The 62317-nt window shown below is 47.1% G+C and overlaps 2 protein-coding genes across 2 annotated transcripts; both read left to right on the forward strand.

Annotated features, from left to right (window-relative positions):
* Positions 1-961: 961 nt before the first annotated feature.
* Positions 962-28903, forward strand: LOC309325977 (cryptochrome DASH-like). The gene is made up of 14 exons (XM_081834422.1): positions 962-1116; positions 13050-13222; positions 14333-14426; positions 15109-15239; positions 15324-15472; positions 17034-17122; positions 19103-19176; positions 20276-20365; positions 20841-20920; positions 22580-22639; positions 24515-24672; positions 26092-26211; positions 27062-27238; positions 28190-28903. The coding sequence occupies exons 1-14, from the start codon at positions 1054-1056 to the stop codon at positions 28298-28300; spliced, it is 1569 nt and encodes a 522-aa protein (XP_081690548.1). The 5' UTR covers positions 962-1053; the 3' UTR covers positions 28301-28903.
* A 1033-nt stretch (positions 28904-29936) lies between these two features.
* Positions 29937-44246, forward strand: MYD88 (MYD88 innate immune signal transduction adaptor). The gene is made up of 5 exons (XM_081834547.1): positions 29937-30338; positions 33712-33846; positions 37202-37382; positions 41960-42051; positions 42723-44246. The coding sequence occupies exons 1-5, from the start codon at positions 29996-29998 to the stop codon at positions 42875-42877; spliced, it is 906 nt and encodes a 301-aa protein (XP_081690673.1). The 5' UTR covers positions 29937-29995; the 3' UTR covers positions 42878-44246.
* Positions 44247-62317: the final 18071 nt, after the last annotated feature.

Here is a 62317-nt window from a genome sequence, read left to right on the forward strand (position 1 = left end):
CTAGGACTTACTGATCAGAAGGTTGGCGGTTCGAATTCCCGCGACGGGTGAGCTCCCGTTGCTGGGTCCCTGCTCCTGCCAACCTAGCAGTTCGAAAGCACAAGTAGATAAATATGTACCACTCCAGCGGGAAGGTAAACGGCATTTACGTGCGCTGCTCTGGTTTGTGAGAAGCAGCTTTGTTATGCTGGCCACATGACCTGGAAGCTGTACGCCGGCTCCCTCAGCCAATAAAGCGAGATGAGTGCTGCAACTCCAGAGTCGGCCACGACTGGACCTAATGGTCAGGGGTCCCTTTACCTTTACCCCTTATCTCCCACACTGGCCAAATGTGAGGGACTTGCTTCAGATGGTAATGCACTAAATAAATGAGGGGCCAGAGGGGCCCCAGAAGCGACTTTAGTCCATCTTGCTTAACATTTTTGGGTCTGGTAGGGTCACTTTCATCATTCTATGATGCATCATGCATGTATAAAATTCTCCCTAATTTTCACCCACCCACCCTTAACTTGGGAAATATAAGACATTGGAATTTTTTATTCACACCTGTTGACATATGAGATAATTAGCAGAGCACTTCTAATCAAATTATGAGATGCAGCAGATACTTTTAAAATGTGATCTGTCGTGGAACCCCACTGAGGTTAAAAGGAGTCCTCATAACAGCTCAAGCTTCAAGGCCCCCGAAATGTCGGTCGGCCACTGCCCCAAAACGCACCCTTCCATTGTCTCCCGACGGATGCCAAAAAAGGGGCAAGTTATCCCTGCGGCGCTTGGGGACCCTCATGCTCATTCTGCTATGTGCGGGGGGGGGGGGCGGTCACAGACCTTTGCCCCGGAGTAGACCCTTTACACAAACCCCGCTTTGGCCTCTGAACGCGCCAGGCGCGCGGCTAAAACACACCACCCCGCGCCTCTCCAGGGAGTCCTGCAAAGGGCGCGCCGCGGAAAGAAGCCGGGTGCGGCTCCTCCCCTGTGGGCGGCGGGGCTTGGGCACCTCCCGCCCCCTCGCAGTGGAAGGCCGGGGCGCTACAGCAGGCTCCGATCGCCCCCATGGCCGCGCTGAGGACAGCCCTGTGCGTTTTGCGGAACGACCTGCGCTACCACGATAACGAGGTACGGGCTCGGACGGTGCGCCCTGGGCGCAGCCAAGCGGCAGATCGCGGGGAAACCCCCCCTTCAACAACGCCAGAGCAAAGCAGTTGGGAGAGACACGGGTTGTCTAGGAGGGGGATCTCGGTCCGGGGGAAGCCGGGAGGGAAATGACCCTCGGCGGCCTTTAGCGCGCCCCGCTGGGCCGGCCAGAGCAAGACCTCTCCAGGAGCCTCGCCGCTCCGGCTTTTACGCAGACAGCGCGGCTCCGAAGTTTATGTAACTTTGCAGCTGGCGCTCGAAGCCCCGCCTCCCCCATGTGCTGCTTTTGAAGTGCCCGTGACGTCACGAGCTAAGTTATCAAACAACGTGGGGGAGGGAACAGGGCGGGGCTTATTAAGAAGCGCAGGGACCAAGGAGGACGCGTCAGCCCTGTGCTTCCCCTAAGCAAAAGCATCTTTGAAGCGCAACCGGATAGGGTGGGTGTGTTCATCTGCGGAAGTCAGAAGCATAAGGTGCCACCTTATATGAATGCGGGCCCTTGGTACAGCTAGCTGGGCAGTGTGGTGTAGTGGTTAGAGTGTCACACTGTAGCACCCTGCTTGTGGTTAACGCTTAGCTGGAATGAAATATTCAACGCAGCAATAGAGAAATTAAAATAGTAATTTATTTGTCAGACAAATAAATAAGAGGCTCAGTGGTACGTGGTTACCAAGCTCTGGCCTGGCCTCCTGCCATTCTGGCCAGCACTTATATTCCCTTAATCCAGCCCCCTTTGCTCCTCCTGTGGCTGCCTCTGTCCAATCAGCCTGGTTGAAATTCCTATTGGCTGTTTGCTAGAGCCAATCACAAAAGATACACCCACAAAAGATACACCCACTTCCTTGCCCTTATATGGGAGACAAAGAGCTATATATAAATGACAAATAAGTAATAATATATCTTACATGGAATCTTAATTACCAGCTCACCTCTTGCCCTTCTTGCCCTATTGCCTTCTAAAACAAATGGTTTAATCTTACATTTTTATGTTCAACAGATGTCAAGGATCTTGAGTTTCACATCAACATTGAAAGATTTCCTTCATTTAATGTTTCTAAACAAAATGCCTGACAACTATATATCAAGACTGCTTAGATGGCGTCTTCTGTCTGGCAGCGGGGGGGCTGGTGGCTGACTTAATTTCAGGATAAATACAACTCTTACAACCATATGAAATAAGAATCTAGCATTCCTTAAATCCTTTGCATAATTACATTTAAGCCAATATATTTAAGCTAATATATTTCATACATTTATCATAGGTAGCCTCTTAAAAGAATAAAGCTTCTCAAAGTGAAAAGGAAGGAACTCAATAAAACACAGCTTTTAAAAGAAGCCTCTTCAGTTTGCACCTCCCCCTTTCCCCCTCCTCTCCAGCCTCAAAATAAAATAGGAAGAAGCTGCTTCTTCTGCCAAGCCAGTTGCCTTTCCAACATTTAACACATTTTAACCTTTTTTAACTCTCTCAGTTTAAGAAACAGCTTTAGAAGAGACTTCCCCAAAAATGTTCTCTTTCTTTCTACCAGCTAAATGTTTTTCCTTCCATTTGCTCCTGGCCTTTCAACCTTAGAAAGAAGATCTGGCTCATTTTACTGGGAGGCACATTAGTATTATCTTTCCCCATTCCTAATGGTGTTTTCTCAGCCTTGGGGCAGCATATGTAATTCTCCCTTTTTATGACTTTGAGAATTGTTTTTCTACTATAAATCAATGGGGCCCTTCTTGTCTTAGGAGGAAAAACATCTTGCCAAGGTTCTTTTAGGCAGCTGGTCTTTTGCCTGGCATGAAACATTTGAAAATCCTTTTTTTTTTTAAGCTCATTTTTAAATACAAGCCTTGATTGAAATATATAGAAGCTTTGATAAACATGCAGGCTTATGATTAGATGCCTCATTCCCCCCTTTCAAGCTCAAGGACCTTCATCCCAAGTGTCCTTGATAGCTTGACCTTCATCATATTCCTGAGGTAAAGCTCTGTATAGGGCCATGATATGAGGTAGAGTTTCATTTGAAACCATCTTGCTAATTGTACTTCTAAAACATGAAATGATACATGGCATCATACATAAAACCAATACTACTACTGTCAAGAAAAACAAGCAAGACAATAGTATCCCTTTGAGTCCTGTGACATTAGGTAACCAATTGGTGAGCCATCCCATATCCCATCCTTCCCATGTTTGTACTGGGACATGTGCTATATTCTCCATCTTTGTGGCCAACACACGGATTGCCTCACCATTATCAGAAATGTTAAAGCAACAGGCATTCCCTGTCAAGTTCAAGACTCCACATAGGCCTCCCTGCCTGGCAAGTACATAATCCATTCCCATTTTCAGCTGCAAAATGGCGGCTCTACTTTCATCCAACTGTTGTGCAATAAGTCTCAAACTCTGGGCCGTTGCATTGGTTACAAGTTCCACTACTGCTTGCAATCGAATTATTCTGTTTAGATTATAAATAGGATCCCGTGCCCCTTGTATGAGCTCACCAGGATTCCAGGAGGCAGGATCATAATAGGCTATAATGCGCTCTGGCGGCCAATCATCAGTACCGCTCCAACTTTGGGTACTTCCTCCTGCTATATGAGAAATATCAGCATTCCTTCGTGTTCGCCTGGCCGAACTAGTGGGCATAATCCACATTGGTGGTAATACCCAACCCAAGAAACAAGTCCCACTCCATTTGGAAGGGAGTTTCTTGTATGCCCATTCTCCACATATCCACCACAACCATCGGGTCTGAGGTTTTTGGTACGGGGAATACAGAAGGCGAAATACCAAAAGGGGTAGAGAGTTCACAGTGCAGTATGTTAGATTGCCTTTTTCTGTCACAGTTATGTTCCACACCACTTTCCATGCATGAATAAAAGGAGGTGCACAGGGCAAGGCATTCCGAGTTCGATAGGTAGTACCGTGTGCCCAGGTATGACTATTCTTCTTATAATCCCAAGTATAGTGACAATGAGAAGAGCCTATCATGGGAGAATCAGCTGCATCTGATGATTTATGTACACAGAATTCCCCTTGTACAGGTATAACTCGTAATGGTTTAGTTGAGTTCCATCCGGGGAAATTCTGTATTTCAGTTTGGTGTGGCATTTCGCTTACCATACCAATAGCATCTAATGGTATCGGTAATAAGGGCATACCTCCCTCTGAATCATCTGGCCCAAGAGAGCAAACAAGGCAATTGGTCCTATTTGCAACATTAGCTACCATTTCAGCTAAACCTACCCACATATTGTGGTCATGGCTGAATCCATATTTAGCCAATTTGGTCAGATTCAAGGACCCTTCCCCTTCCCAAGGGATCAGGATTAATAATAAAATCATGTTGATGTCTAGTATATGCATTCCTTCCACAAAAGATTACCTTATTATGATAGCAAATAATTATTAGCCCCAATATAATTCCCCCAGTGACAGAAATGGGGAACCACCAAGACCAAAACATATATCCCGAGGATCCCCAATGAGTAATATCTCTGATAATTGTTCCACAAGGGGGGGGCAGTCAATCAATTGTATTAGAGAATCTTTCCGTTCACAGTCGCTGGTTCAGACGCTCCTCAAGCTTCAGGCGTGCGCAGGTCAGCCAGCTTCCAGGTTGTGGTTGCAGCAGGCCGGTCGTCAAATGTTGCCCGTGACCTAGCCCGTTCCCGGTAGGGCTAGATACAGGGGTTTTTGGAGAGAGTTAGTTTTAAAGGATTAGAGGGGTCACCTTTGCACGTCCAACTGCCTTCAGACTTCTTCAAACGAGAGTGATGAATCCAGGGGGTCACCTCAGCTACCTTCACCGCTGTTGGAGTAGAGAGCAAGACGGTGTAAGGTCCACGCCACTTAGGTGCAAGTGGATCACGTTTCCACTCTTTCACCCATACGCTATCGCCAGCCTGGAACTGATGAATCGGCTCGGCAATGCTGCACGGCGTGCGCTCGAGGGCCCACCTGTTAAGAGAAACAAAAACACGGGAGAGAGATTGCACTTGTTCCTGTGTCACATGGTCTCCTATTTGTTTAAGGTCAGCTGGAATATCCTGAACAAAGGAGGGCGGTCTCCCATACAGGAGCTCAAAAGGTGACAACTTAAGTCTTTTTGTGGGTGCACACCGAACACGAAACAGTGTTATGGGTAACACATCTACCCATCCCAATCCCGTTTCCTGGGTTAATTTTGCCAATTGGGTTTTCAGAGTCCGATTCATTCTTTCAGTTTTCCCTGAACTCTGAGGCCTATATGCTGTATGCAGTCTCCATTTTACTTGTAGGACTCGACATACATCTTGTACTACTTGATCAATGAACGCTGGCCCATTATCACTTCCAATGCATCTAGGTAATCCAAACCTTGGGATCAATTCAGTGAGGAGTCTTTTAGTTACCTCTCGTGCCTTTTCAGTTCGGGTGGGAAAAGCTTCAACCCATCCGGTAAGAGTATCTACAAACACAAGGAGATACTTGAATCCCTTAGAAGGGACCAGCTCTGTGAAGTCCACAATTAGGCTTTCCATGGGGACGTATCCCACATGCTGAATTCCAGGAGGTTGTACCGGTCCCTGCCTGGGATTGTTTTTAGCACAAAGAACACATTTCTGTGAAATGCAAGTTGCTAATTGTGATAGATTAATAATATACAACTTCCGACTGAGACTCTCTCTAGTTGCAGTACCGCCAAGGTGAGTAGATTCATGATAATTTCTTACAATTGTACCTGCTAGATGATGAGGTACATAAATCCTATTGTCCGGCAGGATCATCCAACCGTCCTTCACAACTGCTCTTTCCTGTTCAGCCCACTTCCTCTCTTCTGGGGTATAGTGAGGTTTAACATCTTCCGGAACTACCTCTGGTATGAGGGCTGCTATAAATCCTCCCACAGGCTTTTGGGCTGCCTCTCGGGCTGCTTTGTCAGCAGCATGATTTCCTCTGGTTATTGGATCCCTTCCTCGTCCATGACCTTTGCAGTGCATTACAGCAATCTGTTCTGGAGCCCATACTGCTTCTAACAGGATTTCTACTTCAGGTCCATATTTCAAAGCCTTCCCGTGGGCTCCGATTAGACCTCTTTCTTTCCATAGAGCTCCATGTGCATGCAGGGTTAAGAAGGCATATTTTGAATCAGTATAGATGTTTGCCTTACATCCGGCTGCCAATTGCAGAGCTCTAGTTAAACCTATAAGTTCAGCCTTTTGTGCTGAGGTGCCAGCAGGCAAAGCTTCAGCTTCCACAACTTCCTCATTGGTGACCACAGCATATCCTGCTCGTCTGGCACCTTCATGCAGGTAACTGCTACCATCAGTATAATATACAACATCTGGATTTTTTAATGGCTCATCTTTCAGATCAGGTCTACTGGAATAAACTTCATCCATTATTTGGAGACAATCATGTGATTCCTCATCATCTACCTCTGGTAGGGGCAGCAAAGTCGCTGGATTGAGCATATTCACTACTCGTAGATGAATCCTGGGATTTTCACACAATAGGCCTTGGTATCTAGCCATCCTTGGGTTCGTTAGCCAATAACTACCCTTATATTCCATGAGTGTCAGAACAGCATGAGGTACATTCACATACATCGTCTGGCCAAAGGTAAATTTATCAGCTTCTTTGACAAGGCTCGCAGTGGCCGCTACTGCCCTTAGGAATGGAGGCCATCCTTTTGCTACTGAGTCCAATTGTTTAGACAAATAAGCTACTGGACGGTTCCAACTTCCTAATCTCTGGGTCAGGACTGCCGCTGCAATCCCATTCTGTTCATGTACATACAGCTGAAAGGGTTTTTCCGAATTAGGCAATCCAAGGGCTGGTGCCTCCATAAGTCGCTGTTTGATAACTAAAAAGGCTTGTTTCTGCTCAGGTCCCCATACGAATGGGTCCTTTTCTGCACCTCGAGTGCTTTCATATAAGGGCTTGGCCAGACTACTGAAATCAGGTATCCATAGTCTACAAAACCCCGCTGTTCCCAGGAATCCCCTAAGTTGTTTTCTTGTGGTAGGTTCCTTGATAAGGCAAATAGCTTCTTTCCTCTCTGGTCTCAATGCTCGTTGTTGGTGTGAGATGTCAAAGCCCAAATATTTGACCTTTTCTAAACATAACTGTGCCTTTTTCTGGGAAACTCGGTAGCCAGCTTCCCAGAGCAAGTGGAGCAGTTCCTCTGTCCCTTCTTTACAGGTATCAAAATCCTTTGCAGCTAGTATAAGATCATCCACATATTGCAGAACCACCTTTTCTCCCGGTGTTGAGGGGTAACTTGTTAGATCCCTCGCCAAGGCAGTGCCAAATAAAGTTGGGGAATTTTTGAATCCTTGGGGCAATCTTGTCCAGGTTAGCTGGCCTTTTGTTCCTGTCAAAGGGTCTTCCCACTGGAAGGCAAATATAGGTTGGCTCTGTGGTGCCAGCCGGCAACAGAAGAATGCATCTTTCAAGTCCAATACAGTAAAAAATGTTGCTTCTGGTGGGATCAAACTCAGCAAGGTATATGGGTTTGGCACATTTGGGTGCAAGGTCTCGATAGCCTGGTTTACGAGCCTCAAGTCCTGCACTGGCCTGTATTCATCTGTCCCAGGTTTTCGAACAGGCAAAAGGGGTGTGTTCCATTCTGATTGGCAAGGCTTAAGCAGACCATATTTTAATAGGCGGTCCAAATGTTTCTGGATGCCCTCCGCTGCTCGCCGGGGTAAGGGATATTGCTTTACAGATACAGGGGTAGCCATAGGTTTTAGGGTTACTACAATTGGAGCTATATTCTTAGCCATTCCTGGTGGGCTATTTTCGGCCCATACTCCTGGTGGCACCTGTAGAGTTCGGAGGAGCTTGTTTAATTCTGTATCCAATGTGGGTTGGACTTGCAAGGCTGACATTAGGCGCCATGATTGTTCCTTAGGTACTGAGAGGGTAATTATTCCTGCTGCTTTTGATGGCAGTTTCATTTCTGGACCTCGAGGAGTGAAAGTGATTTGGGCCTGCAATTTGGACAGCATATCTCTACCTAAGAGAGGTATTGGACACTCAGGTATATACAAAAACTGATGGGTTAAACGATGTCCCCCAATCTGGCATTCCAAAGGTTGGAGGAAAGACCTCTTGGCTGACTGTCCAGTGGCACTTTTAATGACTACACTTTTAGATGCCTTTTTCTGCAATAGTTCTGGGAGTACCGAGTATTCAGCCCCAGTATCAATCATAAAGTCTATTAAATGGCTCCCTAATTGAATCGTGACCGTGGGCTCCTGGAAGCCTAACTTTATGGAGTCCGGTCGTTCCTAGTCTTGGGTAAAATCCTCTTCTGCCAGTCCAATGAAATTGTCTCTACTCCGTCCCTGTCCTGGTCTCTGATATCTTCCATCTCGGATCATTCCCCGTCCCCGTCCCTGGTTTCTTGGGCCGGAGCCTGGGCCTGGGCCTGGGCCTGGGCGCACTTCTTCCAACCTCAGGGGTTCAGGACACTCCCGCTTCCAATGACCCTCCTTCTTGCAATTTGCACATTGATTCCTTCCCAGTGGTGGATTCCTTCCTTGCCCTCGCCCTCCATTTAAGGGGCGGTGGTCTTGCTTCACTGCTGTGGCTAGCATTACCATCTTTTCCTTCTGCCACTTCTTCTTCTCTTGCTTCTCAGCCTCATCCCTATTCCGATAAACTCGGCGTGCAATGGCCATAATTTGGCTCATCAGCATCCCTTCCCATCCTTCTGATTTCTGAATTTTCTTACGAATGTCAGAAGCGCACTGGGCCACAAATGTAGCAGTAATCATTCTACTGTTTTCAGGGGCTTCAGGGTCAAAAGGAGTCCATATACGATAGGCTTCTTGCAGCCTCTCTAAAAAGTCTCCCGGACTCTCATTTGGTTTTTGTTCTACTTCTGAGACTTTAGACATATTAGTGGGCTTCTGGCATGCCCTGTGGATACCTTGCACAAGTGTCTGGCGGTAGGTGGTGAGTCTGGCCAGGTGAATTGCATTGTTTGGATCCCAATTAGGATCTTCCAAGGGAAAGTTATCTTGGAGATGACGGTCAATATTATAAATATTTCCCGCTCTGGCCTGCTCACGCAAATATATCTGTGCCTTTTCAATTATGTCTCTCCTTTCCTCAGTGGTGAACAGAGTATTTAGGAGCTGGCGACAATCTGTCCAAGTAGGGCTATGAGTATTTACTATTGAAGTCACCAAGTCCATCATAGCCTGAGGTTTTTCTGCAAAAGATGGGGTGTGTGTTTTCCAATTCATCAGATCTGTAGTTGTGAATGGAATATATTGCAGGGTCGAAGTTCGAGGTGGCCGTGGTCCGGGTTGCCCATTAACCAGTGCAGGCTCCTCAAGTGCATCAAATACTCTTCTAAGAGGGGCTACTACGTGATCTTTCTCTTCACTTTGCTCTAGGGGCCTCAAATCATAGGGGATGGTATCTGTCGCAAGGCGTTCTTTTAGCAGCTTTATACGCCTGGCTGTATTGCTTGCTGACCGAGCAAGGTCTCCCTGTAACTTCTGTAACATTTCTCTGGGACTTGGATGTACAGGGGTTTGGGGTGGGCAATCAGTTGTTCCACTAAAGGAGACTGTAGATGGAGGTCTATTAGGAGTCACAGGTGGAATAACCACTTCTGCTTGGGCTTTATTATAGAACTCCAATGCCTCCTGAAGATATTTATCATAATCTATCAAGGAATCAAGCTCTGTGACTCCACTCCCATTATTCATTCCAGTTTCTTGCCTTGGGGTTACAACTGGTGGAGTGTTTGGATTAAGCTCCCTTCGATGTGGAGCATAGGGTGGAGGTGGAAGCACCTCTTCCTCTGGCCCCTCAAAAATGGGTTTGAGTTTATTTGGCAAGATTCCTTTCCTAGCTTCGGCTTTTACAGCCAATAATTTGCATCGTTTGACTTTGCATTCCCTTATCCATGGAGGATTTTTATTTAATGTGCTCAGCCAGGAATCTATATATGGAAATTGTTCTGGGCACCCTCCAGTTTCTTTGGCGATATCAGTCCAAAGTTTGCTTACTAAATTTATATCAAAGGTTCCCTGGGATGGCCATCCAGTAATTTGTTTTGGCCATTCTAGTTCACATAACGTTCTCAAGCGCTCTGGCGTCATTTTGACTCCATATGCCCCTGAGAAGGCTTTCTTAAAATTATTTAACATACACTCAAGAGGTGTATTTTCCCCCTTTGAACCCCCAACTCCCATTGTATGGCCCTGTGAAGTATCCACTCAGTCACTCACAGACGCGCTTCGTGGGTTTCCTTGCCTAGATGGAGTCGCCTCACTAGGAATCGAAGTACTGCCCACTCCACACTCGGGTCAGCTACAGATTGCTCTGTACTTTCTCACACATACAATGCGCTGGATACTTCACCACACTCTACCTCCCAATCCTTCCCTTTCCCTACACCAGATCACCATCTGATGTACCCAACCACCTAGCGTACTCAGTTTCCCCTTACTGAGACGCAGAAGTTTGATCAAGACTTCTCTTCCTCCTAATTAATTGGAGGGCCAAAAATCCCTTTGTGCACTTACCCTTGGTTGGTTCCCTGTTTCCCCCGGTCCGTCGCCGCCAGTGAGCAGGGTATCAGACAGACGAGTCTTCTGCGTTCCCCCTGGAAAAAATTACCAGTGCGCGCTTTGGGTAAGCAGTTGTCCTCTCTCTTGTACCCTGCCCAGTAGGGCGAAGGGGCTGCGTTCCAGCAGACCACTTATCCGAGTCACAGGGCACCATAAAATGTAGCACCCTGCTTGTGGTTAACGCTTAGCTGGAATGAAATATTCAACGCAGCAATAGAGAAATTAAAATAGTAATTTATTTGTCAGACAAATAAATAAGAGGCTCAGTGGTACGTGGTTACCAAGCTCTGGCCTGGCCTCCTGCCATTCTGGCCAGCACTTATATTCCCTTAATCCAGCCCCCTTTGCTCCTCCTGTGGCTGCCTCTGTCCAATCAGCCTGGTTGAAATTCCTATTGGCTGTTTGCTAGAGCCAATCACAAAAGATACACCCACAAAAGATACACCCACTTCCTTGCCCTTATATGGGAGACAAAGAGCTATATATAAATGACAAATAAGTAATAATATATCTTACATGGAATCTTAATTACCAGCTCACCTCTTGCCCTTCTTGCCCTATTGCCTTCTAAAACAAATGGTTTAATCTTACATTTTTATGTTCAACAGATGTCAAGGATCTTGAGTTTCACATCAACATTGAAAGATTTCCTTCATTTAATGTTTCTAAACAAAATGCCTGACAACTATATATCAAGACTGCTTAGATGGCGTCTTCTGTCTGGCAGCGGGGGGGCTGGTGGCTGACTTAATTTCAGGATAAATACAACTCTTACAACCATATGAAATAAGAATCTAGCATTCCTTAAATCCTTTGCATAATTACATTTAAGCCAATATATTTAAGCTAATATATTTCATACATTTATCATAGGTAGCCTCTTAAAAGAATAAAGCTTCTCAAAGTGAAAAGGAAGGAACTCAATAAAACACAGCTTTTAAAAGAAGCCTCTTCAGTTTGCACCTCCCCCTTTCCCCCTCCTCTCCAGCCTCAAAATAAAATAGGAAGAAGCTGCTTCTTCTGCCAAGCCAGTTGCCTTTCCAACATTTAACACATTTTAACCTTTTTTAACTCTCTCAGTTTAAGAAACAGCTTTAGAAGAGACTTCCCCAAAAATGTTCTCTTTCTTTCTACCAGCTAAATGTTTTTCCTTCCATTTGCTCCTGGCCTTTCAACCTTAGAAAGAAGATCTGGCTCATTTTACTGGGAGGCACATTAGTATTATCTTTCCCCATTCCTAATGGTGTTTTCTCAGCCTTGGGGCAGCATATGTAATTCTCCCTTTTTATGACTTTGAGAATTGTTTTTCTACTATAAATCAATGGGGCCCTTCTTGTCTTAGGAGGAAAAACATCTTGCCAAGGTTCTTTTAGGCAGCTGGTCTTTTGCCTGGCATGAAACATTTGAAAATCCTTTTTTTTTTTAAGCTCATTTTTAAATACAAGCCTTGATTGAAATATATAGAAGCTTTGATAAACATGCAGGCTTATGATTAGATGCCTCAACACTAGGACCTAGGAGACCAGGGTGCAAATCCCCGCTTGGCCATGATGCTCACTGTGATGGCCTGGGATTTGGACTCGGAGACTGAACTTGAGGAATCCCAGCCTGCACAGGAGTCCCCGCCTCCAGAACCAGCTGAGCCGGGGCTGGGGCTTGAGCCTGAAGGGTCCTCACCTGTGCTGGATCCTCAGGTGCAGGCACCAGCTGAGTCTGCTCTGGCTCCTGTGGTGATGGAGGACCCATTGCCTGCAGGTGCTCCACTCTCAGCCCCGTCGGGAAGGTGAGGTTGCCTCTGGGTCCGGTAACCCTCCAGCCTCTCCTGAGCTGCAGAGGCTCAGGGCAGAGAGGTGGAGGGAACTACGTTCCTGCAGGAGGAGTGCTCGCCTCCAGGCCAGGAGAGGCAAGTCACCTGTGGACCGGGGCCACCCTATGTCTCAGGGCAGTTAAAAGCCGGCCAGCCCCAGTCCCAGGTTGCGGGAGCAACATTGTTGGTAGCCTGTTCCTGCCTGCACTCTGTCCTGCTCTTCTGCCAGAGTTCCTGACCTCACCCGACTCCCTGCCTTGGACCCCGCTTCAGCTTTGACGGCCTCCATACTGCACCCTCGACCTCGGACTGGACTCGGACCTCACCGCACGGTTAACCCTTGGGACCAGCACACTCACTTTGTAACCCTGGGCCAGCCACTGCTTTCCCACCATCCTAACCCTACCTCACAGGGTTGTTGTGGGGATTAAATGAGGAAGGCGAGAGCTGCTGCCAGTCAGTGTTGACAGTACTGAGCTAGAAGGACCAATGGGCCTGAGTGTTCCTGTGTTTCTGACGCCAATCCCATCTGCCCCCGCAGGTTCTCCACTGGGCACACAGCAACGCAGACTTTGTCATTCCACTATACTGCTTTGATGCCCGGCACTACGCGGAAACCCATTACTATCAGTTCCCCAAGACTGGCCCCTATCGCCTCAAGTTTCTGCTGGAGAGTGTGGAAGATCTCAGGGGGACGCTCAAGAAAAAGGGCAGGTGTGTGCAGCCTCATCAGTGCTAGTTTCAAAACCCGTTTTTGTATACAGTGTTAAAGGTAAAGGGACCCCTGACCATTAGGTCCAGTCGTGGCCGACTCTGGGGTTGCGGCGCTCATCTCGCTTTATTGGCCAAGGGAGCTGGCGTACAGCTTCCGGGTCATGTGGCCAGCATGACGAAGCCGCTTCTGGCGAACCAGAGCAGCACACAGAAACGCCGTTTACCTTCCCGCCGGAGAGGTACCTATTGATCTACTTGCACTTTGACATGCTTTCGAACTGCTAGGTTGGCAGGAGCAGGGACTGAGCAACGGGAGCTCATCCCGTTGCATGGATTCGAACCGCCGACCTTCTGATTGGCAAGTCCTAGGCTCTGTGGTTTAACCCACAGCGCCACCCACGTCCCGTATACAGTGGTACCTCGGTTTAAAAGCAGCCCTGTTTATGAACTATTCAGTTTACGAACTCTGCAAAACCGGAAGTGGTTTCCCAGTTTGTGAACTTTACCTTGGTCTAAGAACGGAAGCCGAACGGTGGAAGGGCACTGGTGGCAGGAGGCCTTATTAGGGAAAGCGTGCCTCGGTTTAAGAACGGTTTCGGTTTAAGAACGGACCTCCGGAACGGGTTAAGTTCGTAAACCGAGGTACCACTGTACTTCGTTTGATGCAGTTTTCCGTTCCAGACACAGCTGCACTTCATCCGCTAAATGCTGTTTCTAGTACAGTGGCCAGCAGACCAGAGAGATAGGCAGCCTGATCCGCTCCTGCGTTCGCAACAGTAATTTGATCTGCAGGATTTAACTGATGAAGCTTTTCACGGCATGGAGGCATTTCTCTCCTGCTAATGTCTGCAGGCGAAGCTGCTGTGGTCTAACAATCAACCCTTCTTCCTAGGGAACTCTGGGTATTGTAGCTCTGTGAGAGGAATCAGGGTCTTCTGACAACTCTTAGCAGTCTCAGCAAACTACAGTTCCCAGAATTCCCTGGGGGAAGCCATGGCTGTTTGAAGTGCTGCGGTGCTGCATTCAATGTCTTAAGTGCAGATGTGGCCAAGTGGTTTCAGTGGGATCACGCTGCTGTTTAATTTTTTGCTGGCCGTTCTTCCTCCGTAGTAATCTGGTGGTGCGAAAAGGGAAGCCGGAAGATGTCGTCTGCGATCTTATTTCCCAGCTCGGTTCCGTGGCTGCCGTGGTCTTCCACGAAGAGGTAAGGAAAGATCTCCCACTGTTTCAGAGATTAAACCAGTGATGGGGTATCTCTGGCCCTCCAGATATCCTTGGGACTCCAACTCCTATCAGTCCCCAACCAGAATACAGTGGTACCCTTGGTCCTCAATCTTAATCCGTTCCAGAATCACGATTTAAATCACTAATCAGTAAGACTTGATTTAAATCAATTTTTTTTTTACAGAAAGACTCATTCTTGCTGGAATGAGCTTAATATTTACAGCCATATGAAGGTTTCCTTTTTGGAATAATAAATTTTCAGAGTAGTTTTTACAGTGATATCAAAAATTGCCAATTTGGTTATACTAGAAATACATAGACAGATAATTATGAAATTATTGTGAGGTTTAGTAAGTTAACTTTATATTTGGACAACTTTTCTGCTGTACTTTATTGGAAGGAGAAAAAGAATCATTTCCTTAATAACAATTGAAACAATTTATTTAACTAAAACAATAACATTATAGCATATGTATCCATGTTCGTTAACTGATGTGGTTAAACAATGAAAAACACCACCAGACTGAGTTTTAGCACACATGAAAAACCTAAAACAAATCCTTATTTCCTGCAACATGCACAGTGTGATTTATTGCTGGCTCGCTGTTGCAGTTGTTGCACAGATGGGAGAATCTCTCTCTTTTGCTTCCCGCTTGCTCTAGGCGACAAAGGAAGAGCTGGATGTGGAGAAGGCGCTTCTGCAGGTGTGCTCTGAGAAGGGGGTGGTGGCCCAGAGGTTCTGGGGGTCGACGCTCTATCACCGGGACGACCTGCCCTTCAAGCACATTTCCAGGTGAGCTGAGCCCCTAGCCCTGACCTTATAGTAGTAACTGGGAACCTGTGGCCCTTGATATGTTAGTGGGACTCTGTTTTGCAGGTTGCCCGATGTGTACACCCAGTTCCGGAAAGCCGTGGAGTCCCAGGTGAAGGTTCGGCCTCTTCTGCAAATGGCCACTCAGCTGAAGCCGTTGCCTCCAGGGGTGGAAGAAGGGAACATCCCCAAACTGGAAGATTTTGGGATGCAAGGTCGGGATGGTTCCGCCCAGCATTTTTCACTGCACCGGTGTTTATGGTGGAATAGGCACTGCTTGTGCACATCATATAGAATCATAGGGTCCTCTAGTCTCAGGGCCGTCTATAGCCTTGGTTCAAGGGGTGCGGGGCACCTCAGCGCCAAATTCTGGGGGGCACCAGGCGGCTGGTGGGCATGCAGCTTCCCTCCCAAGCCTCTGCGGGGATTGCTCACCTCCCACAGTGGCATGAGCTGCAGAAAAGCTCATTGGGGGCAGTGGGCGTTTTTTTGCACCCCAGTGCCGCATATGCTAAAGATGACCCTGTCTAGTCTGACCCCCTCCAATGCAGGAATCACAGCTAAATCTCTCCATCCCCCACCCACCCTGGCAGCAGATGTTAGGATATTGATGTTCCGTTCTACCCTAAGAGGAACAGATATGTGAATTGTTGCATGTCACATGTTGTGCTGGTCCCGAGGGTTAACCGTGCGGCGAGGTCCGAGTCCAGTCTGAGGTCGAGGGTGCAGTATGGAGGCCATCCGTCAAAGCTGAAGCAGGGTCCAAGGCAGGGATTCGGGTGAGGTCAGGAACTCTGGCAGAAGAGCAGGACAGGGTGCAGGCAGGAACAGGCTACCAACAATGTTGCTCCGGCAAACTGGGACTGGGGCTGGCTGGCTTTTATCTGCCCCGAGGCATAGGGCGGCCCCGGTCCACAGGTGACTCACCTCTCCTGGCCTGGAGGCAAGTGCTCCTCCTGTGGGAACTTAGTTCCCTCCGCCTCTCTGCCCTGAGCCTCTGTAGCTCAGGAGAGGCTGGAGGGTTACCAGACCCAGAGGCGACCTCAGCTTCCCCTGACGGGGCTGAGAGTGGAGCACCTGCAGGCAATGGGTCCTCCATCACCACAGGAGCCAGAGCAGACTCAGCTGGTGCCTGCACCTGAGGATCCAGCACAGGCTCAAGCCCCAGCCCCGACTCAGCTGGTTCTGGAGGCGGGGACTCCTGTGCAGGCTGGGATTCCTCAGGTTCAGCCTCCGAGTCTGAATCCCAGGCCATCACACATGTCTATTTACATTCCAGTGCAGCTTGCTGGGTACTTCCGTTTGCGTATTGCTTTTGCTTAGTGCTTCCTGCTCTGGGACATGAAAGAGAGCAGACATGTTTTTCTCTGTCCTGAACTATGCTGAACTATGCTTGGAAAAATGCTTTACCTATGCCTCTGTTCACCACTTCTGTTGCGGGTTATTCTCTCTGCTGGTTAAGGCGTGCTCAAGTTCCTGAAGGCTTCTGAAGCTGTGAGTCACTGTTTGATGCTGTTCCAAAGGACCGGAGTTTGCCCGGCTGCCAGCCGGTGGGTTGGAGCCAGCTGGGGGCCTGCAAATTGCCCCTATTCCGTTGGACGCATCTCGACAGCATCTCCATCTAAACAGGAGAACGGCAGCATTTTGTTGCAAATCCTGCTTTGTTTAACTGGATAGCCAACCCCACTCCTAACTGCAGGATTTGGAGGGTGTTTTCAGGGCAGGAATCCCCCCCCCCTTTTTTGCTTAAGTTGATTCTTCCCCCTTCCTCGACAGATCCGTCAGTCGATCCCCGCACTGCCTTCCCTTGCGGTGGAGGAGAGACACAGGCCTTAATGAGGCTGCAGCATTACTTCTGGGACACGGTAATTCATAGAATTGTAGAATTGGAAGAAGGCTTGTTTTAGTTTTGAGAGGAGAGACAGTGCTTTGCGTTCGGGGAGGGGGGCAGCCTGGCTTAGCCCCCAATAAAGGTAAAGGGACCCCTGACCATTAGATCCAGTCGTGGCCAACTCTGGGGTTGTGGCACTCATCTCGCTTTATTGGCCGGTCATGTGGCCAGCATAACAAAGCCGCTTCTGGCAAACCAGAGCAGCGCACGGAAACAACGCTTACCCGCCAGAGCGGTACCTATTTATCTACTTGCACTTTGACGTGCTTTTGAACTGCTAGGTTGGCAGGAGCAGGGACCGAGCGACAAGAGCTCACCCCGTTGCGGGGATTCAAACCACCAACCTTCTGATCGGCAAGCTCTAGGCTCTGTGGTTTAGACCACAGTGCCACCCGCTTCCCTAGCCTCCAATATCTCTAGCTAAAAAGTCTGTGTTAGCAAGGTTGCAGAACAGTCCTGATCTGGAACCCTGGAAAGGAGCTGCCGGCCCGTGCAGACAATCCTGGACTAGATGGAACGATGTTTTGACTCGGTGCAAGAGAGCTTTACCTGCTCATCCATCCGTCTGGTCTCTCCACCTCCAGGGTGGGTGTGTACGCATGCACACATGGAGCGTAACCTTTAGTCAGGGATTGCGGAGCCCCTTTCAGCTCAAGGGCTGCATTCCCTTCTGGGCGATCTTCTGAGGGCCAGAGGCAACAGAGGAAGACTAGCTTTAAAAGCTGGCTAGTTTCTATGCACACTTCTCTGTCCTTCATGTAGGCAAGCAAGAGGCACAATCCGAATTTGTGGACACATTTCAGCGGGGCCAAAACTCTTGAGGCATGAGTCAGGGCCAGTGGAAGGTAGTGGTCAGGGGAGAGTTTTGAGGGCCAGATGGTGGCCCTCAGGGACTCTCTATCTCCCCCCCCCCCAGGCCTGACGTTCTTCACCTCTGATTTAGTGAATTGCGATGTTGTTTACTGACAGCTTTTAGGGACCCTTGTTCTGCAATTGTTTTATTTGTTTTATTCTTGTCATTTTACTGTTGCAAATTCCCTTGGCATTTACCGTATTTTTCACTCTATAAGATGCACAAGACCACAAGACACACCTAGTTTTTGGAGGAGGAAAACAAGAAAAAAAATATTCTGAATCTCAGAAGCCAGAAGAGCAAGAGGGATCGCTGCGCAGTGAAAGCAGCAATCCCTCTTGCTGTTCTGGCTTCTGGGATAGCTGCGCAGCCTGCATTCGCTCCATAAGACGCACACACATTTCCCCTTAATTTTAGGAGGGAAAAAGTGAGTCTTATAGAGCAAAAAATACGGTATTTTTAAAATGGAAAATGTCGCAGAGATTACCTGTTTAATCGTTGAGATCTTTGTATTGATTGAAAGTCACGCAACACCCCCCCACCCCAATTAATCAGGCTGCAAATTGTGTATGTGTTAAAAATGAATTTTATTTAATAAGGGCAATATGAAAGTGCTTCCTTAGAAGAGGTATCTCCCTCTTTTTTCTCAAGACAGGCAGGAATGCCTCTCCTAAGATGGTCTGGCCTGGACAAAGCAAACAGGGAAGGCTTTCCCTGAAATTGAAATGTTGCTAATTCACTCGCACATTTCTGCAGATTTATTCGGTTAATTAGTTAGCTAACTGATAACCTTATGGCTTGCTAAGGGTTCTTTATCTGGTGATCTAATTTACACAAACCTGCCTGCCCACCCCCATATAAATAATGGAATCCTCCAAGTTGCCCACTTCATTCATTTCATGGCTGCATAACTCCTGATCGTGGCCACTAGAGGGCTCTCTTAGATGTAGAAATCTCTGTCTCAGACATTATGTTCATAGATTCGTTCTACACTGTTCAATTTGCAATCTCTTGCATTTACTGTATAGAAAAAGTGTTGCTGTTTTTAAAGCACTTTTATGTTTCTTTGTAAATGCCTGACGTGTACGTCCATTTGCACAGAACCTAGTCGCTTCGTACAAGGAGACACGGAACGGATTGATTGGAGTGGATTATTCGACCAAGTTTGCACCCTGGTAAATGTCTTCATGCGCTTAGGATTGGGTAATCCTGTTTCAGCGACATCCTCCTTCTCAGTGGGCGTCACTCAACGTGCATTCCAATGTGGCTTTGGACAAAGAGCAGCCCAATTGCCTATTGATATGCTTTTTTCGCCCGCATCCATGACAGTGTTGTACGAAAGCCCACGGGAAGGTCTGCTTTGCATAACCTCACAGCTCAGAGCCACGTGATATGCAAGTAATAGAATGCTAATTGTGGTTTTCAGAGTTGATTTAGAATCATAGAATCATAGAATCATAGAGTTGGAAGAGACCACAAGGGCCATCGAGTCCAACCCCCTGCCAAGCAGGAAACACCATCAGAGCACTCCTGACATATGGTTGTCAAGCCTCTGCTTAAAGACCTCCAAAGAAGGAGACTCCACCACACTCCTTGGCAGCAAATTCCACTGTCGAACTGCTCTTACTGTCAGGAAGTTCTTCCTAATGTTTAGGTGGAATCTTTTTTCTTGTAGTTTGGATCCATTGCTCCGTGTCCGCTTCTCTGGAGCAGCAGAAAACAACCTTTCTCCCTCCTCTATGTGACATCCTTTTCTATATTTGAACATGGCTATCATATCACCCCTTAACCTCCTCTTCTCCAGGCTAAACATGCCCAGCTCCCTTAGCCGTTCATCATAAGGCATCGTTTCCAGGCCTTTGACCATTTTGGTTGCCCTCCTGGACACGTTCCAGTTTGTCAGTGTCCTTCTTGAACTGTGGTGCCCAGAACTGGACACAGTACTCCAGGTGAGGTCTGACCAGAGCAGAATACAGTGGCACTATTACTTCCCTTGATCTAGATGCTATACTCCTATTGATGCAGGCCAGAATTGCATTGGCTTTTTTAGCTGCCGCGTCACACTGTTGGCTCATGTCATTTAATTAAATATGAACTGGGATTTAATCAATGTGAGTGGGTGGTGGTAATCGAGCTTGTTGTTATGCACTTAAGATGGGCTATGCCTCAATTTAAACAAACAGTGGATGTTCTGAATTCAGGTCCACCACCTAAATGATGGCATCCACCCTCAGAGATCACATTCCCTCATGACATCCTTGATTTGTCTTCTAGGCTGGCTCTGGGCTGCATCTCGCCCCGGTATATTTACGAGCAGATCCGGAAATACGAAAAAGAGAGGACAGCAAATCAGAGTACCTATTGGTAGGATATGAACGACATGGCCTGCTTTGGAAACATTAACACGGGAGAGAGAAAATTATCCTCTTGTTCATGTTCTGCCTGCCTCTCCCCCTCCCTCTCTTTCTTAGACACACACATACATCACTCTGCAGCCATTGGCTGGGTTTCTGTGATGTCACGGAATGAGATAACCGACAGTGCGGAATGTGGATAGAGCAGGTTCAGAGAGGGAAGCGAAAAATCAGTTTTAAAGAAAACCCTCATACAAGATGCCCCCGAGATGTTTTAAAACAAAGGTTAAAAAATTTAACGTTTATAATTTGTCGGAAGCTGCTCATAGTGGCTGGGCAACACAGTCAGATGGGCAACATATAAATAAAATTTATAATTATAATTATAGGTTGGATGGCTGTCTGCCAGGAATTATTTAGCTGAGATTCCTGCATTGCAAGAGGTTGTAATACCTGTGTGTGTTTGTGTGTATTTACTCTCCCAGGGTGCTTTTTGAACTGGTGTGGAGGGATTACTTCCGGTTTGTGGCCCTGAAATACGGCAGGAGGATTTTCTTTGTGAGAGGTAAGTGGGTGAATTGCCCTTTCCGGTCAAGATGGTGGAACGGAGCCAGGCTTCTTTCTTGCATGGATGAAAAACAAAAACCTCTGACTCGCAGATGGCTGACGTCTGCCACATCTGTGGCCACGCCCACTTCTGCTTGTGCCACGCCCACTTCCTGCAACTGGCCCCTCCCACCAGGGGCATGTGGCCTCTCAGAAGCTTGGCCAAGATAGAAGATTACCTTCGGGATGGAAGAGGTTCCTCAACCCTGATCCAAACACAAGGAAAGAAGGCTTCCTTCCTGTTTATTCCTAGGCAAATTCATTCAGATCTTATCAGTTAAAAGAGCAATTAAAACTCCCATGGTTTTAATCCTCCAAGAAAATGCAAGCTTTGCAGTGCAGCCCCATGGCTGCTTATGCATCTGTCTCCATTGGGTCCTGCTCTTGGGTTTTACCACTCTGCTGTTGACTCAACAATATCAGTTATGTGTAGCCAAAGATGTACTGTATTTTTCACTGTATAGGACGCACTTTTACCCCTCCAAAAATTAAGGGGAAATGTGTGTGCGTCCTAGGGAGCGAATGCAGGCTCCTTGGCTTCAGCGATAGCAACGCGAAGCCTCCGAAGTGCAGAGGGAGCGCTCCTTCCGCGCTCCGGAGGCTTTGCGTTGCTTTTGCTGAAGGCTGGAGAGCGAGAGGGGTTGGTGCGCACCGACCCCTCTCGCTCTCCAGGCTTCAGGGATAGCCGCCTGAAGCCTTTGGAGTGCAGCGGGAACTCGCGCTGCGCTCCAAAGGCTTCGGGTTCCTTTTGCGGAAGCCGGGAGAGCAAGACTCTCCTGGCTTCAGCAGAGAGGGAGAGCTGCGCAGCGCCCCTTCAGCGAAGCGGGGGGAGAAATGGAAGGGGCTCCGTTTCTCCTGCTGCTTTGCTGAAGGGGTGCTGAGCAGAGAGGGGGAGAATTTTTTTCCCCTGTTCTCCCCCTCCTATAGTCCTGTGCGTCCTATGTTCCGGTGTGTCCTATAGAGCGAAAAATACGGTAGTTTATTATCTGCACTGGGTCCTTAGCGCTGGAGAAGTTCCTCTTCCCTTTTTTTTATTGAACTTGGGCAATAAAGTCCAGCCTGGGTGCAACTTGAAGAGAAATGTGTTTTTTCAGGGCTTGGAGGAAGCTGGGTCACATTTTAAACAGCAATTATTCAAGACCCTGCCACCAGAAAGGAAAAAAATAAAAAATAAATACAGTGGTACCTCGCAAGACGAATACCACGCAAGACGAAAAACGCGCAAGACGAAAGAGTTTTCTGTTCTAGCGAGTTTGTTTCCTTTTTCTTTAAGCCACTAAGCCGCTAATGGGCTTGCTTCGCAAGACGAAAAAACCGCAAGACGAAGAGACTCGCGGAACGGATTAATTTCGTCTTGCGAGGCACCACTGTAAATGGATGAATATTCCCTAAATATATGCAGGAGAAAAATGTGAACCCTAGTCTGAGAAAAGTACATCTGCATACTTTGTAGCTCTTGGTTTTGGATGGCAGCCTAAGTCTCAGTGCTGTGCCTGAACAGGATTCTTTGAAGACCTGTAGTCTTGTATGGGAAATCCCAGCTGCCACTTCTGGAATAGAAACCCCTTGCTATCCGGCATGCCCCCTAATGCCCAGCCAATCCTGTCTCCCCACGTAGGGCTCCAGGATAAAGAGGTTCCCTGGAAGAAGGACCCCAAACTGTTTGACTCATGGAAAGGTCAGTAAACCAATGAGGGGCGAGAGATCTGCCTGCTGGCCCCTCTGCCATCGCCTGCTTTTCCTCCACCGTCTCCCACCCTGCTCATTCCAATGCTGATAATCACTTTCTCCTTTAATTCCGATTTTCACTCCCCTCTCTCATCTCAACTGGCAGAGGGAGGTGCCGTTTTGTGCTTTGCCTCGGGTGCCTAAATGTCTTGGGCCGGCCCTGGCCAGCCCTACCATTAGGCAGAATGAAACCAGTGGAGCTTTGGTCCATTAGAGGGTAGGTTGGTCAGAGTGAGACCAGTGGAGGCTGGTCCTCTGCCTGACCTCCGGCATCTCTCCCCACACCCGCCTGCCTTCTTACATACAACCAGTCCAGGGGGTGGCCACAGACCCTCAACTTCCTCTTCCTTAATCCATGTAGGAAGAAAGGAAGGGAGGAAGATGGGAAAATCCACTTCTGGGAACGCAGAGGAAGCTCAGCGTTCATTTCCTTGTTGATTGGTCTCCATTAAAACAGGCACAGGCAAACTCAGCCCTCCAGATGTTTTGGGACTACAACTCCCATCATCCCTGACCACTGGGCCTGTTAGCTAGGGATGATGGGAGTTGTAGTCCCAAAAAACATCTGGAGGGCCGGGTTTGCCTATGCCTGCATTAAAAAGCCTGTTTGCAATCCCATTAACTCAGGATGTTTGCGTTGCAATTCCGCATGATGGAATCTGGGAGCCTCCCATCATACAGTTATTTACTGCAGTTTACAATTTAACACGACCTGGTGGTATATCAATCAAAAGGCTGCATTTCCATAGCACAACAGGTACTGCAGTAAACAGAACATTAGAAAACGGTGTTATTACCAGTAAAATTGAGGCAATAAGCCTAGTGTTTATTGTAGCCTGAGTTGGCTCCGCCCACCATTGGCTGTGGCTCCGCCTACCGTTGGCCTCCTTATCTCCGGCCCTACCAGACCCAATTGGCACCAGCCACCACAGAGTGAGATAACTGCCTTGGACTGCAGAACAGCAGGCGGGTGACATTCGTGCCCCCATTTCTCCTGAGCCCCTTAAGCTAGGCTACCCTCCATCTCTCGAGCTTTGCCTGCTGTCCTCAGGTGGCTGGTCCATCGCCATCTGTCAAGTAAGATTTGAAGTGCTGATTCATTCAGATTATGTAGGTGGGGAAACCAAAATGTTAAGGCCCGAACTATAGCACAAAAGCCCTCTTTCCCACCTCTCTGTTTGCAGAATGAAGCAGTATCTCAGTATTTATACAGGGACGCGGGTGGTGCTGTGGGTTAAACCACAGAGCCTAGGACTTGCCGATCGGAAGGTCGGCGGTTCAAATCCCCGTGATGGGGTGCGCTCCTGTTGCTCGGTCCCTGCTCCTGCCAACCTAGCAGTTCAAAAGCACGCCAAAGTGCAAGTAGATAAAAAGGTACTGCTCCGGCGGGAAGGTAAACAGCGTTTCCGTGTGCTGCTCTGGTACACCAGAAGCGGCTTAGTCATGCTGGCCACATGATCCGGAAGCTGTACACCGGCTCCCTCGGCCAGTAAAGTGAGATGAACTCCACAACCCCAGAGTCGTCCGTGACTGGACCTAATGGTCAGGGGTCCCTTTACCTTTACCTTTACCTCAGGCTAAGAACTTAATTCATTCTGGAGGTCTGTTCTTAACCTGAAACTCTTCTTAACCTGAGGTACCACTTTAGCTAAAGGGGCCTCCCGCTGCTGCCACGATGCCAGCGCATGATTTCTGTTCTCATCCTGAAGCAAAGTTCTTAACCTGAGGTACTATTTCTGGGTTAGCGCAGTCTGTAACCTGAACCGTCTGTAACCCATGGTACCACTGTACAAAGGTGTGTCTGTGTGACTTCTTGCTCCCGCAGATGGAAAAACGGGGGTTCCCTTTGTCGACGCCAACATGCGTGAGCTGGCTGCCACGGGCTTCATGTCGAACAGAGGGCGCCAGAACGTGGCCAGTTTTTTTACCAAGGATTTGGGTTTGGACTGGAGGATGGGAGCCGAATGGTTTGAGTCCCTGCTGGTAAGATGGGAACAACTTTGTTTATATCTTAAGGCCAGCTGCTTGCTGGAATTCACCCTGGGTTTTGAGATGTATGCAGGATTGGAATAAGTTCCCAGGAGTCATAGAATGGTAATAATAATAATAATAATAATAATAATAATAATAATAATAATAAATAATTTATTTGTACCCCGCCCATCTGGGTGGCTTCCATAAAAACCAAAAATACACTAAAATATCACAGATTAAAAACTTCCCTGAACAGGGCTGCCTTAAGATGTCTTCTGAATGTCAGGTAGTTATTTATCGCTTTGACATCTGATGGGAGGGCGTTCCACAGGGCGGGCGCCACTACCGAGAAGGCCCTCTGCCTGGTTCCCTGTAGCGCTGGACCTCAGCGTCCGGGCAGAACGATGGGGGTGGAGACGCTCCTTCAGGTATACTGGGCTGAGGCCGTTTAGGGCTTTAAAGGTCAACACCAGCACTTTGAATTGTGCTCGGTAGAGTTGGAAAAGGGACCCTGACGGTCATCTAGTCCAACCCGCTGCAATACAGGAATCATGCAATGTGTGAGTCTTTGGAGAAAGTATTGTAGAGTGTGCACAGCCTCACAGGCACTGTGGAGATATAGGTGTGTGGTGTATTTTATTACTTATCTATGAGAATATTATAAACGGCTTAATAAAGATAATAATCTCTAGCAGTAGCCACCCAACTGGGGTAAAGCCAGGGGCGGAGGATGTTTTCTTCAAAGAACTGTGTAAAATATATCCTCAGCTGAGCAGTTCATGTCATGCACAGCTGAGAGGTCAAGATACCTTCCCAAAATCCCTTGGAATCGTCAATGCAACTTTACCAAATTGGGAGTCATCTCAGAAAAGGAAGAGGATTGCACTAAATATCGATCAAGGCCTTTTTAACAAGTCATTGTGATATATATGTATATGTGTGTGTGTGTGTGTGTGTGTGTGTGTGTTGTTGTTGTTGTTGTTGTTGTTGTTTAGTCGTTTAGTGGTGTCCGACTCTTCGTGACCCCATGGACCAGAGCACGCCAGGCACTCCTGTCTTCCACTGCCTCCCGCAGCTTGTTCAAACTCATGCTGGTAGCTTCGAGAACACCATCCAACCATCTCATCCTCTGTCGTCCCCTTCTCCTTGTGCCCTCCATCTTTCCCAACATCAGGGTCTTTTCCAGGGAGTCTTCTCTTCTCATGAGGTGGCCATAGTATTGGAGCCTCAGCTTCAGGATCTGTCCTTCCAGTGAGCACTCAGGGCTGATTTCCTTGAGAATGGATAGGTTTCTTCTTCTTGCAGTCCATGGGACTCTCAAGAGTCTCCTCCAGCACCATAATTCAAAAGCATATAGATATAGATATATACACATACATATATGTATTTCCTAAATTCAAGGTGGATTATGTGTTTCCTAAATTCAAGGTGGATTATGATGTCTGCAGCAACTATGGCAACTGGTTGTACAGCGCTGGAGTCGGCAATGATCCGAGGGAGAACCGGAAATTCAACATGATTAAACAAGGCTTGGATTACGACAGCAAGGTAGGTGCTTGTTGGGAAATCCTGACACTGAACACCACACAGTATCCTGCTCCTTTGTTGCATTAGGCTGTAGCCCAGCTTTATGGGATACCACCAGGCGTAATAGGGGGGAATTTGGTATGGCCAGCCGTTTTTCTTCATTAAAGTGTGTGAGAGGCGTGTTCTCTTAAACGGCCCAGCAAAACTGGGGAGGGGCAGGTAAGAAGAACAGGAATACCTCCGTGGCAGAGCATCTTTTTGGAAGCGAGTAAAGGCCTCAAGTCCAACCCCTCGCATCTCTTAAGTAAGACTGACAGTGAAAAAGCCAGTATCTTAGGAAGAAGGCTGGGTTAAAACCCTGGAAGGCTAGCTTTCCATTTGCAAGGAAGCACTTTGTTTTACTTAATGGGCAGAGTACTGAAATACGTGGTTCCACTTTCCTAGCCAGTTTGCACTCCGGCACAGAGCAATCCAGGAATGTTTATACTGAATATTTTTCTCTGTATGGCTGCTCTCTGGTGGTAAGTACAGAGGAGCATAAAATAGAGCATTTCTGATAGCTGCCAACGTACTGGGGGCGAATAGCCTTGCTGGCTTTATAAGGAGCTAACTTACTGTACATACTTGTAAGATACGGATTTGGGTTGGTTTTTTGTATGTTGGTTTTTGTGTATTGTTATTTTTCGATATTTTTTGTGTTGTTGTTGTGTGGAAAATACTAATAAAATTTAAATTATTAATTTTAAAAAAAAGAAAGTCACCAGAGATTGAACCAGGGATCTTCTGCCTTCCAAGCAGGTGTTCTGTCGCTGAGCTGCAGCCCTTGCCTCAGCAACAGGCAAGGACCAGACTGAATTGTTTGCCTCTGCAGGGAGACTACGTCCGACTGTGGGTTCCGGAATTGCAGGGCATAAAAGGAGGAGACGTACACACCCCATGGGCCCTGAGCACCGCTGCCCTTTCACAGGCTGGTGTGAGCCTTGGGTCCACCTATCCTCTGCCAGTCGTCATGGCCCGGGAGTGGAGCAGGCACATCAATCAGAAACCGGTATGTGCTAAGTCAGTCAATCTTACTTGCCATGCCCTGTGCACCGCTAAAAACCGCCCTATGATCTTCTGATGAAGGGCAGTCTATAAACTTTTTAAGAGGTTTAATACCTTTTGGAGACCCACCCTATTCTAGGGACTGCAATTTGTTTTACCTGATTTTTTAATATTTCTCACATTTGTATATCGCCTTTTCCTTCAAGGAGCACCAAGTGGTGTACAGTTTCTATCCACATGCGATTTTGGTTTTAAATGCAGTGTAAGGTAGTCTTTGGGACGTGGGTTAAACCACAGAGCCTAGGGCTTGCCGATCAGAAGGTCAGTGGTTCAAATCCCCTTGACAGGGTGAGCTCCCGTAGCTCGGTCCCTGCTCCTGCCAACCTAGCAGTTCGAAAGCACGTCAAAGTGCAAGTAGATAAATAGGTACCGCTCCAGCGGGAAGGTAAATGGCGTTTCCGTGCGCCTGAAGCGGCTTAGTCATGCTGGCCACATGACCCGGAAGCTGTACGCCGGCTCCCTCAGCCAATAAAGCGAGATGAGCGCCGCAACCCCAGAGTCGGCCACAACTGAACCTAATGGTCAGGGGTCTGAGGTACTTTTTTTCAATTTTGTTGTTCTGTATGGGACAATGACAATAAAGATTATTGTATTGTATACATGGTTCTGCCCTTTTATTCACAACGGCCCTCTGGGTTAGGTTAGGCAGAGAGGCAGGGAATGGCCCAAGCTCTTATCCAGTGAGCTTTGTGGCTGAGTGTGGATTCAAGCTTTGTGGCTGAGTGGGGATTCGAACCCTGGTCTCTCAGGTCCTAGTCCAGTACTCTTAACCGCTTTACATTGCTGTAACATGCTCTGGGACTTTCTGGTGCAGGGCGGGTAAGAAACCAAATTAAATAATAATAATAATGGTAATAAATATAAGAATTCCTGACAGTTTCCCTCTTTCTTGCAGAACAGCCAAGGTCCTGCTCTGAAGGGGAAGAAAGGTCCTTCGTACACCCCAAAGCAGCACAAAGATAGAGGAGTGGATTTTTATTTTTCTCGGAACAAAGATTTGTCCTGAGGAGAGTGGCTGTGGTTCCCTGGGAAAATGACCCAGAGGCTAAGGGTCCCAATGGGCCTCTGCTACTGGGTATAGCTGGTAGCCCTTTTGGGCCCTTCAGGGGCTGGGAAACCTGTGGTGTGGTAGGCCATGTTTTTTGGGCAAAGCTTTGTGTGTAACTTGAAGGCTTGCAGAGGCAAAAGCTACTCAAACGGAAAATATGGCCTCCCCTGGAATCTTGCTATTCTGACAAACTTAATATGGCCACCCCTTTGTAAAACAAACCGAGGGTGTCCCTCCAACTGATTCGGGGAAGGGATTCCAGTGCACTCTGGGGAAATTTAGGGCTGCACAATTAAAACAGATCAAAGTGCTCAGTCGTCCTTGTGCTACAAAGCGGCTTTAAGAAAGAAACAGACTTTTGCAGTTAGGAAAGTGATAGGGAAATGCATTGAAAAATGTGGAGAAAAAAAGGATTAGCAGGAAGATGTACTAACACCCTGCAAGCAAATCAGAACAACTGCTCAATAAAGCCTGGATATATTCTAACCCCTGCATAAACGTCGTGCAAGCGAATCAGTATGAATAATGGAAGAAACAGGTTGTTTGGAAGAGTCTAAAGTTATCACCAGTGACGTAGCGTGGGGGGTGCAGGGGGGGCCGGCTGCACCGGGCGCAACATCTGGGGTTAGGGCAAATCCACGGGTTAGGGGGCGCAAATTACTTGCCTTGCCCCGGGTGCTGACAACCCACGCTACGCCACTGGTTATCACTCACATAGGAGTTACAAATCAGTTGTGCTAAATGCTGTGCAATGCAGTCTTCTTTTTAGCTAGGTGTCCTACCTTTGGGGGAAAGCGTGGGGTTCAGAAAATAGTTTTTGATATTAGCATAGAGTTTATTTACTACCGCAAAAATGGTCTGGGCTATTAAAAAATGATCATGACAAATAAACTTGCTTTCGGCATCAAGATTTTCCTGAGTTTCTTTCCGTTTTCTTTTACCAACCGTTGATAAACATTTTGCAAACTAAGCCATGAAGCTTGCTGGCAGGGCAGTCAGCCCCAGAGTTCAATGGGGTGGGGAGGTTTTTTCAGTAGCCATGGATCACCCTCTCCTCTATCAAATTTAATAAATAATAACTGTGTGTTGGAGAGAAAGGGTTATTGGTCTTTGTTTTGTATTTTGTGTTCTATTTTCTTGTTGCAATCTTCGGGCTATGGCAGAGCTTTGCAAACTTTTCCTGATGATGACATGCTTTTTTTGCATGCATCATTTCACAACACAGTAATTCAGTTTTACTTGCAAACTGTCGCTTAAACTAACCCCTTTCCAATCCCCGGGAGGAACGTGGGAAGCGTTCGCGCGGCAAACCTACACACTGCAGCTGTATCGACACAGTTTGGAAAGCTCTGAGCTAAGGACAATACTCAAATTTTAATAACTAATAACAATTTTAGAGCCGTCTAGCTTGGCGTGGCCATCCCTGCCTCTCGTGGGAGCGCGCATCCCATAGCGTTAACCACTAGGCGCATCTATTCTGAATCTTCCAATCTGCTGGACGGGTGCATCCCGCGGCTGAGCCGTCACCAAAAGCGAAACCGGTTTGGAGGCTCATCATCTCCTCCTCCTGCTCCGCCCCGTCGGGGAAGTTGCGAAAGCGGCCGCAGGGACAGGAAAGGGAAGGCGGCGAGGCGCGAGAGAGCCAGGCGAGTGATGGCGGAGGTGGCTGCTGTTGGCGCCGCTGGCGCGTCTCCGTCCTCCCCGTCGGAAGAAGACTCGGTGCCGCTGGTGGCGCTCAACTACTCGGTGCGCCGCCGCCTGGGGCTGTTCCTCAACCCGCGCGCCCCGGTGGCCTCCGACTGGACGGCGCTGGCCGAGGAGCTGGGCTACGACTACCTGGAGATCAAGCACTTCGAAGGCAAGGCCGACCCCACCGAGAGCCTCTTGGCCGACTGGCAGAAGCGCTGCCCCGGCGGCGCCACCGTGGGCCGCCTCCTGGGGCTGCTGCGCCACCTCGGCCGCCGAGACGTCCTGGCCGACCTGGGGACCAGCATCGGTGAGCAAACAGGGCCCGGGGACGCCCCTGATTCTCGCCCTCCCCCCGTCCCGTCGATGCCTCCTCTGCCCCAGTCCAAGGGGGGGGACACCTTTCTCTCCCCGCGCCCTCTTTTACGCACGGCCTCTCCAGAATGAGCGCCCTGTTTTACGCACGGCCTCTCCTTTCTGTTGCGCCCCAGTACCCAGTTCCCAGTTCCCAACAGAGGAAGCTTTGCGCCCATCCTCGGAGCTGCCGGGGCGTCGCCGGTTGGATTTCTGCCTGTAAGGTAACAGTTTCCCGGAGAGAGAGAGGAAATGGCTACCGATATTCTTCCTCCCTCTTCCTAATTTCTGGGTTTTGTTTCCTTCTTGACGCTTCCTCGTTGTTTAGCACTCCTATTTGAAGCTACAGATAGGTAGCCGTGTTGGTCTGCCATAGTCAAAACAAAAAATTCCTTCCAGTAGCACCTTAAAGACCAACTTAGTCCTAGGTATGAGCTTTCGTGTGCATGCACACTTCAGATAGGCATCTGAAGAAGTGTGCATGCACACGAAAGCTCATACCTAGAACTAACTTAGTTGGTCTTTAAGGTGCTACTGGAAGGAATTTTTTGTTTTGACTATTTGAAGCTGTTTTGGTTCCTGGTGTGTTACTGCAATGCTGTTGCTTTTGTTTGTTTGCTTTCACTTAAAAACATTTCATGGGATCATAGAATTACAGAGTTGGAAGGGGCACCGAGGGTCATTCTAGTCCAACCCACTGCAGTGCAGGAATCCCAACTATTGACAGATGGCCATCCAGCCTCTGCTTCTAAACCTCCATTAATGGAGAGTCCGCTCCCAAACAGCTTTTACTGGAAGACCTTTCAGTGGGTGTTTGAGCTCTCTGCTCTTAGCATCAGAAAGTTCCTTGTGATGTTTAGCCAGAATCTCTTGTACAGTGGCACCTCGGGTTATAGACGCTTCAGGTTACAGACTCCGCTAACCCAGAAATAGTACCTCGGGTTAAGAACTTTGCTTCAGGATGAGAACAGAAATTGTGGCGTGGCAGCAGCGGGAGGCTCCATTAGCTAAAGTGGTACCTCAGGTTAAGAACAAACCTCCGGAACGAATTCAGTTCTTAACCTGAGGTACCACTGTAACTTGAATCCATTGGTTCCAGCCCTACCAGAAGAAAACACGCTTGCTTCATCAAGAGAAAGCAAGTCTTTCTTTCTTTCTTTCTTTCTGTCTGTCTGTATGTCTGTCTGTCTGTAGCTGAAGAGTTTTTAGGGAGCTGTACAGCTGAAGGGACCCTGCTCCTGCCAACCTAGCAGTTCGAAAGCACGTCAAAGTGCATGTAGATAAATAGGTACCGCTCCAGTGGGAAGGTGTACAGTGGTACCTCTGGTTAAGTACTTAATTCGTTCCAGAGGTCTGTACTTAACCTGAAACTGTTCTTAACCTGAAGCACCACTTTAGCTAATGGGGCCTCCTGCTGCCGCCATGCCGCCAGAGCACAATTTCTGTTCTCATCCTGAAGCAAAGTTCTTAACCTGAAGCGCTATTTCTGGGTTAGCAGAGTCTGTAACTTGAAGTGTATGTCACCTGAAGTGTATGTCACCTGAAGTGTATGTAACCCGAGGTACCACTGTACGGCGTTTCCGTGCGCTGCTCTGGTTCGCCAGAAGCTGCTTAGTCCTGCTGGCCACATGACCCGGAAAAACTGTCTGCGAACAAACGCCAGCTCCCTCGGCCAGTAAAGCGAGATGAGCGCTGCAACCCCAGAGTCATTTGCGACTGGACTTAACTGTCAGGGGTCCTTTACCTTTTTACAGCTGCATTCCCGAGTGCCTCTACCCGGCTATGGCGTACCCTTTGTCCATCGTTACCAGAAACACAACAGCAGCACCAAGGAATGAGAGCCCAAACTAGCAACTGATATTTGAAGCAGCAACAAAATCTAAAGCTTGGCGTCATTTTGTGTTTTGTTTGCTACATTTACAGTGGTGCCCCGCAAGACGAATGCCTCGCAAGACGGAAAACCCGCTAGACGAAAGGGTTTTCCGTTTTGGAGGTGCTTCGCAAAACGAATTTCCTATGGGCTTGCTTCGCAAGACGAAAATGTCTTGCGAGTTCCTGCGTTTTTTTCCCCCTTCCCCCCTTTTTTCTAAGCCGCTAAGCCGCTTATCTGCTTATCCGATAAGCCGCTAATAGCGCTAATCCGATAAGCCGTCAATGGGCTTGCTTCGCAAGACGAAAAAACCGCTAGACGAAGAGACTCGCGGAACGGATTAATTACGTCTTGCGAGGCACCACTGTATATCCTGCCTTTTTCTCCCAGGGACTTCAAGCTGGCATATATGATTCTGCCCCTTCTGGGCTCTGTCCCTCCTCTTTCAGTCCCAACAACAACCCTGTGGGGTAGGTTAGGCTGAAAGACGACTGTGACTGGCCCAAGGTCACCCAGCGAACTACATTCCTGGGTGGGAATTTGAACCCGGGTCTCCAGGGTCCTAAGCCGGCACTCTAACCACTGCACCACACTGCCTCTCTTGCATGGCTGTAGGTTGTGCTTGCTCCTGCGATCCTCAATCTGCATTTTTAGATGCTGTTGCACTGTTTCCCACAGGGTAGATTTGATTTAAAATGAATCGATTTAAATCACGATTTATATCACTAGTCAGTAAGACTTGATTTCAGTCATATTTTTTTACAGAAAGACTCATTCTTGTTGGAATAATCTTAATATTTACAACCAAATGAAGGTTGCATTTTTGGAATAATAAATTTTCAGAGTAGTTTTTACAGATAATTATGAAATTATTGTGAGGCTTAATAAGTTAACTGTTTATACATGGACAACTTTTCTGCTGTACTTTATTGAAAGGAGAAAAATAATCAATTTTATTATTTAAACAATCTATTTAACTAAGACAATAAGATAGCATAGGTATCCATGTTTGTTAACTGATGTTTGTTATATCATCCCCTACAATGCCCAATAAAAAAGCTTCTGTTTTTTTAATAAATGTACATTTCAACATTTTTTTCATCTCATTGTATATCATTTCCCAGAAGTTTTTCACCTTTTTACATTCCCACCACATATGGTGAAATGTTCCTTCTTTTTCTTTACATTTCCAACATTTATTGTTTACCTTATACATTTTAGCCAATTTAACAGGTGTAGAGATTGAGCTGATTCAGGGTCAGTTTGTGAGTCCCCATCATTGGCTTTAGGGTATTGGCCCAGGAAGAGAGATTTAGCCTCCTTCTCCCTCCAGCCCACGTTTCCTGTGTTTGTGGTTTAGCACTGAGCAGAGGAGGCTGTCGTGCGGATGGGCCCCGAACTGCAAACGAAGCATTCCCAGAAACAAGCCTTATTATTATTGTTCTATGTCTCTTTGCAGAAGAAGATTGCAAGAAGTACCTGCGGAGGAAACAGGAGGAGGCGGCAGAGAGGCCCGTTCAGGTCCCGGCGGTGGACAGCAGTATCGCAAGGTCATCGGAACTGCAGGGCATCACTACGCGAGATGACCCCCTTGGTAAAAGAAAAGGAAAAGACCATAATAATAATAATAATAATAATAATAATAATAATAATTTTTATTTATACCCAGCCCTCCCCAGCCAAGGCTGGGCTCAGGGCGGCTTACAAGCAATAATAAAAACAAGTTGAATGATTACAAATTAAAAACAAAATTAAAATACAACATTAAAATATTGAAACATTAAAATGTAGCCTCATCGCAGGAGGAGAAGAAAAAGAAAAAAGAAAGAGAGGGAGGGAATCAAATTGGCTCCAAGCCAAAGGCCAGGCAGAACAACTCTGTCTTACAGGCCCTGCGGAAAGAAATCAGATCCTGCAGGGCCCTGGTCTTGTGAGGCAGAGCGTTCCACCAGGCCGGAGCCAGTGTTGAAAAGGCCCTGGCTCTGGTTGAAGCCAATCTAACTTCCTTAGGGCCTGGGACCACTAGGGTGTTGTTATTTATGGACCTTGAGGCTCTCCGTGGGGCATACCAGGAGAGGCGGTCCCGTAGGTACGAGGGTCCTAGGCCGTGAAGGGCTTTAAAGGTCAAAACCAGCACCAGCATCTGACCCTGTACTCCACCGGGAGCCAGTGCAGCTTGAAAAGCACTGGGTGAATATGCTCCCATGGCAGAGACCCCGTGAGGAGCCTCGCTGCAGCATTCTGCACCCGCTGGAGTTTCTGGGACAGCTTCAAGGGCAGCCCCGTGTAGAGCGAATTACAGTAGTCAAGCCTGGAGGTGACCGTCGCATGGATCACTGTGGCCAGGTCGGGGCGGGAAAGGTAAGGGACCAAATAAGATTATTTGATTCGGAAAGGATGGTCTGGGTGTGTGAGAGAGAACAGTGTTTATGCAGCCACTGAAAGGAAGAGGAAATGAGATAACTTTTCCACCTTTTGTGGCTAGGGTTGATGGGCGCCTAATTTTCTGGCAGGGCTCCTGAACCTTTTAACGGTTTTGCAGCACAGGCAGAAATTCACGGGTAAAGCTCCCGGCCTCACACAGATTGCACCTCTTTGAAGTGCACCTGTTGAATTTGCTTGCTGTGCAGCTGTTCAAAAGCACCAGGTAAAATACCATATACAACGCTAACTTCTCGTATTAAACGGACCTGACCTGCAGAAAAGACTTTATAACCTGAAAAAAGAGACTGATGCGCATACTTTTGCAAACAGAGAAAATCTTTAATAAAAATTATTTTGAAAAGAAGCAAAGAGAAAAGCACCAGGTAAAACGAGCACAATCTATCACACTCTTCTAAAAAAAATCAAATCAAATCATGGTAGCTATTGGGAAATTAATAACACTATTGAAAAAAGAAACAGTTAAAATGCTGCATTTTGGGAAACCAGTGTAACCATTGAGCATAGCAACATGACGATAAACATGCAGCTAAACTAAGAGGGAAGACAAGTGCAAGTTTTTCTTTGACCTCGGTGTTACCGCCCATGGAGGCGCCTGCATAGCTCATCAGCCTGTCTAGAATTCGTCCTGGAGGAAGGTGCTCTGTAGAGCAATGTGTTAAATGGATTTTGAGCTAGATGTACCGTATTTTTCGCTCTATAGGACACACCAGACAATAAGACGCACCTAGTTTGGGGGGGAGGAAACAAGAAAAAAAAAATTGTGAATCTCAGAAGCCAGAACAACAAGAGGGATCTGGCTTCTGGGATAGCCTCTTGCTATTCTGGCTTCTGGGATAGCCGCTGAAGCCTCTCCCGGGCAGCAGGAAGAAGGCTCCCCTGCCCGGAAGAGGCTGTGCGCAGGTAAGCTGCCCTCTGTACCTTCCCCCATCTCCCGCAAGAACTGCACGCTCTTTAAAGGGAGCGCGGTTCTTGGGGGCTTTTCTGGGAGGTGGGGGAAGGGACAGAGTCGCACGCTCTGTCCCTTCCCCCCCCCCCCACTTCTTGCAAGAGCTGCACGAAGCCTCCGCAGGACAGCAGGGAGCCTTCGTCCCGCTGCCCTACGGAGGCTTCGTGGGGGCTATCCAAAAGCCAAAATAGCTAGAGGGAGCGCTGCGCAGCACTCCCTCTAGCTGTTCTAGCTTCGTGCAAAGCCTCCGCAGGGCACGGGGAGCCTTCATCCACGTGTCTTGCGGAGGCTTCTGGGACAGCCCGCAAAGCCTCCGGAGGGCAGCGGGATGAAGGCAGGAGGATTTGCACAGCTAAGCCCGAAGCTAGAACAGCGAGACGGAGCACTGTTCTGGCTTCTGGGACAGCCTGCATTCGCTCCATAAGACGCACACACATTTTCACCTTACTTTTTTGGAGGGAAAAAGTGCGTCTTATAGAGCAAAAAATAACGGTGATTGCCAAGCATCTGTTACAACCGGGATAGTTTACATGCGGTTTGCAAGCAGATACTTTCCTGCTCTCCTGTGGCGAGCGGTTACATCCTCCAGGTGACTAGCAGGGATTTTCTTTTAGGTCTGAGGACGTTTCACAGCTCTATGTGAGCCGGGGGACGGTAATTTCTGAGAACTTGTGTGCAAGGCTGGCTCAGACGGGTAACACTTCCCCGCTCCCTCCATTCGCGCCAGTGTGGTATAATGGTTAGCGCATTGGGCTAGGACCTGAGACACCAGGGTTCGAATCCCCACTCTGCCATGAAATTCACTGAGTGGCCTTGGGCCAGTCTCTGCTTCTCAGTCTCACCTACCTCACAGGGTTGTTGTGGGGTTTAAAGGACGAGGGGGTGGTCCATGTTTGCCACCTTGAGAAAAAGGGGGCATATTAATGCAATAATAATAATAATAATAATAATTTATTATTTGTACCCCGCCCATCTGGCTGGGTTTCCCTAAATCAGGGATGTCCAACAGGTCAATTGTGATCTACTGGTGGTTCCCCATGAGGTTTTGGTAGATCACGGTCGATCTCTGGCTCCCTTTCCTCCTGCCCCACCCCTTCACCCCGCCCATTAACCCCCCAAAATGGGGCTTTCCTCCTCCCTAAAAAAAGCTCAACAATTCTTTTGAGCTGAACCCCCCAAAAAGGGGGCAGATCACTGCCAGTTTTTAATTCTGAAAGTACCGTATTTTTGGCTCTATAAGACTCACTTTTTCCCTCCTAAAAAGTAAGGGGAAATGTGTGTGCGTCTTATGGAGCGAATGCAGGCTGCGCAGCTATCTCAGAAGCCAGAACAGCAAAGGGGATTGCTGCTTTCACTGCGCAGCGACCCCTCTTGCTGTTCTGGCTTCTGAGATTCAGAATATTTTTTTTCTTGTTTTCCTTCTCGAAAAACTAGGTGCGTCTTGTGGTCTGGTGTGTCTTATAGAGTGAAAAATACAGTAGATAGCAGTCCCTTGAGAGTTGGCATAAATGAATGCATAATCTCATCTAGTGCTGTTTTCGTTGTTGTTTTAATTCAGGACAAGTGGTAGAGATGTTTGATGCCTTCATCTGTTACTGCCCGACCGACCTTCACTTTGTGCAAGAGATGATCCAAGAGCTGGAACAGACAGAACACAAGCTGAAGCTCTGTGTATTTGACCGGGATGTCCTCCCCGGAACGTGCGTCTGGTCCATCACCAGCGAACTTATAGAGACACGGTGAGTTGAGGAATATGCACCCAGGTGGGCAGCAATGGAAATATCCACCGTGCTTCCCACAGCTCTCTTGGTTTGTTCCCATTTACCGTATTTTTCGCTCTATAGGACACACTTTTTCCCCTCCAAAAATTAAGGGGAAATGTGTGTGTGTCCTATGGAGCGAATGCAGGCTTCTTGGCTTTAGCAATAGCAACGCGAAGCCTCCGAAGCGCAGAGGGAGTGCTCCCTCCGCGCTCTGGAGGCTTCAGGTTCCTTTCGCTGAAGCCGGGAGAGTCTTCCTCTCCTGGCTTCAGCAAAAGGAACCGGAAGCCTGTGGAGCGCAGCGGGAACTTGCGCTGTGCTCCAAAGGCTTCCGTGATCTTTGAGGCTGGCGGTGGGGGAAAGCAGTGCTTCCCCCCACCGCCAGCCCCAAAGAGCAGGTTGAAAGGAACCCGAAGCCTCCGGAACCTAGCGGGAACTCCCGCCGTGCTCCAGAGGCTTCGGGTTGCCTTCACTGAAGCCTGGCGAGCGAGAGGGGTCAATGCGTCCCGACCCCTCTTGTTCTCCAGGCTTCCAAGGTAGCCGCCTGAAGCCTCCAGAGCGCAGCGTGAACTCCCACTGCACTCTGGAGGCTTTGGGTGAACGCACCTTGAAGGCACCTTGTTTTAGAGGGGGAGAACAAGAAAAAAAAAATTCTCCCTCTCTGCGCAGCGCCCCTTCAGCGAAGCGGGAGGAGAAACGGAAGGGGCTCTGTTTCTCCTGCCGCTTCACTGAAGGGGCACTGCGCAGAGAGGGGGAGAATATTTTTTTTCTTGTTCTCCCCCTCTAAAACAAGGTGCGTCCTATGGTCGGGTGCATCCTATAGAGCAAAAACGGTAAGTTCTACTCAGGAGTAGACTCTTAATTTATAACGAGCATAAGAAAATGTTCAAATGCTCTTTCCCTAAAAAAAAACCTGAAGCCTTCCTGCTAGGAATTATAGGTCACGAAATCCCCCAAAAGTTCAGGAGAGTCTTTATCTATGTGTATAGTTGCTGCCAGGATTCTAATCGCAAAAGGCTGGAAGGGAGAGGATATCCCATCTAAATCAGACTGACAAAATAAAATAAGAGAGTACGTCAAACTGGCGAGACTATCAGCAAGGTTACGAGATGTCACTGACGAAAAATTTATCAGAGTGGGACATACGTAAAAGAACATTGTCAAAAATACTAATCTGTTGGCAGGTTTTGATTGAACTTCTGTGTGCAAATAGGATAATTTTATAAAACAAAATTTATAGTAAGTTAAATAACATGGAGGAAACAAAGTTAGAGTGCGTATTTAAGGAATTTAATCCGTGAACACAATGGGAAGATCAGAGGTCATGTTAAATTTAATTACAAATGGATGTACAAAGCAAGTATCAGTTAAGGAAGGAATTATTGTTTATTTTTGTTTTTCTATTTTGTTTTCAACATCTATTGAACATTTCTGTTATAAAGTTTTTAACCAATAAAGCATAAAAAACCAAGAGTAGACAGTGAAATCAGTAGAAGTCCACTGGATTTCAGTGGATCTGCTCTAACAGTGGATTCAGCCTTCTGCCCCCAAACACCCCCCCCCCAAATTAAATAAAATTACTTAAAAGAATGCAACTCCAAATACAACTGCTTGTTCAATTCATTCTGAAACAACTGAGACCTTACAAAACTTGCTGCGTTTTTCCAGTAACCTGTTGGAACATTGATCAACAATCAGCTGGTAAATACCTTTATTCTAAGCAATCTAGAATAATTAGGAACTAGTTAACAAGCCTAGTTTTTTAAAAACGTATTGCATTCCTTTTGTAATATTTTAAGGCTGGGGGAAAGTGGCTGTAATATTTATTTGCTTTAGGAACTTTTATGCTGCCCATCAACACTTACTTTATTCATTCATTCAATTGAATTTATAGCCCACCTTTTCCTCCAAGGAGCTCAAAGTGGCTCACATGTTTCTCTCCCTCAGTTAATCCCAACAAGTAGCAGGCAGAGAGAATCTATTGCTGTGAGTTAGGTTAGGCTGAGGGGCAGTGAGTAGCCCAAGGTTACCCAGTATGTTTCATGACAGAGTGAGGATTCGAACTATGGTCTCCCAGGTCCTAGACTGACACTGTAACCACTACACCATACTGGCTGCCGAGGGCCTCTTCACAATGTATTTTTATTACATCTACTTGTTTCTAAAGTTTGATTTTTACTGGTGTTTTAAATAATATTTTGTGCTATTTTATGTAAATCACTAGGATTTTCATTTCTTTTTGATCAAGTTTGGTTGAATAAAAATAAATAAAACACTACCCCTCAAAAAACTACACAGTAAAAATAGTAGTGATAAAAAAAGGAATTGGCAGCATAGAACAGCCCAGAAAAAACTGAGAATGAAATCGGTGCTGAAAAGGTTGTAATTTAATGGCTTTTATCATTATCTATTCAGTCCAGCATCCTATTCTCACAGCGGCCAACCGGATGCCTGATATTTATTTATTTATTTTGTTTATGAATTGCTTCCAGTGAGGCATCCCAAAGCAATTTAGGATATAAATTAAGTAAAAGTTACATTTTTTTTTTAAAAAAAACCCACCTGCATGTGTCATATATAAAATAAATTGTAAGGCTGTTGTCATGCTGCAGTTCACATAGCTGCCTGTTGGTGGCAGTAGCAACTCCAGCATGATGACAGAACGGCAGGCAGGCAAGTCAGCCAGCAGTGCGGGCGAACATAAAACCAATGAAATTCAATAGAAATACCAAGTGGAATGAAGATCTCCATTTAGAAGTCTTCCTATGGCAAGCTCAGAAGCAGGACCTGAGCACAACAGCTTTCTCTGTCTGTCTGTCTGTCTGTCTGTCTGTCTCTCACACACACCCCCCCTGCAATTTGTGGCAATTGATTCCTTACTGTATGCCATTCCCAGGCGCCACCTGGATATCGGGAGAATGTGGTCTGTGCATTTTTAAATGAATGAATGGTCTTCAAAGCCCAGTGATATTTAAGATGGAGACAGCCAGAGGGAGCAGCTTTTCCTAAGATTGTCAAAACAAAAAAAAATCCTTCCAGTAGCACCTTAAAGACCAACTAAGTCAGCTCTTGGTATGAGCTTTCGTGTGCATGTACACTTCTTCAGATACACACTTCTTCAGATACAGATTCCTAAGATTGTGTAACACTAAGCCGGAGATCTGGGATCCCTATCTACCTCTGCAACTGGGCCCATCACCTCCTGGCAAATAGAAGGGGAAGAAATGGAGGCAGGGAGAGATTTCACTTTCTTGGGCTCCTTGATCACTGCAGATGGTGACAGCAGCCACGAAATTAAAAGACGCCTGCTTCTTGGGAGAAAAGCAATGAGAAACCTAGACAGCATCTTAAAAAGGAGAGACATTACTTTGCCGACAAAGGTCCGTATAGTAAAAGCTATGGTTTTCCCAGTAGTGATGTATGGAAGTGAAAGCTGGACCATAAAGAAGGCTGATTGCCAAAGAATTGATGCTTTTGAATTATGGTGCTGGAGGAGACTCTTGAGAGTCCCATGGACTGCAAGAAGATCAAACCTATCCATTCTGAAGGAAATCAGCTCTGAGTGCTCACTGGAAGAACAGATCCTCAAGCTGAGGCTCCAATACTTTGGCCACCTCATGAGAAGAGAAGACTCCCTGGAAAAGACCCTGATGTTCAGAAAGATGGAGGGCACAAGGAGAAGGACAGAGGACAAGATGGTTGGACAGTGTTCTCGAAGCTACCAGCATGAGTTTGACCAAACTGCGGGAGGCAGTAGAAGACAGGAGTGCCTGGCATGCTCTGGTCCAGGGGGTCACAAAGAGTCGGACACGACTAAATGACTAAACAACTAAACAACAACAACATCTACCTTTGCATATGGTCACAGAGAAGAAGAGGAGGAGAGGCTGACAAATACTTTACAGTCCCTATTCGTATAGTCAGGCTCTGCTTTGCAGTTTGGGTCAGATGCAGTTTTGGGGCTAGATTAAGATGTTTCTTGTCACTTTAAAGTATTGGGACTAAGCAGATGCAGAGAGGGAAGGCAAATGTTTGGGGACTTAAGAGAAGATATGCATATGGTGGGGAGGAAATGGGGTGCCTTGTGGCCTTTGACCCACACATCTTTCAGGCTCCCCAGTTACCCACTAGGCCAGAGGTCCTTAATCTTTTTTCTCTGGGCCACACTTTCACAATGAGAGTTTGCTGGCGCCGCACCGAATATTTTATCAACAAGAAATACACTGGGAAACAAAAAGAAACAACTTGATTTAAAACATACACCACAACCGCTTTATAATGTGACCACGGGACATCCAGGAAGTATAAAACAACGCAGCTACAGAAGAACAGGAGTCATTCTCAAAATAGAATATTTATTGTCCTTGAATCTTCCCACCGTACTTGCAATTCTCTCCTTTGAGGACCACTGCACTAGGCCGTATCTAGAGCTCAAAAAACGCCTTGTTCCCTATTGGTCAGAACGCTCCCAGGTGCCTAGGCTCCATCTTCCCCGTTATCCGCTCACTTTTCACAAACGTGTTTTCTCTGTTCTGTTGTTGTTTTTTTAACTTCAGGTGCCGGAAAATGGTGGTAGTGATTTCGGATGACTACCTCAATAGCGAAGCCTGCGACTTCCAGACCAAGTTTGCCCTCAGCCTCTCCCCAGGTAAACACCTGCATGGCCTACCTGATCCATATTGTTGCTACTTGTTTGTTAAATTTATGATCCACTTCCCGTGAGGCACCCTGGAGCCTGTGTGTGTGTGTCTGGGGGATGGAGTAAAGGTAAAGGTCCCCTGACCATTAGGTCCAGTCGTGGCCGACTCTGGGTTTGCAGCGCTCATCTCGCTTTAGTGGCCGAGGGAGCCAGCATACAGCTTCTGGGTCATGTGGCCAGCATGACTAAGCTGTTCTGGCGAACCAGAGCAGCGCATGGAAACGCCGTTTACCTTCCTGCCGGAGCGGTACCTATTTATCTACTTGCACTTTGACGTGCTTTCGAACTGCTAGGTTGGCAGGAGCAGGGACTGAGCAATGGGAGCTCACCCCGTCATGGGGATTCGAACCGCCAACCTTCTGATCGGCAAGTCCTAGGCTCTGTGGTTTAACCCACAGCGCCACCTGTGTCCCTTACGGGGGGATGTAGAGGAAGGGGTAAAGGGGAAATTCTCAGAAAAAGGTTTTCTGAGAAATTTTGACTCGGCTCTGACACAGAGCCTCGTTGGAGCTCAGAAAGGAAAGTGGGGGCAGCTGTTTCCTGCCTCTCTGTGAAAGAGAGAGAAAGAAGGTCTCAGGCCATCTCTTATGTCACATTCCCATGTTGGCTTCCTCTTTCAGGAGCTCGCCTCAAGCGCCTCATTCCAGTTAAGTGCAAAAGCATGAAGAAGGAGTTCCCGAGCATCCTCAGGTTCATCACGGTTTGCGACTACACCAACCCCTGCACCAAGAAATGGTTCTGGATGCGGCTGGCCAAGTCCCTGTTGCTCCCATGATGCAAAGCCGTGAGGCTGAGTGTCTTGCGTCGTGACTTGAACTGCGTCTTGAGGAAGGGAAGTTTGGGGGGGTGGGCCTAAGTCTTTCTTAGCCTTTGCCATGAAACCAACTTGCACTAAACCCTTGCCTCACCGAATCTCCGAAACAACCCTGTGCCTCAGAAGCCAGTCCGTTTTAAAAAGGAGGGCTAGAAAGTACTGAGAACTGAAGCTGCTCTTGAGGTTTTGGGTCGACGTTTCCTGATTTCAGCTGATTTCCTCCTTGCGAAACAGGGGAATTGAGAAAGAATGAACGCGGGCGGAAGAAAGCTTTCAACGGCTGCGGCTCGCAAAATGGCGGTGATCTTCTGCAAAGTGCCTCTCTTTCTGACAACTCAACAGCAACCTTTTTTTTTACTAGCACAAACCAACAAATGGATTAACGCCCCCTTCCCCAGTATCCTGTTTCTGACAAGCCTGAGTTCCCAGTGCCTTAAAAAATAGAGATGGATCACTGGTCTCCCAAGATCCACAACTTAAATCTGCTATTGTACAGAAGGATAACCAGATTCCGCAACTCTCACTGCCTGACATTTGCTGTGCGGTGGAGAATTATTTTACGTGTATGTGGTGGGCATTCCTAAGGAGGAGTTTAAGTTTAAGTTTGAGGTGGGCATTCCTGAAGGATCTTAGGCAGATGGCAGGGGATGTATCCATGTGTGTTTGATCCTGCCCTCACCCCAACTGCATGCCTAGAATTGGACCAAGAGCCTGCCAATCCATTCTCTCCTTAATCAAAGCACTGCCTGAATCTGGGTGCCACAGCACTTCTCAACATTTTATAACGGCCAGTGGGGGAAGTGGATTGAAACTGTGGCCTCTGTTTTCTTTCAAGCTTTCTGCTTCCTAAACCTTGCCCTAGCACTTTTCAAGGCATGTTGGGATTTTCTGCTCTTTGGGTCCGTCGAGTTTCCCAAGAATCTGCCTGCCTGCGAAGCTGTGGATAGGAAGGAACCCCTACCATTCAAACAATATGTTTGCACTGCAATATGTTTGCAATTGTCATTTGCATTCTTTGCAAAGCAGGCCTTAATTTGTGGAACTGCTGTGTGACAGTGCTAATCAGCACAGGGGTGCTCCTCTTTTTAGATATCACACTTTGTTTTACAGAGTGTTTTGCAGTCCTCATGGAAGGGCAGAAAGACTAGTGGTTATCTGGCACAACCCATTCTCCACGCTCACAAATGCACTCATCCTGTCTGGTGGCAGAAGAGAATGTGGCTCAGGCCACGTTTTAAAGTGACCTGACCTATGTGGACTGTAATGCAGTTATTAGTCAGATTGCTCACTTATCTGAACTTTGCAATGTAGTTTCAGGTTTTTGTGTTTTTTTAATGCATTTTCAGACACATTTAAAGGAGGTGGGGAGCTGCGTGGAAAAGCGCAACGTACGTAATTTGGAGGGAAGCGCAAAATGTGTATTTTGTGAGGAATGCATACAGCCAAAATGCAAGCCCATAGGACAGGCCAGATGTAGGGTGGTGCATGTGAAATTGGCACAGACCTAGAACTGGCTCATCCATCCATAATTTGTTCCTTCCGCCCCCATCCATGTTTGCAGTCTGGACCACTCTGTGCCACAGCTTAAGAATTCCTTGACAGAATTGTACACATGGGGGTGTTGAGACTTTCAGGAAGCAACCCCACCCCCACCCCCGAGCCCACCAAATGAGTCCATGGCAGAAGTGAGACCTTTAGGTCTTCTCTAGATCCATTAATCTACCAGCAGTGGTGAGGACCTTCTTCCCCCGTAGGCCAAGTAGGGGGTGGGATGAATGCTACATATATTGCATACTCCTTAGTGCTTCATTGGTAGATGGTACAGTCAATCAGCCCTGAGTGCTCACTGGAAGGACAGATCCTGAAGCTGAGGCTCTAATACTTTGGCCACCTCATGAGAAGAGAAGACTCCCTGGAAAAGACCATGATGTTGGGAAAGATGGAGGACACAAGGAGAAGGGGACGACAGAGGACGAGATGGTTGGACAGTGTTCTCGAAGCTACCAGCATGAGTTTGACCAAACTGCGGGAGGCAGTGGAAGACAGGAGTGCCTTGCTTGTTCTGGTCCATGGGGTCATGAAGAGGCAGACATTACTAAACAACAACAACAATAGTCAATCACGATTAACGGCACACCATGGTTTGGTGTTACATGATTGAGTCTTGGCTCTCGAGCTCTCCATGCTCCTCCCACATACTCTGCTTAATTAGTTAATTCCTGGTTTGCAACAAACCATAATTTGCCATTGCATCTGAACCAACAAACTATGGCTTGTGCTTGTTCTGCAAAACTAGAGCTCAAGCAGTGGTTTGCAGGGGAAGCACAAGCCATAGTTTATGGAATCATAGAGTTGAAGGAAAGCAAGAGGGTCATCTGGTCCAACCCCCTGCAATGTAGGAATCTCAACTGAAGCATGCCTGACGGATGGCCATCCAGGTTTGCTGCAAGCCAGGAAGTAACTAACTGGATCTTGCGAGGGGAGGAATGAGTGTACGAGTGCTGAGTTGAGGACCAGGGGTTAGCCAGTCTTTTACTATTATAAAAGCACAAAAAGAGATCTCATAGATGTGTCCCATGCTGTGCCAAACATTTCCATGAGTTCTAGCCCAGATATCAATATTGACAATAGCTCAATAGGAATAAGGGCATTTTCAGAGAAGATAGATTTGGATATTATAAGGGAAACAAGTGAGTTGTACAACAAAAAGGCACATTCTGGATTACTCTGTTTCTTCTCCCTCTGTTCAACAACCAGCATTTTGTTGTGATGGAATATGCTTAGCCCCCATCAGGCCTTTTGTTTTTAAGGGTAGTCCTCTCTTTGGTACTTCTGCAAACTTTGGGGTCCCCCAAGCCTTCCTTCCTTGTGTGCGCGATGCCATTTTGGCACACATGCTTAGGCAGACATGCTTAGAACATCACCAACAGAGGGACCAATTCTCTCCAAATAATGTGGTAAGTCAAAATAAAAGTGCCTTAGTTTCGTTGGGGCAAACTGACTTAGAGAACAGTTCTGCTGCATTTCCTAGTTGACGTGTCTCGAGTTTGCATCTGGGAGGCTGCCCGTGGGAGACAATAGGAGAGCCAGTGTGGTGTAGTGGTTAAGAGCGGTGGACTCATAATCTGGTAAACCAGGTTCGCTTCCCCGCTCCTCCACATGCAGCTGCTGGGTGACCTTGGGCCAGTCACACTTCTCTGAAGTCTCTCAGCCCCACTCACCTCACAGAGTGTTTGTTGTGGGGGAGGAAGGGAAAGGAAAATGTAAGCCGTTTTGAGACTCCTTCGGGTAGTGATAAAGCGGGATATCAAATCCACTCTTCAACGATCAGAGTTCATTGAGGCTCTTTTATTAAAAAAAAAATCCTGATTGATCTACCTCTCCTTGCATGTGTTTACACAGGCTTGATTTGGCAGGGTATTCTAACCGCACCCTGTTGCTCACCATTTCCAGTTCAACTCGGCCCACTGCGTGCTTGCTTTCAAATTTTTTGAACTCCACTCAACCCTGCCACCCTGAAAACGTTTTCCCTGTGACCTCCAGAAATGAAAGACGGGGAGGAATGGGTGCTCGGTTAATCCTTGGATTTTTCTCTGGGTGTGCATTCCGTATCCATCTGTGTACGGAGACATGTCCGAGGATGAGGAAATATAATATAACAGAATAATTATAAGCCATGATAGCTGGGTGGAACCTCCATAGAGAGGGGCACTGTACCTCTGCTTACCAAATACTGTGGGAAACAAGAAGGGTAGGCTGGCCCTGGAGTTGCTTGTGGTATTCAGGCTCTTTGTGGTGGTTTGCCAATAATATTAATATTATTAATAATATACCCCCCCACCCATCTAGCTGGATTTCCCCAGCCACTCAGGGCAGCTCCCAACAGAATATTAAAAACATGATAAAACATTCAAAACTTCTCTAAACAGGGCTGCTTTCAGATGTCTTCTAAAATTCAGATGCAGTGGATGCTCGCGTTGCGAATGTGATGTGTGCAGGATGCATGTTTGCAACCGGCAGTGGCGTGTCGCGATTCGATGCTTCTGCGCATGCGCAAAGCGCGATTTAGCACTTCTGCACGTGTGTGACCACCAAAACCTGGAAGTAACCCGTTACGGTACTTTTGGCGGGTCCGCAACCCGAAAAAACACAACTTGAAGTGTCTGTAGCCCGAGGTATGACTGTAGTTGTTTATTTCCTTGGCATCTGATGGGAGAGCGTTCCACAGGGCAGGTGCCACCACCGAGAAGGCCCTCTGGCTGGTTCCCTGTAGCTTCACTTCTCACAGTGAGGGAACTGCCAGAAGGCCCTCGGAGCTGGACCTCAGTGTCCAGCTCCGCCACTGGTATTCCTTCCAGGGAAAGGTGAATCTTAAGATAAACGCAAGCTCTTTACAAAATGGCGGTTCTCAGCGTTCCGAAGAAGTGGGCTGCAGCGCAATTATTCCTGGGCAGGGAATAATACCCCATGTGATGTCTGTAAAACTAAATTGGTACATCGTCTGTTGTCCTTGTGTTGTATTACATTCCTGAGTGTTGCAGAGACCTTCCTTCAGATCCCATGCACTTTGAAATAGTTCCTATCATTATATATGAACGAGAGAGACGGCGACAGCTACTTAGAAAACGGAACTGTGTTTTCAAAGAAAATAATGACTGAAAACTGCAGCTGGATATGCACTTAAACCACTTAACTCAGTGGAACTAACTTCTCAGTAATAGCACTGCACAGTCATCCCCTCCCCTCATGATTGCATGGTTCAGTTCTGCAATCCCAAAATGGTTTATACTCTTTCCCCCACTTCTTCACATGTTAAACTGGATCCTACAAGGTGTAAGGATGGCCACTAAAAATTCATGGAGGACAAGGCTATGAATGGCTGCCTACCGTGATGGCTGTGTTTTTGGAATACCATGTGCTGGGAATCGCAGGTGGGCAGAATGTTTTGCATTTATCTCCTTGCAAGCTTCCCCTAAAGAATGGGTAGGCAAACTAAGGCCGGGGGCTGGATCCAGCCCAATTGCCTTTTCAATCCGGCCCATGGATAGTCCTGGAATCAGCATGTTTTTACATGAGTAGAATGTGTGCTTTTACAGTGGTCCCTCGAGTTAAGTACTTAATTCGTTCTGGAGGTCCGTTCTTAACCTGGAACTGTTCTTAACCACCTGAAGCACCACTTTAGCTAATGGAGCCTCCTCCTGCAGCTGTGCCGCCGGAGCACGATTTCTGTTCTCATCCTGAAGCAAAGTTCTTAACCTAAAGCACTATTTCTGGGTTAGTTGAGTCTGTAACCTGAAGCGTCTGTAACCTGAACCATATGTAACCCGAGGTACCACTGTATTTAAAGTGCATCTCTGGGTTATTTGTGGGGCATAGGAATTCATTCATATTATTTTTCAAAATATAGTCCAGCCCACCACAAGGTCTGAGGGACAGTGGACCAGCCCCCTGCTGAAAAAGTTTGCTGACCCCTGCCCTAAAGCAACTGGAAGAACAGGACGTTGGAGATGAGCCTTTGGTCTGATTCTTGTTCCTAAATCACTGCTGAATTTCTGAATGTTGAGGCCCTTTCGTGTATATTTACCTTTGTGCATACATTTAAATAATCCAGCCCCGGGTTGACCTATCGTTGGCAGAGTGCTGCCTTTGAGGAATTCAGGTTCAAATGTAGGTCTAGGGTGGCCCTGGGCAAGCTGCTTGCTCTTGTGTTTATCTCGGCTTAAACCAACCACCCAGGTTTGCGATGTGAGGACCCAGCACTATTCTGAGCTCATTTAAGAAAAAAGAGATGGACAGTGGTACCTCAGATTAAGTACTTAATTGGTTCAGGAGGTCCGTTCTTAACCTGAAACTGTTCTTAACCTAAAGCACCACTTTAGCTATTGGGGCCTTCCGCCGCCACCACGCAATTTCTGTTCTCATCCTGAAGCAAAGTTCTTAACCCAAGGTACTATTTCTGCGTTAGCAAAGTCTGTAACCTGAAGTGTATGTAACCTGAAGCGTATGTAACCCGAGGTACCACTGTAAATGTATTTTTAACATTAAGGTCAAGGAGAATGCTTTGTATTAAAACCTTGGTTTAGCCACTTCGAAAACACTGGTAATAAAGTGGTTTGGTTTAGTTGTTTGCCTTGAGGGGGGGGGGCTGCTTGTGGTTTAGAAAATGCTTACTAGCAATTGTAAGATGGGTGCAGAGTTGCACATACTTTATAGCAGCCCTTGGTAGCCATATTTTTTGGGGAAACAATGGCTCATGCTGGCTGCTGCTGATGGGAGTTGTAATCCAGAGCATCTAGAGGACACAGAAATGAAAAACCAGTGTTTGAATTGTGCTCCGAAATGAACCAGAAGCCAGCGTGGCTGTTTTAAAATGGGCAAGGTAAGTCTCCGTACCCAGCAATCTAGCTGCAACATTCAACAGCCTGAACTGTTTCTAGTAAAGGGCAGCCCCATGTATAATTCAATGCAGTAGCTCAAACAAGAGGTTACCAAAACATGTCCTCAAAAAGAACACACTAGAATTGGAAAGGGTTCGGGAAAGCACAATCGGAATGATAAAGGGAATGCAGCGATTCCCTGGTAAGAAAAGGTTGCAGCATTTAGGACTTCTTAGTTTAGAGCAGGGTTTCCCAAACTTGGGTCTCCAGCTGTTTTGGGACTACAATTCCCATTATCCTTGACCACTGGTCCTGCTATCTAGAGATGATGGGAGTTGTAGCCCCAAAACAGCTGGAGACCAAAGTTTGGGAAACCCTGGTTTAGAGTGAAGGCAAGTTTATAAACTAGGACTTGCCGATCAGAAGGTCGGCAGTTCAAATCCCCACAACGGGGTGAGCTCCTGTTGCTCGGTCCCTGCTCCTGCCCACCTAGCAGTTCGAAAGCACGTCAAAGTGCAAGTAGATAAATAGGTACCGCTCCGGCGGGAAGGTAAATGCGTTTCCGTGTGCGCTGCTCTGGTTCGCCAGAAGCGGCTTAGTCATGCTGGCCACATGACCCGGAAGCTGTACGCCAGCTCCCTCGGCCAATAAAGCGAGATGAACGCCGCAACCACAGAGTCAGCCACGACTGGACCTAATGGTCAGGGGTCCCTTTACCTTTACCTTAAGTTTATAAAATTATGTATGCCACGGGGGAAATGGATGCAAAAATGTTTTCTCCCTTTTTGGGACTCGTGGACACCCAGTGAAGCGGAATACTGGGAGATTCAGGACGGATAAAATAAAGTACTTGATTCACTAAGAACTTTGCTCCACAGGAGGCAGTGTTGGCTCACAGCTTGGATGTTTCACATCCACGGAGGATAAGGCTGAGAATAAGGCTATCCGTGGCTACTTGTCATAGAATCATAGAATTGGAAGAGACCACAAGGGCCATCGAGTCCAACCCCCTGCCAAGCAGGAAACACCATCAGAGCACTCCTGACATATGGTTGTCAAGCCTCTGCTTAAAGACCTCCAAAGAAGGAGACTCCACCACACTCCTGGGCAGCAAATTCCACTGTCAAACAGCTCTTACTGTCAGGAAGTTCTTCCTAATGTTTAGGTGGAATCTTTTTTCTTGTAGTTTGGAACCATTGCTCCGTGTCCGCTTCTCTGGAGCAGCAGAAAACAACCTTTCTCCCTCCTCTATGTGACATCCTTTTCTATATTTGAACATGGCTATCATATCACCCCTTAACCTCCTCTTTTCCAGGCTAAACATGCCCAGCTCCCTTAGCCGTTCCTCATAAGGCATCATTTCCAGGCCTTTGACCATTTTGGTTGCCCTCCTCTGGACACGTTCCAGTTTGTCAGTGTCCTTCTTGAACTGTGGTGCCCAGAACTGGACACAGTACTCCAGGTGAGGTCTGACCAGAGCAGAATACAGTGGCACTATTACTTCCCTTGATCTAGATGCTATACTCCTATTGATGCAGCCCAGAATTGCATTGGCTTTTTTAGCTGCCGCGTCACACTGTTGGCTCATGTCAAGTTTGTGGTCAACCAAGACTCCTAGATCCTTTTCACATATACTGCTCTCAAGCCAGGTGTCACCCATCTTGTATTTGTGCCTCTCATTTTTTTTGCCCAAGTGCAATGATGGCTATGTTATGTTTCCACCGTTAATAATAATAATAATAAACAACTTTTATTTATAACCTGCCCTCCCCAGCCAAGATCGGGCTCAGGGCGGCTAACTCCAAATATAAAAAATTATTGAAACACAGCTTAAAAAACAAGATTAAAATATAACATTAAAATGCAGCCTCATTTCAGTGGAAACTCAATCAAAAACTTTTTGGGGGATAAAAATGTCAAGTCTTCACCAAGGCTAACTATCCAGACTGGTCCTACATGGGCCAGAAAAAAGCCAGGGAAGTCCCCAAATAGGAGTTCCAACACAGAAGGAGAAAGGGAAAAAAAGTGGGGGAGGGAATCAAGTTGATTCCAAGCCAAAGGCCAGGCGGAACAACTCTGCCCTGCGGAAAGAAATCAGATCCTGCAGGGCCCTGGTCTCCTGAGACAGAGTGTTCCACCAGGCTGGAGCCAGTGTTGAAAAGGCCCTGGCTCTGGTTGAGGCTAATCTGACTTCCTTAGGGCCCGGGACCTCTAGGGTGTTGCTATTTATGGACCTTAGGGTCCTCCGAGGGGCATACCAGGAGAGGCGGTCCCATAGGTATGAGGGAATGAGACTGAATGCTTCTGAAACCACCTTTTGCTAGCAATAACAGCTGCGGGGAGTGGTTCGTGTTCGAATCCTGATTGCAGGCTTCCCAAAGGCATTTGACTGGCCACAGGATGCTTGGACAAGATGGCCCACTGGCCTGATCTTGCAGGGCTGTTGTTATAACAAGCTAACATTTTGTCATATAGCAAATACTGGCCGATCTCTTATTACACGGGACTTAGTCATTTGGCTGTTTCGTCTTGCTTCTCTTGGGGTAAAGCCAGGCCTAGTTGGATGTAGCCTGCATGCTCATACAACATGCTCAGAAAGGCATAAACGTTGACTACAATAGCCGAGAGGTACGCATTCTTGAATATATCAGGAGCAGCCTCGACCTTATTGGAGGACGAGATCCCTTTCTTCCTAATATAGTCATTTGTTTTAAAACCTCAGCTGCTGTGAAACTCTTCCATAACTATCCAGAGGTTGGTTCCATCCTCAGCCTGGGGGGATTAGGTTTTGCACCCAGCCATGAAAGGGGGGTGCAGTGTGGGGATGGAGGGGGGGGGACATAAATTCAGTTTGCGTTTAAAGGCAAACAGACTTAATGTGCGCTTTCCAAAACAGCACGCAAAGAGAAAGACAGCCATCTTTCGAGATTTATCCAAAATCTGGCGGTGCAGTTCTCCGGCTGAGCAGTGTGTAGAAAAATGTGTATGCTAAAGAATAAAGCATGCATAGAATGCAGGTATTAGGAGCGATATACAAAAATACATTATAGCATATAGATGGAAATGGCTATGTATAGTGAATACTTATCTCCTTCAAAAAAAATTCACCTATGATTCTTTTCTTTTACTTCTTTATTTTTTCTTTGTTTCTCCCCCCCCCCCCCGGATATCTTTCATTTCACTCCTTTATTGTGAATAGCATTTTATAGAGGTATAAATAACTAAATATGAAAAGAGACAAAATATTCTCTATTTTTTCCCCCTTGGTTATATGTATTTTCTTTTGTTGTAAATATGTATGTTTTCTAATTTGTACTTAAAAAATAAAAATAAAAAATACATTATAGCAGGGGAAGTTGCAGAATTGCATATATTAGGCAAACTTGCATGTTAGGAGAAATGTGAAGTTAAAGGGTGAGGAATTTTCAGGCAAAGTTTTTTAAAAAATGAATACCGGTAAATCACAAAGTAGTAGTAGTTGTAGGAGTAGTATCAGACCAACCAGTGACCCATAACGGCGCTAGATATGATTTAAAAGCCAACACAACGATTTCCCAAAGCTGTTATAATCAGGGGCAGGGGGAAGCAGTCTAATGCTGTTAGACTGCGACTTCTATCAGCCCCTTCCACCGTGGCCACAAGACAGGAATGATGGGAGCTGTAGCCCAGCAACATCCTTAGGCCCAGAGGGTCTCCTCTCCTCTTGCAGTCCAAAACATCTGGGACAGAAACGGGGCTAAAGTGAGAAGCTGCCATCTTTTATTATATGATAAAGGCTTTTGGAGGGGGATAAGACCATGCAGTCAGAATTCCCTTATTGCTGCTAATGAAATACAGTGGCACCTTGGGTTACAGACGCTTCAGGTTACAGACTCTGCTAACCCAGAAATAGTACCCCAGGTTAAGAACTTTGCTTCAGGCTGAGAACTGAAATTGTGTTAGCCCCATTAGCTAAGGTGATACCTCAGGTTAAGAATAGTTTCAGGTTAGGAACGGACCTCCAGAACGAATTAAGTTCTTAACCCGAGGTACCACTGTACATGTTCTACAGTCTTCATCCTACCGCTCACCTTTTAGGCACAACTTAAAAAAATTAAGTAATTTTTAAACGGGTGGGTTTTTTTTTTCTTTTTTGTTTCCTCCCCCCAACACACACTGCAGTAGAAAGTCTTCTAATAGGTGGGTTGTCCTTGTTTTGCTTTTCTGGCAATGCTCCCAAATTTCATTATTGGCCCTTATTTTCTGCTTCGCTCCTGCATACTGGGTCTCTCTCTCTCTCCCTCCCCCCTCCCCCCATGTGTTCGATTCTGATCCTTCCTCGGTTTTTCTATACACAGAAATGCGCCTATTTTTAGCAGCCGTCACTCAGCTCAGTGACATTGTCCTTGGCCTTTAAGCAACAGCCACATCATAAGGAGGGGAGGGGGAAAAAGCTTTTTGCAGTGTGCAAATTTGCTGAGAAGGCACTAAGAGAGGCGACCCTCCAACAAACCCGTATGAATTGATGAGATGAAAGCGAGATTGCTACTCCCGTGGGGAAGGGTGAAGATCAACCAGAGGTCAAGGAGAAGCTCGGAGGGTTTTTTTTAATCTCTCAGGGATATTGTCCCATCATCCAGAAAATTTGTTGTTGTTGTTTAGTCGTTTAGTCGTATCCGACTCTTCGTGACCCCATGGACCAGAGGACACCAGGCACCCCTGTCTTCCACTGCCTCCCGCAGTTTGGTCAAAATCATGCTGGTAGCTTCGAGAACACTGTCCAACCATCTCGTCCTCTGTCATCCCCTTCTCCTTGTGCCCTCCATCTTTCCCAACATCTGGGTCTTTTCCAGGGAGTCTTCTCTTCTCATGAGGTGGCCAAAGTACTGGAGCCTCAGCTTCAGGATCTGTCCTTCCAGTGAGCACTCAGGGCTGATTTCCTTCAGAATGGAGAGGTTTGATCTTCCTGCAGTCCATGGGACTCTCAAGAGTCTCCTCCAGCACCAGAATCCAAAAGCATCCATTCTTCGGCGATCAGCCTTCTTTATGGTCCAGCTCTCACTTCCATACATCACTACTGGGGAAACCATGGCTTTAACTATACGGACCTTTTTTGGCAAGGTGATCCAGAAAATAGTCTCCTTTATTTAGATCCGGGGAGTTGGGGGGGGGGCTACTATATGACCTTCCAGGTGCAGCTGGAACTGCAAGCACCGCCATCGCTGACCATTGGTGATGCTGGCTGGGGATAATGGGAGTTTGGGGAGGGGCCCACAGGTTAGTCACCTGGATTTAGGTTTCCAAGCTCCCCTAGCTTCAGAGTTGTCAGCCTGTGGCTTAAAAAATATCTGGTCTGTGGACAGAACCAATGGAGAAGTCACAACAGAGACTCCTTTCTCTTCGGCATGGATGTTTCTGTTGGGAGCAAGCCAGCAACAAACCACAGAATAAGCGAAGCGAACTCTTTATTAGAAGAAACAGGATTTCTACACAGGTGTGCCAGGTCTAATGAGCACAACAACTCTTCTTGGTAGATCGTGCCCCATGAATAAGTTGTGGAGACTGAAGGTCCCGACCTTCCTAAGTCTCCTCATCTTGTGAGTCTTTCCCAAGCAATCTGAGACTACGTCTGCCTTTGTTCATACCACTTCATACCTCTTCTGGTCCTGGGAGGTGAGGAGGGAAGGGATTTCGTTGCAGCAGGAGGGGGAACACCCTTGCTTCTTCTGCAGCCTGAGTCATCTTTGCCTTTTGGCCTTCCTCCTCTCCTGCTTCTGATTCCGAACTTCTCTCAGCCACAGACTCTCCCTACTCACTAAGGCCTGTTACCTCTTCATCTTCTGGCACCACCTCCTCCTAGTCTGCTCTCGATGACCTCTTGTTGTCCCACCACCCCTCCCTGGGCTCTGAGTCTTCTTCCCTTGGGGGTTCCCCAGTTGCCTCCTACCATTCCTCTGTGTCCAGCTAGTCCATTACAGCTGCCACCCCCACCCCCTTGGGTCCCTCCAGCTCAGTATTTTTGGCATCCTGGGGACTGAACAGAACATTCTGCCTGCAAACAGATGCTCTACCACCAAACAGTGGCAACCAGGAGATCGTGCAGTTGGTTAGAGTATGGTGCCGACAACAACAAGGTTGCAGGTTCGATCCCTGTATGGGACAGCTGCATTTTCCTGCCTTGCAAGGGATTGGACTAGAAGATGATCCTTAGGATCCCTTCCTATCCTAAAATTCTATGCTTCTATAAGTACAAGATGTGCCAGGGTTACAATTGGCGCCGGACCTTTACTAGGGCACGGACATTGGCAGAGTTGCTGCCGCCGCCGCTGCTCTCTTCCTTGAAAATAAAAAGTGCCAACGTTCAGGATAAAAGCACACACAAATTAAATACAGTCTTCATTCATAACAGCCAGTGTGCATTATGCATTTGAGGACTGTGGGGTTAGGTGGTGTTAGGAAAGGCCTGCGAGAAATGAATGGGAAAATAACCTGGCAGGCTAACAGAGCAGTCGGCCTGAAGGGCTCGGCATTACAGAGAATAGTTGGTGCAGGAAACTTCCTTGGCAGAGATTGTGCTCAGCGTTGGCTCCCGTTTTGGAAGCCTTGCCCTGCGAGCCGATGGCTGAGCAAAACCCCATCAAGGGAGAATTCAAGGGCTCTGCTCCGAACACTGAGGTGGGGCTTTATAGAGTGTGTTTTACTGTTTCATTAAGCACAGAGCAGGGTGGGAAGCAAAACAAAAAACCCCAGAGTCCACCAGCTCCTTGCAGGATTCATTGGGCTGCGAATGGAGATGGAGCCCTCTTGTTTAACAAGCCTGTAAATGTCCCCTTCAATGGAAACCAGGAGGCCCAGCGACAAGGTCAGGCGTCCCGCTTGCCAAAAGCCGCTTGCTCTTTTTGTGTGAGCGGAATAACAGGGAAGGCATTGTTCACTGGGGAAAGAGTGGCTGCCACAGCCAGCGCCTTAAGCCCACAAAACGAAGGTTGCTAAGTTCAAATCCTGAGCGTGTTCCAAAAACTTTAAGGGTTATCCGAGGAGGGAAAATACCATCTAGAGCAGCTTCTTCTTCATGTGGTCAGTGATCCTAAGAGCATGGGGCACAGGGGAGAAGAGTAATCTGGTCCTGTTCACTTGCATGCTCCAGCATGGAGACTGATGCGCACACAGGCAGTGTCTCAGAATAATGCGCCCTGGAAAATGCTACCAGCCACTGCTTCATATTTTACTTAGTAGTTCTATTGGGTCAGTTGCCTCATGTGATGAGGTGAGGAAACTTCAGGCCTTCATTGCTGGACTACAATTCCCATCATCTCTGGTCACCAACCATGCTGATGTGGGTAGCGTCCGGGAGAGCCACAGGCTCCCCCATCACTGCTCTTGGTGATGGATGATACATTATAAAACAAACATTAAACATATCGGTGTGTGAGCAAAATACAAACAATTCAAAATACCGTATTTTTTGCTCTATAAGACTCACTTTTTCCCTCCTAAAAAGTAAGGGGAAATGTCTGTGCGTCTTATGGAGCGAATGCAGGCTGCGCAGCTATCCCAGAAGCCAGAACAGCAAGAGGGATTGCTGCTTTCACTGCGCAGCGATCCCTCTTGCTGTTCTGGCTTCTGAGATTCAGAATATTTCTTTTCTTGTTTTCCTCCTCCAAAAACTAGGTGCGTCTTGTGGTCTGGTGCGTCTTATAGAGCGAAAAATAAGGTGGCCCAGTCAGCCGACGAGTAAAAAGCAAACAAGCACATTAACACAGCACATAAAAAAACCTGAAACCCCCAAGTGCAAACTAACCCCCCAAATGCAAAGCAAAACCAATCGCTGTATGAGGCAGATGTGCATTCACAAAGCACAGTGCGCCCAGGGCTTTCAAGTGCAACATCACCCTACAAATGCTGCAAACACGTCACGTGAGCCTCTGTAGTACTCACACATGCACACAACTTGAAAGAACCGCTCCGCTGCGTTGGCATTTCTCAAACTGTTTCACCTTCCAGTTTTGGCAACTGGCCCAAAGGATAAAACTGTGGACAATCCAGCACATTTCCGGTTGGGAAGCAAGCGGAACTAGCATGCCACACACAAACAATCGTGCGAGCAGATTAAGCAACGTGAGTGCCAGGGTGCGTCTATGCATACATAGGGTGGTTTCTTTCCACTTCTCCTTTTCCATACTGAAGATTCTTGAATACGAGGTCTATTTATTTTATTACGATGAATTGCACCTGTCCTCTAGAGTTCAGGGTCCCATGTTATCTCCCCATTTTTATCCTCAAGAAAATGTGGTGAGGCAAGTTAGATGGAGGGCACCTCCAGCCTGGAAGGGCCAGTCTCTTTCTGCAGGTGTCTTCTGCAGCATGCTCTCAGTGGATGGCCATTCAGATCTCCCCCAGATAACCTATTTATTCAGCATTTTTCCTGATTTGTTTCCACCAAGAGACAGTTCAGCTATGTCCGGTGGGTTGTTGTTTTTAGCATTTGTCCTGATTTGTTTGCAGGAAGGTTATGTGACGACGAGCCTTCATCTGGATTTGTCTGTAGGCTGTTTTACACGTCTTGCTATTTTCCACCCTCCCTACACTTTTCAATGTGTTTCCCTGTTATTTTCCAAACCTCAAAATGTTGTTGGTTTTTAAAAATGTGAATCTGCTGTGCTAGGATGAGAGAGAGAGAGAGCTTTAACTATGCATACCTAAAATTCAATACGTGCTCGACTCCCTCTTGAAAAATGCAGTCTGGAGGCCCCCAAAGACTCTCCGACTACCTGAAGGTGAATCCAACTATTTCTATAACTAATTGAGAGGGAAAAAAACATTTGAGACTGAGGGAAACAGGGAGAAAGAACCAAGAAAACAGTATTTGCTTTCCAGCCAGTGATAACTCAAAACCAGTGGTAACTGGTCCTCTCTGCCAGACTAGCTGGTCTTTCCAGCTATGCTGGTGTGACATAAACAATCACAAGTCTTGAAACAAATGAAAGCAGGACAGATCAGGTTTGGTTACCTGGGACTCTTGCAGCCCAGCAATGATTACAAGGCTCTTTCTTAAGGAACGTTCATACTTCTATTGTGTTTGTATTGTTATAGGGGTTTTTTTTGGGGGGGGCCTCCCCTAAATCCTAGAAATTAATAAATGGTAGGATTTTGATTGTTTGGGATGTGAAGGGAGAAATACAACCTGCAGAGCCAATACAACAACAACAACAACAACAACAACAACAACAACCCCACAAAACCCTGACCTGGCCAATCTAGGGCCATTGAGAAACAATTTAGGGCCATTTGCAAGAACATTTGCAAGAACAGGGGTATTTAAGGCAGAGCAGGTTGCCTTGTGGTGGCGCTGTGGGTTAAACCACAGAGCCTAGGACTTGCCAATCAGAAGGTCAGCGGTTCGAATCCCCGTGACGGGGTGAGCTCCCGTTGCTCAGTCCCACCTCCTGCCAACCTAGCAGTTCAAAAGCACGTCAAAGTGCAAGTAGATAAATAGGTACCACTCTGGCGGGAAGGTAAACGGTGTTTCCATGCGCTGCTCTGGTTCGACAGAAGCGGCTTAGTCCTGCTGGCCACATGACCCGGAAGCTGTACGCCGGCTCCCTCGGCCAGTAAAGCGAGATGAGCGCCGCAACTCCAGAATCGGCCACAACTGGACCTAATGGTCAGGGGTCCCTTTACCAGGTTGCCTTGATAGCTGGCCTAGCAGGGGCAAGCCCACTTTAGTCTAGCCGGGTCTACTCTGAATTTTATGAAGTCCCCCCCCCCCCCGAAGTGGAACCAGACACAAAACGGTCACTTAGGGTGGGGAGGCAGAGCAAGATGCAAAAAAACAATGGCTCAGTGGATGGACTGGGATATCCGTTTTGTTTATTATTTTTATCTGTTTATTTGGTTTGGGGGTTTTACAACTGCTGTCGTTTACACTCTTCTACACCCGTAGGAATCTGCTTGTCCACTGTGAGAACAGGATGCTAATCCAACAGGGCTCCTCTTATATCGAGACTGGGGTAGTAGGGAGCATACGTGTATTTTTTTAAAATACACTGGAATACGCTACCTGTGCAGGTATACCTTGCCCATGATATGTGGGGCCTTCCTCACTGTTCCTCACATTATTATTTATTTCTTTTTAGCTTTTTGAAAAAAAAAATAAATATTTTATTAACAAAACAAATTCCTTCCAGTAGCACCTTAAAGACCAACTAAGTCAGTTCTTGGTATGAGCTTTCGTGTGCATGCACACTTCTTCAGATACACACGAAATGCATGCACACGAAAGCTCATACCAAGAACTGACTTAGTTGGTCTTTAAGGTGCTACTGGAAGGAATTTGTTTTGTTTTGACTATGGCAGACCAACACGGCTACCTATCTGTAACTGGAAATATTTTATTGATATACACAAGTGTGTGCAATGTCTCCCTCTCGTATTCCCCCCCTCCCCATGTTACATTTTTACAAATCAGTTTCATTTGTTGAGACATTGTTAAATACCTTTTCAATCCAGAAGGCTTTTAGTTTATGAGGCAGGCAATGACTTAATAATCTTTTTAAACTGCTGGGGGGTTTTTTTTGTAATAGTTTTAGATTGTTTTATGAAAAGGGTGAGTATTGCAATATATCAATATATTTATATACAGTATAAACACACACATTGGCGTTATTACAGTTCAAGGATCCTAACATAAAACCCTAAAGTTGGCCAGGAATCTGCCCAAAATACGTGGGCAAAGACAATACAAATATTTTACGGGTGAGGAAAAAGTGAGGCATAAGTGAGACATTACCGCAAGGCAGGCCGAGTCAGAGAATGTGTTGGGTTTTTTTGTGCTATTGTGAGTCAAAAATCCTTGCCTACCTACTGTGGATCACCCAAAGATACCAGTAGATCCAGATCTACTTCCTGTCTGCCCAGGTGCAGAGTGATTTATTTATTTAGATGATTTATATGCCACCATTTGTACTGGCCACAGGGTGCTTTGCAAGAAAAACAAGCAGGCAAGAATACATAAAATTCGCAAGGATAGTACAGCCCATTAAGAAATGAATAAGTCTTCACTGAATGATAGTTGCTAGTAGCAGCAGTTGCTCCTCCCCCATAAGCATCTCTTGACCAACCACATGAAGCGATAAAGAGATGAAGCCAGGCACACCTCAGAAGGGAGAGATTTCCATATGCAAGGAGCCACCACTGAAAAGGCCCTTCTCTGAGGACTTACATCATCACCATTATTGGTTACTGTCAGGGGTTCAGAAGGAGAGACACAGGAGGGGGAGCAAATGGAGAGTGAGGAGGAGGAGTCCGAGGGGGGCGCAGGCAGTGACAGTGGAAAGAGTTATTCCACAAGCCTCTCCAGCGAATCGGAGGACTCACAGAAGGGAGCGCCGATGGCCAGAGCGAGGGGGGTTCCAGGGGGGAAGCCCCAGGAGGAAGGGGCCAGCGGGGAGTCCCTGAGCAGCAGTTGGAAATCAGGACCAGCTTCCCCACCAGAGCGCAGTGGGGAGGGGGAGTCCCAGGAATCGGGACCAGTGCTCTCACCACCAGCGGGAGGAGAGGAGTCAGGTTTGGTCACGCCCACATCAGGAAGCGGGGAAACGGTCAGGAGGAAGGTTACCGGCTGGGCGCGTGCGCCAAGTTCAAATGTACAGGCGAGCGGCACAGCAGGGAGCCCGGGTAGGGAGCCAGGTCCTAAAGCCCGCCGGAAGGAAGGGGAAGACCAAGGGGGGTCAGCGTCAGAGGAGTCCAGGAAGGAGGAAACCCCAGAGGGCAGAAGGACCCAGCGAAGGAAAGAACAGCGTAGGAGGTGGAGCCGGGCTAGGATCTTAAACTGGTGTGGGAGGAGCAGTGAGTCAGAGGGGACTTCGCCGGTCTAGCGTCGAGACGTGGGTCTGCGCGCCCAGAGCTTTGAAATGGAAACTAAACTTCAATAAAGACTTTGTATATTATATCCACCGGGCGTTGGTCCTCTGTGAGCTGGGATCTAGAGGCAGACCTGACAGTTACATATATTTGTTTGCTTACTACAAAAAAAATAGTTTCAAAGTGACTTATAATAATTAAAAAACACCAAAATCTCAAAATACATTATTGATTATAAGAGCTCATCCTGCAATAACATAAAAAGGATAAATGGATAAATAAAAACATATTCACCCAACACCTAGAGGTTGACTGTGATGGTGCCAGGCACATCTCACTGGGGAGAGCATTCCATAATCGGGAAGCCACCACCAAGAAGGCCAGATCTTGTCTTGGCACCCTCTGCATTTTCCTCAAAGGGGATCATGTACCTCCTCCTACCTAGGGATCACCAGGAAAGCCTCTTTAATTTAAAGCAAGGGCAGGCTTTAAAGGTTATCTTACAGATATTTGGGTCCTGAGCTGTGACATGAATAATGTTATTATGTACAACACTTAAGAGAGTTTTCTGACTAAGCAGCCTATCCATTTATCTAAATAACTATAGTAGGTACAAAAATAAATAGGAATACCAGCACGCTAAACATTACAATCTGGCCAGATCATACATACGGACAGTGGAGGTTTTCATCACTCCCTTAGACCTAATTTGCACTGTATATTTAAAGCTGTATCATATCACCATGTACAGTCCTGGCTTCCCCCAAAGAATCCTGGGAAATGTAGTTCTTTGAGGGGAACAAGGCTCTCCTAAAAATTATCAGCACCCTTAACAAACTACATTTCCCAGAAGTCTTTGGGGGGAAAGTCATGACTGTGTAAAGTACAATGATACTGCTTTAAGACTGGTCTTTTTGAGAAATGGCACAAGCCCTACTAGGGCCTTGTTTATTTCTATTTTAATTTAAAGAAATATTTGTAAACAGCTGATATAAAATACCAAAGTAGCGTACAACAAAATATTGAGAGTGAAAATAATAATGTGTCAGAAAAACGATACAATAATCATCATTTTTAAAACGGCTGGCTCATCTGAACAGGCCTCTTGGCATGAAGAGACACCTGAAAACTAGGCTTGTGCCAAACGCCAGACTTTTAATGGAAGTCTTGGCAGACGTTGTTC

Source organism: Podarcis erhardii (assembly GCF_964252035.2).
Source record: "Podarcis erhardii genome assembly, chromosome: 12".
Taxonomy (NCBI): Eukaryota; Metazoa; Chordata; class Lepidosauria; order Squamata; family Lacertidae; genus Podarcis; species Podarcis erhardii.

Bases quoted from the DNA above. Each gene is read 5' to 3' on its own strand.
- LOC309325977 (XM_081834422.1), top strand. From the start codon at position 1,054: ATGGCCGCGCTGAGGACAGCCCTGTGCGTTTTGCGGAACGACCTGCGC. The intron at 13,223-14,332 runs GTGTGTGCAGCC...CTTCCTCCGTAG, and splicing joins ACGCTCAAGAAAAAGGGCAG to TAATCTGGTGGTGCGAAAAG. The intron at 19,177-20,275 runs GTAAATGTCTTC...TTTGTCTTCTAG, and splicing joins TCGACCAAGTTTGCACCCTG to GCTGGCTCTGGGCTGCATCT.
- MYD88 (XM_081834547.1), top strand. From the start codon at position 29,996: ATGGCGGAGGTGGCTGCTGTTGGCGCCGCTGGCGCGTCTCCGTCCTCC. The intron at 33,847-37,201 runs GTAAAAGAAAAG...GTTTTAATTCAG, and splicing joins TACGCGAGATGACCCCCTTG to GACAAGTGGTAGAGATGTTT. The intron at 37,383-41,959 runs GTGAGTTGAGGA...TTTTAACTTCAG, and splicing joins AGCGAACTTATAGAGACACG to GTGCCGGAAAATGGTGGTAG.